At 33.6% G+C, this 60,491-nt stretch overlaps 3 protein-coding genes and 1 long non-coding RNA gene across 5 annotated transcripts; 2 read left to right on the forward strand and 2 right to left on the reverse strand.

Annotated features, from left to right (window-relative positions):
• Positions 1-615: 615 nt before the first annotated feature.
• On the forward strand, positions 616-1,731 carry LOC138312569 (uncharacterized). The gene is made up of 2 exons (XR_011206981.1): positions 616-793; positions 1,598-1,731. It is a non-coding gene; the product is annotated as an uncharacterized lncRNA (long non-coding RNA).
• Positions 1,678-14,616, reverse strand: LOC138312568 (flavin-containing monooxygenase 5-like). 2 transcript variants are annotated; one of them, XM_069253383.1, is made up of 7 exons: positions 14,269-14,614; positions 5,849-5,958; positions 5,304-5,518; positions 4,651-4,950; positions 3,815-4,369; positions 2,929-3,094; positions 1,678-2,488 (listed from the first exon to the last, which is right to left on the reverse strand). In XM_069253383.1, the coding sequence occupies exons 2-7, from the start codon at positions 5,955-5,957 to the stop codon at positions 2,235-2,237; spliced, it is 1,599 nt and encodes a 532-aa protein (XP_069109484.1). In that variant the 5' UTR covers position 5,958; positions 14,269-14,614; the 3' UTR covers positions 1,678-2,234. The 2 variants fall into 2 exon arrangements, with proteins under 2 accessions (XP_069109484.1, XP_069109485.1); XM_069253384.1 differs by lacking the exon at positions 2,929-3,094 and having other exon boundaries at positions 2,225-2,488; positions 14,269-14,616.
• Positions 14,617-19,114: 4,498 nt separating this feature from the next.
• LOC138312571 (flavin-containing monooxygenase 5-like) lies at positions 19,115-28,122 on the reverse strand. The gene is made up of 7 exons (XM_069253385.1): positions 27,974-28,122; positions 26,293-26,435; positions 25,490-25,704; positions 24,613-24,912; positions 23,476-24,030; positions 23,003-23,168; positions 19,115-21,283 (listed from the first exon to the last, which is right to left on the reverse strand). The coding sequence occupies exons 2-7, from the start codon at positions 26,399-26,401 to the stop codon at positions 21,036-21,038; spliced, it is 1,593 nt and encodes a 530-aa protein (XP_069109486.1). The 5' UTR covers positions 26,402-26,435; positions 27,974-28,122; the 3' UTR covers positions 19,115-21,035.
• Positions 28,123-35,819: 7,697 nt separating this feature from the next.
• On the forward strand, positions 35,820-42,626 carry LOC138312572 (histone-lysine N-methyltransferase SMYD3-like; the record flags this gene model as incomplete). Its single annotated transcript, XM_069253386.1, has 7 exons — positions 35,820-36,030; positions 38,702-38,765; positions 39,086-39,196; positions 39,677-39,743; positions 40,007-40,134; positions 40,365-40,432; positions 42,518-42,626. Coding segments are annotated over exons 1-7 (645 nt in total), but the record flags the coding sequence as incomplete, so codon positions are not given.
• Positions 42,627-60,491: the final 17,865 nt, after the last annotated feature.

The raw sequence follows: 60,491 nt of genomic DNA on the forward strand, positions 1-60,491 counted from the left end.
AATCACTATGGTGACACTAAAATGCATTGTTTTTTTGGGGGCGGTTGTGGAGGCCATCTTTGGTATATGACTAACCCAAGAATTTTCAACCTTTAATCAGGACCATCTCAGGATCATTCAAGGCAGTTTTTATTCAATCCCACTCATGAATATTGAGGGAAAATTGAAATAGGTCCTGTATTGGAAAATTGTGATTGCGCAAGTACATGTATGTCCTTCCTTTTCATGCGAAGTAATTGACAGTCCCATGGAACACGTGAAGTTACAAATGTGTTTTACAGGTGAATACCGTGATCTTGGATTTCAGACCGACTCGAAACCGCTTATTACTATGGTAGCAAACAAGAAGAAACTGATATGTCAAAATGAACTTTTATCAAATTCTGCGGAAGATTGAGTGGTGCTTTAAGTAATTGTCCAACTGCGGTTATGATTGAGGGACAATTGGAATGGTCCTATATGCCGCCTACTGTACATATAGTACTAGTTTGCCACCTTACGCTAGGGGTCTAAACAGTTGTTTGCATTTTTACTGAGGTGTTTGATTACATACAAAACGTACTTAAATAATGACTACGACCTTTCAACCTAGAAGTGTTATTTTCGAAACAGTTTTTAAATTGTAATTTGTTACGACATCTTTTTTAGGAAACTCTAAAGTTAGCTTCATTCATTGATACAATAACAAACGATACCTTCCTTTGTTCTTTTGTAGGTCATGATTGACGCCATCAATAAATACGGCTTCTTGATCGGATTACCACCATTTCAACAATCATAAAGTCAGTGTTCGGTAAGCCGTGAGATATAAATCTGAATTCACATCAAACTTTCTTTTTAGGTGAAAGTACCCATATCAGATCATCAAACAAGACGTCCCTCTTTATTGCTTTTAATTATATCTAGCTTAAATACAGTATCGGAGAGTGTAGTGAAATCGAATACCCGAATGAATTAGCTGTATAACGTTCTAAAATCACTATTTGGGACATGTGGTTTATCGGAATACCCAAACCGGATCCCGAAAAGAGTGTTAGATTAATGGACTCGTAAAATGTACATATCAATCCATGTAATATATAATTATTGATAATGACACATTGTTTTCTATAGGCACAGTTTTCCTAACAGCTGATAGAAACTATACATCGCATTGGATATTTTTTGATACAGTCAACAACGTACTATAATCCCTAACATTTCAAAGTTACTTTTCCCTAGTGTGAGTTGACATAACACAAAAACAAAAGTATTCATAATTATAATAAATCACTGTTAATTAATGCATCCGCCAGTATTATATAAACAAAAAGTGGTCCGTTTTGAGTACTGATCCGATTCAGGGTACTGTAGTCTTATGTATTTTTTTTTTAATATACAGACTACATAGACATTAACAAATCAGTAAATATGTATGCATGGATACATTGTATCAAACGGTGTATATTAGTCTCTTCCTATATTCTTTCTGTGATTTCCAGTAGATAAAGAAATTTTAATTCGTAATACTTCTATTTCATGTTGTGATAACGTTTAAGTCAATTACCTAAATGAGTGTAGACAACATATTTAAGATATTTTATTTTTGTCTTTGTAGGCTGCAGTTACCTGAAGTCTGATTTAGAAAAATAAATCAGACGAATATCAGTTTTACACTAATCACACATTGTTTTCAAATTCAGTTAATGTTCAGTTTTAATGTGATTAAAATTTGATCTTCATAATACAAAACGAACGTGTCAAGAGTTATAATAATATACAATCTTAACAGCTTTCTGTTTTGTAATTATAATCCATATGTACATTATGCATTCTTCACCAAACAAACCGTCCGTGCTGTATCACAGGACACCAATTAAGTACTAAAGTTAATACATATTGTATAAGTTAGTTGTTTGACGTTATTATATACGAGATTTCTCTCCCTTCAACCATAACTGAGTAAACAAAACTATACTCTTCCTTAACAGCACACAGATTCCAAATACAATGTTCTGTTTCACATATATATGTATGGGAAGTTTGCCATCTTAATTATCAATTCCATAGTGAAGTTCTTCTTCGCAATTTGTATGATTTAGGAAGTCCCTCAAGACAGTATCAATGGCTTGATTGGTCAATTCACAAGAAGGTGGTTAATCAGATAAAAATTTTCCTATGGAAGTCTTTCACCTGACTATATTCATCCTTAAGAATCGTTCAGCAGAGTATCGTAGTCCCGTATAAGCTCGTCATCAAAACATTACAAAGACTATGTATGCCATCAGTAGGCACACTATAGTGTACACGAAGGTGTCTGCCGACTCCGTCCAGGAACAGGGACCTGTTGGCCTCGTCTTCATTGGGTGCCACGTACGATCCCACTGGGTCAGTATGGCGTCACGGGCACCGTCCCACGGACAGGGACCTTCCAACCGGAACTGGTAGGGTGTGCATGGACCGAAAAAACAATTGAACGCCAGACTCGGGTCGGACATGGCAAGGCGATCTGCGAAAGGCAAAAAATAGGACTTTAACACTTTTACATTTAAGTCCAGAATTATAAATATAATTTCAATCCAACCACTGGGTTGAGTGAGCAAAATTTCTTTTTGGCTTTTCACTAGAAAGAAAGTTTCTGTTATGTTTGATTACAGTGTTACGGAAATATACTTAACGATCAAGAGGCTGTCGACAATACTGAAATTAAAATTCTTATTAGCTGAGCACAACCAGATGCTATGCTGCGATAGCTGTGTTGTAGATGCATGGCGTCAACGGAATATATAATTATTTTGTGGATTATGCTGGAAAGAAATCAATCGTTTATTAAACCACCATGATAGATTCATGGCTACGTTTCCGGGATCCATAACCCATATCATTGACTTACCAAGTCTTACTTTACAGGTCGCGGGTATAGGAGGTTTATAAAGGTTCAAAACTTACATAAATCTGGCTTTGATCCATGAAGCTCTGCAAGCTCATCCATATATGGTACACTATCTACCTTCATAGTGTACCGATTTGATTGGACAAATCGCTTGGTCATAACCATCCTTTTCTGGTTGATGTCATCCCACATTTCAGAACTAGAGGGCAGTTGGATATCCCCCTGAAAATGTGGTAAGTGTGTGTCACTGCAAAGTAAAATGAAACTCCACAAGATGAAAGAGAGGTCAAATTTATGCACAAGTCAACAAAAAAGAGACAAATAAAAACGAAAATAAAATAACTTTAAATTAAGTGGAGTTTACTCCCAACATAATGTACATTTGAAAAAAACCTTTTTATATTCTAAACAACATGCAACAGTATATTTTACAGTAATATATTACATGGTGTAAATACACTAGTAAGAAAAAAAAACATGTAGTGAAATACATTTCAAATTTCACAGATATATACCAAACATTACCGGCGTTACCAAGAGACCGTCGTGTGCAAGTAGAAAAACCTGAAGAGAGTCTGAACTGAGCATAGCAAACACAAAGGTTCATATTTCATAGCGGTCAATAGATCGATATATGATCGTGTATACAAAATGATCACAAGAAACAACTTACCAATGAAATAAAACTCGGACCAGACGCATTAACAAAGAAAACTCACAAGGCACCGATTATATATATATATAAATATGTTATAGATAGCCCAGTGAGATTGACAGATATCTATAATTAAATATAAAAAATCACACTTTGTCATGTGGATACAAAATGCAATTTAGAAATTTCAAAAAATGAAATAAACGTTTTCAAAAAATGAAATTAACATTTTAAAAAATAATAAACGTGAGAAATCATAATTAAAGTAAAAAGACATTGTTACACACCTTGAAAACTCTTGCTGACAGGCGACATTGTAGTTCAGATATAGGGAACACAGCTCCAATCTGCTGCATAATACCAACAAGTGCAAGGGTGTTGTGTTTCAGGTTCGGCGGGAACAGATGCTTGTACAGGTCCACTCTATTCCCTTTCACCTCTATCAGTGACGAATCAAGGAATGGGAACTTGTACTTATACCCAGTGGCCAGTATTACGGCGTCGATGTCATTTAAAGTCGTCCCGTCATCAAATTCCACTCTGTTGGCATGGAAACGTTTGATGTTTGGTTTCACTACGATCGTACCACTTGCGATTCGATTAGGCAGATCGTCGTTTATAGTCGGATGCTGAGAAAAGAAGCCATGATCAGGTTTTAAGGAGTAAGCCTTGTGGTCGAACTGTTGGTTACTTTTCCGAATCATTCCCCAATCCAGGATACTCTTTGGAAGATGTTTTTTGATGAGCAAGATATACCGCCTGTAGGCTTCCATGTCATTAGGTAGACCCTTTCCTGTTATCCTCTTTGATACCCAACAACCACGTCTAGTACTAAGATACACCTGTGAGCGATCAAAAAGACTTTTATTATCCGGTTTATATGATTATAATGACATTTCATAAGAAATAAAACATAAGGAGTGAAAGCTTATAACCATTAGCTTAAGTAAAGTAATTCAGTTCGGTGCATGTGAATGCTAGAACCATGTCATTTGATTTCATAACTGATATCAAGAATGATTTTGGCTATGTATTGAACGAGTTATCTCCCATAGTACTACCTAGTCATATATGAGCACTATGCCTGATACTAATAAGAGGCGAGCTATACTAATTAGTCTACCTTTTTGGTTGTTTTACATAGATCCACAGCGGTGTCTACCCCGGAGTTTCCAACACCGACCACGATCACATTCTTGTCTTCATAACCTCGAGAGTCGCGGTAGTCATGGGAATGCAGTATTTTACCGCTGAATTCATCGGCTCCAGCGAACTCTGGGCTGTACTTGTATGTGTGTTGACCAGTGCAGACCATAACTGCGTCATAAGTGTTCGTACTTATTTCACCGCTTGGTATATCTTTGACTGTAACGTCCCATCTACCGGACGTTTCAAAATCGTTGGCCATCACTACAGACTGCACCTAGATATAACACCAGATATCGTCTCAGCTACTTCTCTCGACAGATACAAGGTCACTATCACATAGTCTTTAATACAATGAAGGAGGTTGATTACAAGTAGATGTACTATTTTTGTAATCTCGACGTAGAAACCAAATAAGACAATAGCTGTCTTTAGATATTGTTTACAAAAATATATTATTGTATTTTCGAATGCTTGACAACAATAAATCTCATTTTTAATATGTATGTCCAAGAATCGATAACTATTCCTATTATCAGTTAATGAAGTAAAAGCCTAATCGTTATTCAGAAGACAAATACATGTAAAAAAAATGTGTTATGAAAACTTAAATTATACAATGTTGATTACCTCGGTTTTTAGGTGGATGTATTTGGCTAGGTCGAACTTTTCAGCGTACAGGTGAAGATATTTGAGAACGTATGTATGCTGCATAAACATGGCATAGTCCTTAGGTACAGGGAAGTCACTGTAGCTTAGCATCTCCTTACTCGTGTTGATTACAGTGGATTTCATAACACACGGTTGGTCTTCGTTCACCTCATCAGTATAATTCCACAGCCCACCTGAATAGACGTTTTTTTTTTACATTTAGTACATTAAAGATATAAGGGGAATACATGTAGTAAAATGTTTATCTAAGGGAATACACTGATATTATCATTTTGTTTTATTTATTAAATGACAAATACTTAACGTGCTAAAATTATATGATTGAAAATGGACTGTGCCAGTGGTTTAATGCGATGATAACTTGAAGTAATTGACTAAAATTAATTACCAAATTCCAATCTAACAATGGAACCAACACTGTTTTATATAAATAGTTAAGAAATTTTTGAGACAATAGATGACAGAGATGATAACTGTATTGTAAAATACAAATCGAATTTTACCGAGTTGATCTGCTTTTTCGTAACAGATGGGTTCTAATCCTTCTTCTATACACGACTTTATTGCAGGCAGACCACTAGCACCTGCTCCAATTATCGCTACTCGCTTCATACTGTAAAAAAACAACAGAAGTATATTTATCACATTCTATCGGTAAATTTTGATCATGAACAATGATTTCAAATATTTTCGACTGAAAAGGAAATGCATTAACAATTGTGTGTTTTAGCTTATAATAAAAACAAAATACATTTACTTACATATTTTCAAAATGCACAATCTACTTTCATAAAATTAACATAAACTCAACATAGTGGTACTTTAAATGTATATGGTAAAACTGTAACATGACGCTACCTAAATTAGTACAGTTTTTGAAGAAAATTGCTAGAGAGGTAAATTTCACTCTTTTTTTAATTCAACATTTTTAGCTATATCAAGTTAATTTTCGGTGAAAATCTTTTTTGGGTTCATTGAGAAGAAAATGATAAGCATTAAAGTGTGGAATCATAACGTATTAATGAGGAGTTGTTTACAAGTCGGTACGTTGGGATGTAGGGAGCTATGTATTTAAGGAGTTGTTTACTAGTCGGTACGTAGGGATGTAGGGAGCTATGTATTTAAGGAGTTGTTTACTAGTCGGTACGTAGGGATGTAGGGAACTATGTATTTAAGGAGTTGTTTACTAGTCAGTACGTAGGGATGTAGGGAGCTATGTATTTAATGAGTTGTTTACTAGTCGGTACGTAGGGATGTAGTGAGCTATGTATTTAAGGAGTTGTTTACTAGTCGGTACGTAGGGATGTAGGGAGCTATGTATTTAAGGAGTTGTTTACTAGTCGGTACGTAGGGATGTAGGGAGCTATGTATTTAAGGAGTTGTTTACTAGTCGGTACGTAGGGATGTAGGGAGCTATGTATTTAAGGAGTTGTTTACTAGTCGGTACGTAGGGATGTAGGGAGCTATGTATTTAAGGAGTTGTTTACTAGTCGGTACGTAGGGATGAAGGGAGCTATGTATTTAATGAGTTGTTTACTAGTCGGTACGTAGGGATGTAGTGAGCTATGTATTTAAGGAGTTGTTTACTAGTCGGTACGTAGGGATGTAGGGAGCTATGTATTTAAGGAGTTGTTTACTAGTCGGTACGTAGGGATGTAGGGAGCTATGTATTTAAGGAGTTGTTTACTAGTCGGTACGTTGAGGGATGTAGGGAGCTATGTATTTAAGGAGTTGTTTACTAGTCGGTACGTAGGGATGTAGGGAGCTATGTATTTAAGGAGTTGTTTACTAGTCGGTACGTAGGGATGTAGGGAGCTATGTATTTAAGGAGTTGTTTACTAATCGGTACGTAGGGATGTAGGGTGCTATGTATTTAAGGAGTTGTTTACTAGTCGGTACGTAGGGATGTAGGGAGCTATGTATTTAAGGAGTTGTTTACTAGTCGGTACGTTGGGATGTAGGGAGCTATGTATTTAAGGAGTTGCTTACTAGTCGGTACGTTGGGATGTAGGGAGCTATGTTTTTAATGAGTTGGTTACTAGTCGGTACGTAGGGATGTAGGGAGCTATATGTATTTAAGGAGTTGCTTACTAGTCGGTACGTTGGGATGTAGGGAGCTATGTATTTAAGGAGTTGCTTACTAGTCGGTACGTTGGGATGTAGGGAGCTATGTATTTAATGAGTTGGTTACTAGTCGGTACGTAGGGATGTAGGGAGCTATGTATTTAAGGAGTTGCTTACTAGTCGGTACGTTGGGATGTAGGGAGCTATGTATTTAAGGAGTTGTTTACTAGTCGGTACGTAGGGATGTAGGGAGCTATGTATTTAAGGAGTTTACTAGTCGGCACGTAGGGATGTAGGGAGCTATGTATTTAAGGAGTAGTTTACTAATCGGTACGTAGGGATGTAGGGAGCTATGTATTTAATGATTTGTTTACTAACCGGTACGTAGGAATGTAGGGAGCCATGTATTTAAGGAGTTGTTTACTAATGGAGCTGTGTATTTGGGTCCTGGGTTATTGACAGGTTGCGTAAGATGTTGGCATAAGTACTTAATACAGAGCTCCCTATGTACACATAAAAAACAAAACCGTTGTGGTCTCCTAGGCTCGTTTTAACCGGAACAAGTACGTAAGTTCCATCAGTCAATCAGCCGGTTGTAGTGAGCTAGTCCCTAACTGTTTCATTTATATGTGTAGACTAAACCTATTAACTAAAAAGTATAAACATGTCTTATTTTGTGAACGTAACTAACTTCAGCTATGATTTTAACTAATGAAGAAAAAGCTTGAAATATATATCCGCGATACATTAATAATTCAAAGAAATTCAAATAAATTTCACTATATTTAATATGGCTGCATCCGTCAAAACAGGTTTCGTTTGAATAACGAATAACTGTCTAACTTTATGTTTGGCCGAACAGTTATCGAATGCGCCGTTCGTTCGGGCCTCCTCGGGTCAATGAGTGCATTCGGAATTGCACATGAAAACTCTTTTGAGACTAAGATTATGAAGAATAGCGATTTATATGTTATCCGTCTAACGATGTCTTACCTTTTAACGTTAAAATCAGGATAGTATAGTCGATAAACGGCGTATTTGTCGAAAGCTTGATAATTGTCGAACTGTACCTCGCTGTTCCATTTCGGGTAGCTTTTAAACGTTCTAATTTGGGTAATGTAACGTTAGTTCTAGTAAAACAAACTGTAAATACTTTGTACACTAAAAAGGAATAAATGTTTATGTATAACTTCTTTTACAATAAAAGATATGTGTACATCAACTTTTTGATTGAAAATATCATTATTGTTTAACGTGCCGAGGCTAGGGCCCAAACCATCGTCACCCATCCAAAAGTGGGCCGTGCTCACCGTAGCTTAACTACGATACACAGTTTCCAAAAGACAATTTTATTCAAGTGTTAATTTATACCTAAGAATATGTAACATACATTTTAAAGATTCAAAACGAAATACACACTTATTGAATGTAAGTTCTTTGTAAGTATATTCACATTTACACACTATAACATTATTGAAATTTAAACAAAGTAATCGAGTAAACCGGACAGAAAGGAATGTACATGTATAAACACACAATCTCTCCTCTCTGACATAAAAATGAAACTTGGATTAATCACATTAAAACACAATTTTTATCACAGAAGTATATTTAATTCAGACCCAGTGTAAATTAAAAGAAAAACTTAATATCAACGAAACCTTCACTGCACATACATGTACTTAAATTACGTCCCTTAAAGATACAGAACCTAGCGATGCCAACATAAAGTTGATAAAATAAAAATTAACAAACTTTGGATTTTAATTAAGTCCAAAAATAATCAAATTTCATATTTTATGGAACATCTGCCTTTGCAAAAAGATCTTCTTTGAAAGTAACAAGATAATCATGGATTTCTTTTTCTATTTACACCATTGGTGAAGAATATCCTCCGATCGTTCTTTACAAAAGGACACGGGTCAGTAGTACACATCTCAAAACGAAAAAGTGTATCTCCTGTGAATATAACATTGTGAGAAACTGAAAAATAGCTTCCATTTATAATTTGAAAAGCGCGCTTTTAATCAAAATTTGGAAACACACCTGATGATAATTAATAATCTATACATTATAAAAAAAATCACATCCCTTTTCATAAACCTACACGCAAGAATATAGATTTCTATAGAATAAATAAATTTCGTGTAATGAAGAAACCGTTGTGGTTAACAAAACACCACTGTCAGTCATCAGTTATTTTCTTTAAACCTTGATTATGCTTTTCTAGTCTAAACAATATGCTGTATTTCTTTAGATTTAGAACTTAAGATAACCCCTTGACATTTCTCAGTTTCAAATTTCTCCAGATCCGATTTTATTTCTCTGTTTTTTTAATGAACCACTCATTCTGACCATCCACAAGTTTTGCAGATAAATAACTCGATTCATTCTGAATTTTATTGTAGTCAGAATAGATTTTTTCCGCCTAGATTTACCGTACAGCTGCGAAACACACTTAATCTCATACTTTATTTAGATTATCGAACCAAATTAAAGTAGATGTATTATATATTTTATCCTGTTTCCTAACAGAAATTATCCTTTGATTTTTAGGACATACATTTATTCAAAACGAAAATTATAATCAAGAACGCAAAGTCCCGGACTATTATCTACGTCATCAAATTCAACTTTTAGTGATATCATACCATGATCACTTAAAGAAGAGTCATTGTCATACACAAATTGGTTATGATTAAAAAGGTCACGAGAAACAATAAAATAATTTATCCTGCTTTGAGACATCACTCTAATTTGTTTACGTGGAAAAAAGAACATTGTTTATTTCTACTCCTCCACAAATCAGCCAAATTATGTGTGTCAATTAAATCTTTTATCATTTTAACAAATTTGTTTTCTACATGGTAAGTTTTCCACTTCTATCAAAAGAACAAAGAGAAGTGTTATAACCACCACCCATTAAAATATAACCGCCCAAACTTTCCAACCTTGAATTAACTAAGCGAAAATAAATCTAGCCTATCATTCAATACATTAGGTGCATAAAAGTTACCTACATGTAATGCTTTGCTATCATTACTAATTTAACATGTAAAAACCGACCACCCAATCCTTCACTACTCATAACACAATGTTTAATATCATTACTTATCATTACTAATTTAACATGTAAAAACCGACCACCCAATCCTTCACTACTCATAACACAATGTTTAGTATCATTCATTCTAATTTAACATGTAAAAACCGACCACCCAATCCTTCATACTCATAACACAATGTTTAATATCATTACTTATCATTATTAACTAATTTAACATGTAAAAACCGACCACCCAATCCTTCACTACTCATAACACAATGTTTAATATCATTACTTATCATTACTAATTTAACATGTAAAAACCGACCACCCAATCCTTCACTACTCATAACACAATGTTTAATATCATTACTTATCATTACTAATTTAACATGTAAAAACCGACCACCCAATCCTTCACTACTCATAACACAATGTTTAATATCATTACTTATCATTACTAATTTAACATGTAACAAGAGGTCCCAGAGGGATCTTGGCGCCCACCTAAGAACGATCTTTGTCTGACAAAGGAAAGAGGGATATTTTCTCTACTTTTCAAGCTTTTACTACATATTACTAGACATGAAATTTGAGAAAGATCCTTTGACTACTTTCTGAGATATATAACAGTAACAAACTTCAATTATCAAAATCCAAGATGGCTACCTGTCGGCCATCTTGTTCACCGATCGGTCCTAAAATGCAAAATGCACAACTAGACCCCTAGAAGAACCTGCACATACAATTTCAGACAGATCCCTTCAGAACATTCTTAGACATAGCGGAAAAAAACCTTCAATTATCAAAATCCAAGATGGCGGCCTGTCGGCCATCTTGTTCACCGATCGATACCAAAATGCAATATGCATAACCAGGGACCTAGGGGAACCTGCACATGAAATTTGAGACAGATCCTTTCTGTACTTTCTAAGAAATAGTGGTAACAAGCTTCAACTATCAAAATCCAAGATGGCGTCCTGTCGGCCATCTTGTTCATCGATCAGTCCGAAAATGCAATATGCACAACTAGACCCCTATGAAAACCTGCACATGCAATTTGATACAGATCCCTTGAGTACTTTCTGAGAAATAGTGGAAACAAGCTTTAACTATCAAAATCCAAGATGGCGGCCTGTCGGCCATCTTGTTCATCAATCGGTCCCAAAATGCAATATGCATAACCAGGGACCTAGGGGAACCTGCACATGCAATTTGAGACAGATCCCTTCAGTACTTTCTGAGAAAGAGCTGTAACAAACTTTAATTCTCAAAATCCCCAAGATGGCGGCCTGTCGGCCATCTTGTTCATCAATCAGTCCGAAAATGCAATATGCACAACTAAGCCCCTAGAGGAACCTGCACATGCAATTTGAGAAGAATTCTTTCGGTACTTTCTGAGAAATAGCGGTAACAAACTTTAGACTATCAAAATCCAAGATGGCGGCCTGTCGGCCATTTTGTTAACCGATTGGTCTCAAAATGCAATATGCACAACTAGGCCCCTAGGGGAACTTACATGTGAAATTTGAGAAAGATCCCTCCAATACATTATGAGAAATAGCGGTAACAAACTTTAACTATCAAAATCCAAGATGGCTGCCTGGCGGCCATTTTGTTAACCGATTGGTCCCAAAATACAATATGCACAACTAGGGCCCTAGGGGGAACCTCCATATAAAATTTGAGTAACATCCCTTCAGTACTTTCTGAGAACTAGCGGTAACAAGAATTGTTAACGGATGGAAGGACGGTAGGACGGACGGACAGACGGACCACGGACCACGGACAAAAAGCGATTTGAATAGCCCACCATCTGTTGATGGTGGGCTAAAAACTGACACCCAATCCTTCAATACTCATAACACAATGTTTAATATCATTACTCATCAAGACAGTCGAGCCCTGATAGCCACTGTCATTATTACAAGAATATATTTTACCATTCCATTCATCGCTTATTGACTTATAAATGTATCATTCCGATGAGTTTTCTGTAAAAATATAATATTACAATTCCTACATATTCACATTCAAAAAGCATTTCTATTATTATGCAAATGAGGTATAATGTATCTATGGAAACACTAGATAGGTCAGGTGGCACCTGGCCATGGTGTATCAAGCAAAATGGCCAGTAATGTATCTTGTGCATGTAACTATGAACTGATTTATGACTATAATACAGTTTCGACAAATTGATATATCTCATATCGTACATTAAGTGATCATGTCAGTATTATATTAATTATTTAGTAAGGAAATTTACTATAGGTTTTTTTTAGATTTGAGTAAACCCCCAATGCAACCCTCTCTATTTAATGATAATTATATCAACTGTTATTTAAAGCTGTGCTGGGTGTTTAATATTGTGGACACATATTATTTCATATTTACTAGTGATAATAAACAATATCAAATAGTACTTCATTGCTAAAGATTCGGGTATTCAATGATTACCGATATATAAGGTAAGCATTAAAACCATCAATTGTTTTATTCTCCAATAGGAATTACAATGCATATAAACTCACATGTGCTCGAGAACTTCGTCCGAAGTAGAGGAGGAAAGGGGAGAAAAATCTTGATTTCCCTCATTTTGTATTTTAAAAATCCGTCAATCATACCTGTAATCTGTCTATCGAAAAACAATTGTGAGTATTTTATCGGAGAGCACATGGCAAACAGGGATCGCGAAAATTATTTTATTTTTAGAACTATTGTTAGTATGTGTATTACAGACTATCAATTGATAGCGTTCATAAAAAGGATATTATGTTGTTAGGGGACGAGAAGACAATTATTATACATTATTGGCATCGATAGGACTATTTAGCATTGCGGTAAAGTCTTTATTGTTATGTAGTATACAGAAACCATTGAAACATCATTAAAATACAGAAAAGTAATCCGATCTTTAAATTTATATCAGAACGATACGCCCACTACACACATTTTGGCGTACCATTGTTTGAGAGTATACCTTCCTATACAAGTTTTATGCTTGATTTAATGGAGTTGAATTCATTGGACAAGTTTATTCATCCGCACGATTTACAATAAATGACGCCAGACACACTGCTTTACATTGTATACCTAAGTTTAGTAGTGTTTGTTATCGACTCAAAGCATGCACGTTTAAAACCTTAACACAGCACATATAACTTTAATTAGCTAGTAGCATGTAATCTATGTCACCACAATTTGAATGATACTGAACCTAACAACGTTATTTTAGTTATGTCTCAAAATACTCAGTCACCCAACACCAAGTCTCAGAATGTAAACACATATATATGGATTGTATAGCAACACAACAGCAATCCTCTGTTTTAGAAAATGTACATTTAAATTGCTTTATGAATCATTGATATCATTAAAAAATCATAATACGTAATTACATATGTGCCACATTCAGTTTCAGAGTGTTAAGGCCATCACCGATTGTTTTTGTCATAATTTTTATTGATAGGTTTGATAAACCACTCGTTGGTGCAGAAAAGGCCAGAGAAAACACACCTATCGAGGGCCGTTTCAAAGTCTTTTATTTTTATAAATGCTTAAAAACCATGCATAATTATCACTAGATTAGCACTTTTGGATATTTGACGACTAGTAAACTATCAAACTGACCACCGTTGGATAGTGAAACATCTGTTGTACATAATGGATGACGTCATAGGAATGTTTTGATAATGATGTCTTACCATCTGAGACTACAAGACACCGAAGCATATTTTAGCAACATATTTTGTCTGATTTTTATAATCACAAAGTATTTATAATTAAAGTATCAGTAAATATGAACCCTACCTGAATCCTCTGGGCAAACAAAGAAACTAGCTAACACGAGGAGGATGGTCCGTCACTGCCGCCTGCCGAGTGGAATAATGGCTCCTAGAGAGTCTGACTAGTCGGCTGTGAACATCGTACAATGTGACTGGTTAACTTTTGTAGCGCACGGTTATATTCCACACCCAAGGTCACATATGGTCATTATCTCAATCACTGCTCTTCCAAAAATATATCCATGTAACATGTAACATTTAGTACGAAGGTCAATTACAAAATATTTTTAATAGAATCCTAAAGATTTAGCAATGACTTTTGCCCCAAATAACAGAAGCTACGTGTATTACTGAGGGGAATAGTGTCTCAAACCTATGCACACGCAGTGACCTCGTGCTACACTATGGCGAGATTACGAAGGATTGGCAAGTCTGGGACCACTTAATAAGTGCACTTTGCCGCAGGTCATAACAGTCATAAACATTAAGCTTAACCAGCAGCACAAAAAGTTACTTTCTTTTCAATTAATTTTACATGTTCAAAAATGATGATTATATATTTTTGTGTGGATATGATGATACCATTACAAATTGATATACCTACAATTTCATTATATATACAACACTAGTTTTATCATATTCATGCAATATAATTTCTAACTCACATATCTAATGGAAATGTAAACTATTAATCATGATTTTCTCTAATTGATGCCGATTGTTGACCACGGTATTTATAGTATGTCTGATATTTAATCCTTCCACTTATGTTATTAAATCCTAATTTTTTTCTTTATATATTAAACTCATTAAAAGATATCACAGTAAGTGTTTATTCTATATAATGAATGCCGATGTTTTACTTAGTAATATCAACATAGACAGCAATATAACAATTTATTATATTTTTAATTGATTAGTTGAGTGTTGTGAAACACCCAGGAGTATGTAATAAGATATGGAGCACAACCGACAAAATCAAAAAATAATTTTAATTTAATTTTATATCCATAATTATTTCTGTAAATGTGTCTTTCTAGTGATCATCTGTGATGCATAACGCGCGAATGATTAACAGGGGATTTCAAAGCAAAATATTTTTAAATCATGTGTTCCGCATACCTTTTTCAACTGTCCATTGGTACTGTATATACCAAGTAAAGGTATTCGGGGAATGTATGCACTGCAAGGTCACTAGGTCATGTCCTAAAACGGGTCCTCGTGTTGCCAAGCCACTAATCTCAATGCAAGAAATAAAATATTTACAGATTAATTAAGGCTACGAGGATAAAGCTTAGTTCATATATATAAGGTTCTCAGTGAGGTCACTTTGACCAGTATGTACACTATATATAATTTTTGGCGTCGACATCACTGTCTGGCCTCGCCAGTATTATTGATTCGGTTAATTTCCATTAGTATATGTATTATCTACGTTCCATTCGAACCAATATGTGTATTTTATGGTAAGTCAGAAAGTAAACAAGAGGCCCATGGGCCTTAGCGATCACCTGAGTTCGGATACAGAATGAAAAAAGACATATAAACACTATATATATATATATATATATTGACCCATCAGGCCCTTGAAACAGTCAGTGATTTTATAACCGACTTTTCAATCTATGAAGAGTATCTGGTTCCATCAAATCTGTGAATTCAGAATAGTTTTTTTTTTCTAATTTTAGTCATTTTGACCCCTTTTGGCCCGGCCCATTTACCCCTGGGGGTTGGCCATTACCAATATGGATAAGATGCTGAAATGCTATCGCAGGGTAATAATTCTAACCAAGTTTGACTGTTTCCTATGAAAATTAAACAAATAATGCTCATAAATATGTTTTTCCAATATAAACTATAATAGATTTGACCCCCTACTCAGGGGAAAGTCCGAAATGCTTGGGCCATGAAATTCACAATTTTTGAAAAGGGCCTTAAAAAGACCTTCCAATCTATGAAGAGTATTTGGTTCCATCAAATTTGTGAATTCAGAAGGAGACTTTTGAGATTTTAGCCACTTTGACCAATTTTGGCCCCGCCCTCTGGTCCCTGGGGGTCGGCCAGGACCAATATGAATATGATGTTAATATACTATCTCAGGCTAATAATTCTAACAAAGTTTGACACATTTCCTATTATAAATGACCAAATAATGCTCAAAAATATATTTTTCCAAATATAAACTATAGTAACCTTGACCCCCTCCCCAGGGAGGAACGTGAGACCCCAGGGTCATATAATTCACAATTTTTGTAAAGGACCTCAAGACCTTTCAATCTACATGTATGAAGAGAATTGAATTATATCATTTCTGGAATTTCAGAAGAAGATTTTTGAAGTTTTAGCCTATTTGACCACTTTTGGCCCCACCCCTCAGGCCCCTGGGAGGCTAGGACCATATAATTCACATTTTTGGTTCACCTTTGGCTATGAAAGGTTTCTGCAAAATTTCAACAAATTTGGTTCGGCAGTTTTGGAGAAGAAGTCGAAAAACTAAATTGTTTATCGCCATACGACGCACGAAGACGGACGACGACGGACAAAAGGCGATTAGAATAGGTCACCTGCGTCTCAGGTGACCTAAAAAGTTACAATGTTAGAATATTCATAATTAATTGATGAATATTCATAAAAGGAGGCATTGCTCAGTACGGATATGCATGTTTCCTTTTCAAATATCCGAAGTTGCATTATGGATATTATGGAATGTGGGTACCCATAACTGTCGTGGTACTATCCTGACCATAAGTTATTTTCTAACCAGAGTTCTGTACTAGATTATCTTCCCTAAGCTTGAATCAGAAATGTAGACGAGACAAAATATTAAAGCCAACATTTAGTGATATTTTCAATATTCTAGAGACTGGTGCCCAGTCTAGTTCGATTCAGCACCGATACAAAACCAGTATCTACAATAGATCCCATGATTCTCTAACAGCAGAATACATAAATGATATATAGCAATTCCGTCACATGACCTTATGCAAATGTAATCTGTTTCTATGAACTTATCAACATCCATAAGTAAACTTAACCTTTCATTGACAAATAAATATTACAGCAGTGTACTAAAATTAATATAATATCACAATGTTATGTCAAGGATCGGCAAGTCGTTAGTACCGTTAAATCACCGTTATCTACATATATATTTTATAATATTAATTAATATCTTACAGATCAATACCAGTTTCATTACAAAATTGTTAATGTTCAGATAATCATAAACATCTTTATAATATATTACAATATATCTTTCTTATTTCCGATAGGAATCTCTAGTGTTATGTACAGTTTGAAAACTGCAGAAGCAGTTACGGTCCATGATATCACAGCAGTATACCATCTAGTGTACAGTTACCAAATTCTGCAAAAATAATGTTTTAGTTAAGTTATGGTTGTGTCTATTATAACTTGTAATTGAAATTCGGCCAATTCATGTAAACTTCTATTTCCTCTATCTAAACTTAAAACCTGTTAAAAATCAAGACTATATATCTTACCAGAGTCCAATTTCAAAAAACTTACTTAAGTCATAAATATTTCAATTAGTTACATAAGGAGAAAAACTTACTCAAGTCTGCACTTTTGTTACGAGATATTGGGGCCAGTGTACTGCAACCCAATTTAAGTGTCCATTTATATCTAATGTGTTGTAGAAATTTGATCTGAAGGTCATGTTCCCTGTTCGTGTTCTCCACATGATAAACGTTGCAGCTTTTTTAATTCATTCTTAAATGTTGTTTGGGTTAAAAAGGGTGTCGGCAAATATATATTTGACCTTTTAAACCATCCCCCTTCCAAGGTCACACCATCTTATATCTTGATTCAATTCTGAAAATAGACTGAAAGCAAATACCTTCAATGATATAGGGGTTAACTGGTTGCATAATCATTTAATGATCAGAACACCATTCACATCTTAATAGGTGAGAAATCATACAAATGTTTATACTTTCTTGTTCATTTCGCAAATATATAAACACAAACTATTTATATATATATAAATTACATAACCATAAAAGGTCAAGCGGAAGACAATGTGTTATACAGATTTAGTAACAGCGGATTGATATGTTCTAATCAAAACAAATAGAAGATATGTCCTCTCGACCTTCACCTTGGAAAACCAGTGTTAAAGTGCAGGATACATAAAACATCGCGGTTCTATATAGGACACTCCAGATATACACGTGTGATTAGCTAACTAGGTCACAATGGGACATTTATATTATTACATCACTTTAAAGTGAAGCATTACGATAGTAAAAATGATCGATAGTTCCATTAGCATGTTGCGTTTGCGAGGACTCATTCCTTCAGAAACCCTTAGAAGACCCATATATACTTAATGTACATATTCCATAAAAATTTAAACATTAGATTTTCATCCCCAGGTCCGACGTCATAATGCATGAAAAGTCAATGTGCTTTCACAACTGGTTTTTTTTTATTATTTATTTACTCAGGTGCTTGTACCCTAAACATGTACTATGCAAATGTTTATTACACTGGACTGGTCGGTCTATATGTCATATAAAGAAATGAGACAAACATTATTTGTTATACTTTTCCTATCTGACTTCCGTCTTCATAACATCTCCTTCGACACGGCCTCACCTTTAGCCTTCGGTTGAGCGCTCGCCCCTGCGAGGAATTAAGGCTCTAGGTTATATGCCCTGGCCGAGTCACACCAGTCTATAAATATAAATAGCGTTTCTAAATCTGGCACACCGATTTCTCAAAATAAATGTATGTGTTCATACTACTTTTGCTTCGAGTTACAAATTCGTTTAAGTATTAACAAAATGTTCATAACTTATTCAAACCGCTACAAATAAAGTAACAAATATAATACAAGAAAACGAATATTAAGCGCAATATTGTAGGGAATTATCTTTAATCATTAAGTTTACAAAACATTATGACAGTTCAAAGAATATGTAGATATTTTCCTTCTACGCCGTTTTATCTTCTAATGACAGGTCTATTTACTATAATGACAGGTAAATGTATTTAAAAATCTATATTTCGTCTGTAATACCACAGTGTCAAATACATTGGTAAAGTAAGGTATATGGTTATTGTAATCTGCGATAAACAAACATATATAAAAACAATAGCGTTTTACTATTTAGGAATTTGTTCTATTGAATACGGAAAGGATAACGTATAGAATATTTCATATCTGACAAAGCAGTAAATGTCATAACAACTACTAAGTTATTCACAGAGGTGAAAAGTTATGCTTGATCTATCCCTGCTCTAATGTAAACATCCAATATTATAAACAATAGCAATTATATACATAATCACAATTATTATTTTTTTTCACTGTAATTAAAACAATGCATCACAAGATCAATTCAATAAAATGATAATTGATTTGGTAGCACCATTACAAAGAGGATTTAATGGAAGAATCCATTGTCTTAAAATGCATACATCATACCAATAGTCACATTCGTTCTTCAGAAAATTGTTTTTAGATTAATCACTGCTAGGTAACAGCAGATACATGTATCGTTTCAAAGTATAAGCAGCATTATTTTAGAAATTAATTCTAAATTATTTATTCTCAGAAATCACTGTTCATTTAAAAATAAATGAGTTATGAGTCAGACAGCACAAATATAGTGTAAACGAAACATATTTCGCGCTTTAATAACTACTTTTACGACGATTTAAGTCATGATGAAGACTTCTACCCTTTACAGGCAAAGATAAGCTGGTTAACAGTTGTTTTGTATTGGAATAGATTGTTGTTTATGATATTCTACAAACTGATATTCCGTGTATCTCTGGTTAATTTCAATCCACCAATTATGCAAACATCATAAATAAAGTCGTGACTTGAAGTACTAAATAACAATGGTATGCATCCTTTAACACATGTCATTCTGTTACATCAGAAGATTGGTATTTGTACATTTCGGCAAGAGTTGCTTCAAAATAACATTTCTCATTATTATCATCCATTATATCATTAACATTGTGTAAATGAACTACATGTTAAATATGTTTTATAATAGATCGACTGATTGTCATAATACCACGAATGAAAACAATAGCCCCCGCTCTATTATTATGATACAAGTCCTCAGTAAACCGGGGTATACAAACACAATAGGTTAATAATTGATATCCCTGAATACATTTTATACATTTCCTTAACATGAGAAAATTCATTTACTGAGAAAAAAATCCATTTAGAGACATTTATCGTACCTGGAGTTAGAGAAATTTCTGATTTTAAAAGGTCAGCTATCGTAATGTTCCCCTTAAGATAATATGAAGTTAAGACCTTTGCTTACTCGAAGTAATACTGATGAAATTGGGCCCGGTGGAGTAATGCTAATAATAAATATACCGGAAATAGAAACGTATAGATTACTAAGGATAAAGCAGATTTCCACATTCTGTTCATTAGCATACTTGGAAAATTTATATTTCAAATAATACAATCATTCACTTAATTAGCAAAATTAATGTAAAGTTAAAACAATAAAAACATATATTTTGATAAACATAAAGTAACAGTCTATTTCTAACAATTAAAAAATTAAATGACAACAAGTAAATATCCATCCAACAACAGACCCGTACTTAATCTAAACATAATTTAGATCAAAATACTGATACAACAATAGTCAAATGAACACATCTATATAATATTTTCAACAACTATTATTTATCCAATGTCGTTTATGTCTATGTATGTTACCGTCACACTCATCAACCGGCACACATTATCATTATCTAGTTAAAGACTATTTCAAGCCCTTCTGAAACTTAGAAGAACAGTTTATACATAACAGCAAGCAGTACGACTAGAAAGAACAGCAATAATCCTCGAGACTTTTTCGGCTCAAATCCTAACGGTCTCGTCTTCAGGCAGCTCATGGTACGGTCAAACTGCGTGAAGATCGCGTTTCTAGCACCGCTCCATTTCCCCGGTCCCTCCAGTCTGAACTGGTAAGGGGTACACGGTCCGAACATACACTTCATCGCAAGCTGTGGATCATGCCGAAGCAACAGCTCTGTAAGTGGATGATAAGTTTAGAACAAAAATTGTTTATTGTTCAAGATTATTTTAAAACATTATTTATGCCGATCATTAAATAGAAAACAAATCCACAAAGACTGGATAGGATAAATGGATAAAAATAGATTTTACTCCAAAGAAAGGACACGGAGAATAAAACCCTGGTGTTTACTGTTAGAGTAAGTGTTCTTTGTGAAAACACCTAACATACGATTGCTAGGTTGGATTCAGGGTCAATGAGTTAATGAGTTCGAGAATGACACAACGGAGTCGCAAATTAAAACAACGTTCTAAACAATGAATCTGATTTAATATTTTTCATAGAAACAGATTCCAAAAATTAAGACCGTGGAACTCCAAAACACTTTCAAAATTCCTTATGGACCATTATGCATGGCTGGATGCTGAATGTGGTTTTGGAGCATTAAAAACTGTCGAATGTGGCAATGACATTTCAAACATCCAAAATCTGATACCATTATTGAGATTATAGTTTGGTATTCGATACACGGTTGAACGGAATGACAAAGACAGGTGAAAACAAACAACAATATAAGGGGGGTGTAAAATATGTCAACCATTAATAAATAGGCAGTGGATACATAATATATCATTCTAGTTTAATATTTTAAGAGGGCTAAATGTGGAAAACCCATGTCATATGTCTTATTTGATGTTTGTATTTGTTGTCACGTAAAAAAACGAGAGGCCCAAGGGCCTTAACGGACATCTGACTACCTTGGCAATAATCACATAGGAATTTAATTAGATGTAGTGTCATGGTAGCCATCTTCGATTTGGGATCAACCAGAGATGTAACACCACTTTGTCGGGACCATGTCAGGATCATTTCATGCAAGGCTCAGCCAAATAGTACCGGTAAAACTTGAGAAGAAGTTCAAAATGTGTTTTCAAAATTGCGGCTGTGGCGACCATCTTGGATTTCGGATCGACACGAAAAATAACAACACTTTTTCGGGACCATGTCAGGATCATTTCATACAAGTTTCAGCCAAATAGTAACGGTAAAACTTCAGAAGAAGTTCAAAATGTGTTTTCAAGATGGCGGCTGTGGCGACCATCTTGGATTTCGGATTCACACGAAAAATAACAGCACTTTGTCAGTACCATGTCAGGATTATTTCATGCAAGTTTCAGCCAAATCGAATTGGTAGAACTTGAGAAGTTAAAAATGTGTTTTCGAGATGACGCTGTGGCGGCCATCTTGGATTTCGAATCGACCCAAAAAATAACAACACTTTGTCGGAACCATGTCAGGATCATTTCATGTAAGTTTCAGCTAAATCGCACAAGTAGAATTTGAGAAGAAGTTCAAAATCTGAAAAGTTAACGCTTGGCAGACGGCGCACGGAGCACAACGGACGGCGTATGGCAGACGACGACGGACGAAACATGACGACTAAAGGTCATCCTAACCCTTCGGGTCAGATGACCTAAAAAAACTTCTGTAACAATATATAATGAAAATTAATATGATGTTTTTTTGTATCTTAAAGAATAACTTTGATTCAGAAAAGCGAATCAAATAGTGGAATATTTGCAATTATATACACTGTAGACAATTATTTAATGATATTTTATTGTAAGTGATGGTATGTATCAATAAGATGTATATTTACTAAGGTCTGGTTTACAGCCATTTTATTTATGGTATTTTATCGTAAGTGATGGTATCAATAAAGTGTATACTTACTAAGGTCTGGTTTACAGCTATTCAATGTGGCGAGCTCGTCCATAAAAGGAATCCAGTCTACTTGTATGGTGTGGCGTTTAGATTTCACATATCTCCGTCTCATCATCTCTTCCTTCCCTCGAATGTCGGCCCACATCTCATCCCTAGATGGTAACACCACATCGCCCTACACAATATATTTATATTTAAACACTCATTCCTGGACAGTAACATATTTAAATATATTACAATCAAAGGTGTAAGATTCTTCTACAAATTTTCCATTTGCCTTTTATATAAAGATCAAGAAACTATTGGTTTTATCTGATTAAATTTGCCATCCACTGGAAAGCTGCACATATAAAAGAATGTTCATTGTTCAGTCACTTCTATCCTGCTAAAGTACAGAATACCAGAAAATAACTTAATCAGTACGTCTCCATCAGTTATTTTACCAGTAATTGCATGATCGAATTCTGTTGGTTTTACATTACCTTGAACACCCTGGTTGCAAGTCGACATTGAAGTTCGGATATTGGCATCAATGCACCAATTGGCTGTACACAACCGACGATGGCAATGGTGGACTTTTTAAGGTTTGGTGGAAACATGTATTTGAATAGTTCTATGCGGTTGTCCTGAACATCAATGACGGACTTATCAATGAAAGGAAACCCGAACACATAGCCAGTGGCAAGAATCACAGCGTCGATATTATCTTCTTTTGTTCCATCTGTGAATTCCACGCCATTCTCCGTGAAATATTTGATATCTGTTTTGATTCTGACCGAGCCACTGGCAATACGATTAGGCAGTTCGTCGTTGACCATGGGATGCTGGCTAAAGAAGGAATGCTCTGGCTGTAATGAATAGGCTGCATGATCGAATCTTTTGTTCACCTGAGAACGTGCCATCGATTCCAGGATAGACATCGGGATGATTTTCAACATAGACGTCATCAACCTGGAGGAAAATGCCATGTCAACAGGTAAACCGTTTGGACCTATACGGTTCAGTACCCAACTACCCCGTCTTGTGCTGAGGAAAACCTGCAAATACATGCACAATGAATATACTTATTTAGTCAAGTATATAACTAGAGGGTGCAGCAACATCCCATTTTCATGGCATATGAATATTAATGAAAAAAGAAAATATGCTCACACCAAATATCCTCACACGCATACATAACATGCAGATTACATTGGAAAATATTGACAAATCCTGTCTTCAAATATATTTGGTATCTAGCCGAACATATGTTTAGGATCGACTAAATATGCACTTTGACAGCATTCTTCCAATCCATTTATTTTAGGAGTTACAACTAACAAACCAAATTATTCTTTATATTATACATTACACTATGATTGTAGTTATCCTTATTGCTAATACGAATTTTCATACATAGATCATACTTCATAACGGTAAAGGCGAAAGATGTATCCATAAAGCATGGATTAGTAGAGCGTATAAGGCTTATATAACTAATTATATTTATAGGATATATTTACCAATATCAATTAATCTAATGAATGAATGAAAGCTGCATCACTATATGTTACCTTTGCGTGATCTAATTAAAAATTAAATTCTATTTTTATCTTTATTCTTTAATTAGAAAAGCTTACCTGAGAAGTCACGTGACTAAGTTCCACGGCTGCGTCACCTCCAGAATTCCCAATCCCTATGATGACAACCCTTTGATCCAGGTAATCATGAGGCGTCTTATAGTCGTGCGAGTGCAGAACCTTGCCTTTAAATTTAGAAAGTCCCGGGAAATCCGGTTTGTTCGTACTGGCATGGTGGCCTGTGCACACCAACACAGCGTCAAAAGTCTTGGTGACTTCGTTTTTTGTCTTTTTGTCGCGAGTTGTAATGATCCATTGTCCATTACTGTCGAAATCCTCGGCTTGTTTTATAGACATTACCTTCAGAAAAAGAGTTTCGTGTTGAGTTAAAATCCGCAGCCCACCGTATCATGTAGGTAAGCGTCTCCATGCCCAACTTTAAGCATTCTGTTTTTGTCCCTAAACTATTATATTTCAAATTCGACTTTGAATCAATCAATGAAAACAATGGAAAACGATGCGAACTTTTGACCCACTCTATTGCCGTTTTGCTGGCCATTCGGAAAAACAATACATAAATACCTAAAAAATTTTGTAAACTTAGTTTTTTTATCTACAGTAAACATTTGAGTCCATAATGTTATACCAAGTCCGACAAGAAAGGTTACCACATTTGCCTGAAAAAGCTTTGTATTCATATTCTGACAAATAACAAAAATTATTCAAAAGTAAGAAACAAACGTTTTGATTATAATGGCAACTCTTGTTACAATCTCAAATAAGAACCTGATGGCAACAAGGGAACGATCAGGCAAGATCAGAACTAAAACAGAATCCCCATCCAACTCCTGATCAACAGTGTCTTTGATTTCTCTTTCATTAATAGACCTTCATCACAAATATCATGATAATGAGAACCAGCTCAAACAGAATTTACCTCGGTGTGTAACTGAATGTACTTGGCCAGTTTGAAGTTGTCCGCGTACATTTGGAAGTACCGCTTGACATACTTGTTGTGCATATACATAGGAAATTCCTCTGGGATTGGGAAGTCACTATAACACATCATCTCTTTACTGGTGTTAATGACTGTCGACTTCATCACACACGCCTGGTCATCTCTTATATCATCCGTGTAGTTCCACAGCCCGCCTACAAATATACAAATTAATTATTATACCTTTACATTCACCAAAATGATGGAGTGTGATTTGAATATGAATTTGTTTAATTATTCAATGACTTGCTGTCCTTATTGCATGATCTTTTCTCTTATTGTTAACAAACTTTTTTCTTCCTAACGTCTCCCTTGACAATGCCTCTTTTTTGGCCATCAGTTGAGCGCTCGCCCATGAAAGGTAGGCTCTGGGTTCTGTCCTCTGGCAAACACATGCCATAATCTATAAAAGTGGTAGTGTCTGCTCCTGCTTAGCGTTCAGCAGTAAGGAGGTTGAACGACTCGTTTGCCCGTTGTCAGACAGTATAATGTGACATGGTAGATCGGGTTGCTTGGGGTTTTTTTTTTTTTTTTGCAGCATGCTTCAGTGATATAGCACTATGAAAAGGGCAATTGTTCCACATTACAAGAAGACACAACACGAATATGCTGAACTCCCAAAACACGCACCTCGCACTTCATACCCGCAATACACCATGTCCTTACATGACCCTGGCTGTTAAATATAATAAAGCAAACCAAACCAAACAAACAAATAAACCCATGTAATACAATGTGCTTACCTATGTCACTGGTTCTTTCGAAGCACGTGGGTACCAGCCCTTCGTCCAAACAACACTTGGTGGCAGTGAGACCACTGGCCCCTGCCCCTATAACAGCCACTTCCTTCATTGTCACAGTCTACTAAGGTAAAATGGTTCCAGATCTGAAAAAGGCTTGGTTAAAGTTAGGCAGTCTTCTGAAGTCAAACTATTACTTATCTGAAAAAAAAAAGAATCTAGTTAAATTTAGGCAGTCTTCTAAAGTTAGGCAGTCTTCTGAGGTTAAACTGTTACTGGTCTGAAAAGGGCCTAGTTAAAGTTAGGTACAAATACCTTCTGATGATACGTGGATGAAGATTTTGATTTTTATCAATTATAGTTATTGCGATGTCCTTGCTTCAAAATTGTTTCAAATAGCAAAACTGGTATCGTTTCATATAACAAAAACAATTAATGACTTTTTGTAAGTGAATACGAGGATTGTTTGAAAGGTTCGGCCTCCAGTAATATCACCTTTCTCAGGTTTAACAATCCCCTCGTATTCTCCTACAAAAAGTCAATATTTGTATGTTGAATACTGAAAAAATGTCACCAAGAGAATTCCGACTTTTGTTTTTCATTTGTCAATAATCATTTTGTTTTCTTTGTTTTCATACTTTATTGTAAATCAGACTGTCTGATTGACCCTTTATGTTTCTTCGTACCTCTACGAAGAAAAAAACATCCAAGAATGACGCGAAAACTCAACGTTATCGTGACATTACAATAGAAACATCGACTTTGCGTATGGTGTTGGAAAATCCCCTTGGAAATCGGTGGAATTTGTACGTTTAAACATACTCTCTTTTGTCAAGTAGTCTGAAAAAATAGTTATAAGCATTAATTGATATCACTTTTATTTACATCGGATCTAATACATGTATTGTGCGAAAACGTGACGTCACAATATAAATGACATTGACATTTAGGACTAGGCCTATCACCCGTAAAGGTAAATATGTCATTATCTCAACATCGTAATCAGTGATCTTAACATTCTCCACTCATCATTGAACTGTGATGATTCATAATAAAAGTTTTCAAATATTATTTCTCAAAAAAATCAACAATGCTGTGGTGTTACAGCGATAGTTTAATATAACATAATCTGAGGAATACACAAAGACGATCGGAAGGCTTTAAATGTCAAAGTCTTGATAAAATCTTTAACTAATTACATTTACATTTTGTCAATTGTAGGCATTCAAATGCAGATCTGTGACAATAATTTCTGAAATCACAGGAAAGGTTATGGTTTTTCAATACCAGTAAACATAACAGTGAATTAGCAGCCTGGTTATTTTCCATCAAATACAGCCTTCGATTGATTTGACCCAGAAGCATACAATGTAGATCTGATATCAATGATGTGTACGTGTACGTAACATACAAATGTACATGTAGTTCGCGCAGGTCAGTATTTAGGATGCTGATAATTAACTTAACAAATTAATGTAATATTAGAAAGACATGTTAATTGAAAAGGTCGTAGGTGGTCTAAACGACTAAAGTACAACTGTACACAGTACAGGCCTTCCACACATGTATTTATTTAGGTCACAATGCACTGATACATGTGGATAGGCCTATGTTTATTAAAGTGTATGTGTATGTCGACGTCCATGCAGACCAGTAGTCAACGAATGGACCTAATCGTATTTACCTGCTTGCTGAAACTGATTCACGTGAAATATAGCACCTGTCGTTTGTTTCAACCGTTGTTACAGCATGGTTAACTCGTAGTCCGTGTACTTCAGCATGTAGTCGTGTACATATGTTTACATTACATGTATGAGGCGTCAAAGGGGGATAACTACACCACCGCATAAAACGTAAACATGAGTGTAGTTCTGGTGTACTCGGTTAAAGGGGCATAACCGTGACACAAAACATACACAGAAAGGCCTTATAACGATATTTTTTTTTATTTCATGTAAACGGTGAAATCTTTTCTGACATTGTAGTGAATTCGTTTAAAAAATCTTCTTGAGTATACTACTTTCCGAACCTGCTTTCACATTATTAGAAAAGTGCATTTAATTAGCTAAAGCACATTGTAAAAACTTCTTATCGATGATATAGAGCAAGTTTTGATGGAGATAAACTTTAGACGTTCACTTTTAATGCCAATATACATTTCACAAAAAAGCCTCATTTGTTTCAAGTAACGTATAGTTATAGTTCTTTTCCAGCCAAAAATGGTCTTTTTGAAAAGAAGCGTAATAAAGATAGTTGGGGCAGAAATTTTCGATATGATTTGAATTTCTAAATGAAAACCTCTCCGCAGCACCATTTACACTATCTAGGAAGAGTATTTGATTCTTACACATCTGTGAGTAGAGAAGAAGATTTTTGAAATTTTAGTCAATTCTATCCCTTTTGTATGATGTACTCTATCTCAGCCCTTATGAATCAACTAATATGATAAAACTTGAGAGAAAATCGACATTCTTCATGCAACTCTGTCAAGACGGTATATTTTTTTATCAAACAATATATCGATTTTACATTAATCACATAATCATGAAATATATTAATACAGTTATCTTTCATGCACATCTTTCACTCTCTCATTATTTCATTCATCAGTATAATTACATTGTTTAGGTTTTTTGATAGAGAGGGAGGAGGGAGGAGGGAGGGAAAAATAAAATAAAGAACAAAGCATTGGGCAGGAAAGAAGGGATAATGGGATGAAATAGAAAGAAGAGATTGTGAAGAATAAGAATTAAATGTAGATACATTGTATATTCTTATATGAAAAATAATGAAAACCCAATGAAAACATGAGTAAAGAAAAAAGAAAAAAAGAAGAAGAGAGAAAGAATGAGGAAAAGAAAAAAAGGAGCAAGAAGTTAGCTAGATATTTCATTTTTGATAGTGACAATTGAATTCAAAATTACTGCTCAACATCTTTTTTATTAGTGAAGCACCAGAAACAATATGCCACCTCTTCGGAGATTGCGTATTGCTAATGGAGATCTATCGGACTTGGATAAGTTAGCTAACGATCGGTAATTTAAAATTTATACAACAGTTGTGCCTGTTCATAAAACAGTCCCTTGAACTGAGGAGAGTGGACCACCTTATATTCGTTCATGCTGTTGCTTCTGTTCTGTTGTTTATATTGCTGTTGAAGTACTACGTGTATGTAATATTGTAAAATACCAATAAAGAATTGAATTGAAACTTTCACGTCAGTAGTGACAAATGAATGACCATTATCGTTATAATTGAATACCTATCTTTTTGCAGAACAGAAATAAATTTACACAGTATATGGATGCCGAAGGAAGTTTATGGTGTTTTTGAATGAAACATTCGAGTTTCGATACCGCTATACTAATTTTCGTCCGGAAACGGACAAACAAAATACAGAAATAAAATTGCTGGAAAAAATTTTTCATTTTATTTTGTATTAAAACCTTTACTTATAATTTGAAAGATGCCATTACGGAAAATAGTCCATTTTAATACAGTATCACACAGAGCAAATATTTGTCTCAGAAAAAGCTGATGTGTTTTCTGCTGAATTAGACTCTTTTTGGAAGTTTGAAGTAAGGCCAACATATAGCTTGAAAACTGGTTTGTTATATTTTATATAATAAAAAAATAAAATCATTAATATATGTAATTGTGTTATCTTGTATGCTCCAATAATGTAATAAATATAGAAAATTAACATGGATAAATGAATAACATAAAACGTTGAAAAGTGCTACGGATTCGCCTATTCTTAAAGTGAACAGTCGGGCAAGGATGACTAAAGTCGGTAAAAATGGTGTGAATGTATCCAGTATAATTTCTTATGGAATAGAAAAATAAACTTTCTCGTCAAAGTCTGTCTACGTAAGTAGAAATTAATTTAAAGTATACGAATGCTAAAATGTCCTCCCGGCTGACTAAGTCCGTGGTTACATTTCCACGCAGCCTCGCTTTCAATGCTTTCAACTTTTCTTTATTTCAATGGTCAGAACTTGGAAACGTAGGCAGAACTTGACCGTTGTATTAATATGTGAGAACTTTTGGAAGGCCAATGAACGCATTTAGACTGGTTTTCTTTGCCCGACTATTCACTTTAACATTTTCAGGCGAAAAGTTAAGGGGCATTAGACAGCAAATCCGTGATATTTTGTAAAATAATGTTGTGAGGTATACTTTTTATTGGTTTTTCTTACTGCAAATAAGTCAATCTTCATTGAAATTATAAAAAAAAAATCGATTTTTCTTGAGATCAATTAAGAAAAAAATGCAATTTTTCACAAAAATTGGGTCCGGATTTAATTTTTAATAATGATATTTCGTTTAATTGTGAAAAACCCAGCTTATTTGATATATTTATGAATTCTATATCACCTACCGAAGGTATGAACATGTTACGTGCATATTCTGTATATGTTAAGGGATGTTACACAGAGGAAATATTATTTATTTAAAAATCCTTAAAATCCGGAATCTTATGTCATTAGTACATATCTTAAAGCAACCCTGGAAGAAAAATTAACCCGTTGACAGATGATTTTTATGTGGTTTTTGTGATCAGGTTATACCTAAAAACAAAATATCAAAAAATAAACGAAATCCTTGAGAGGAAACCAGAAGGGACGGTCTACTTTAAATATTCCCTTTATTTCTTAAGAGCAAACCAAAGACAATTTGAAAGAAGAATCAGGGGAAATATTGTAAGATGATCAAAGTATAGTGTACGTACCTTTATATCTCTGATATATTTATAATAGCCGACTCAAGAAGCTATGATTTCATTACAATTATTGATAATAGATCAATGTTTAAGTAATTTCTATCACTTTGTCCTCCTACTATTGAAATTTAATTATATTATTATCTAAATTATTTTCTAAAATATTTTGAAATGAACTGAATCACACAATGTAACACTTTGTCATGCTATGGGACATTTTGATATATATATATCTACAAATATTTGATATTTCTATAAATAAAATTGTTTAAAAAATAATTTTGAAATGAAATGAATCATACAATAACTCAACTTTATTCTAGTTATTATTTTTAATAGAATGATATAATCTAATCTTATGCGTGATAAAAAAGGAAAAAAATAGTACAAATATAAATAAGTATAAATGAATTTTGATTAGGATTATAAAATATTTTTAGGCAACAACAGTCATGTCCGTGCACTGGAGATTATCAACCTTGGTAAGGATTTAGATACTGCCAGAGCGGCTGCTGTCAGCAAAAACAAAAATGCTGTTATTGCTGCCCTTCGGAATGTATTCTTTGCTGCTGTCAACGACTTACCCAACTCCACAGCAGTGAAGTTAAATGGACTTTGCATTGAACAGGTAGGTATTTCATTGAAATAGGAAATGGTTTTTTTTAATGCAAATTGAAATAAAATTTAAAAAAATATCATTAAATATATATAGTAAGATCTAAGATTCTTTAATTCTACATGCATGTTTATCAAAATAATTATAATCAGGCCTAGGTATAAAAATTTGAAACATTGCTTTCAATGTCCTGATCTAAAGATAACCATGGATTGTGTAGACTGCAATATAACATACATGTACATTTAAGTGATTATGATAATCATAATTATGTAACTGATTAGATTCATTATTTGAATTTCACAGGGCGTTGAGCAGTTACGAGATTTGCACCGGAACAACCATGCATCTTACACTCACAACCAGTCTGTAGAGAAGTTTCAGCCTTCCCTTGCTAAGGTCTTAGAGGATAGGTTAGTTGATAGGATTAGGAAGTCAGAGTTGTTCAGTATTATGATAGATGAATCTACAGATATCTCTGTGCATCAGAATCTTTTGGTATATATACGCATATTGGAGGAGAATAGTGGTAGGTGGATCCCAAAGTCATACTTTCTTGCAGTTAGGCAAATGTCTCAGGCTAATGCTGATGCAATCACTAGTGAGGTTCTTCAGGTGCTTAGGGAGAAAGGCTTAGATACTAGTAAGTTTGTTGGTATGGCTACAGATGGTGCTGCAGTAATTGTTGGTTGTAGGTCAGGTGTTGTCACTAGACTTAAGGAAGTGTGTCCAGGCCTACTTTCAGTTCACTGTAATGCTCACAGGTTGGCTCTTGGTTGTTGGTCATAGTAGGTTTAAACAGGTGTTTCATACTAGGTGGCTCAGTTTTGAGGGAAGTGTCCATGCTTTAGTTAGGAATTACTCTGCTATGCTGTCAGTGTTCCTTGAGGAAAATTCTGCCAAGTCTCTCAGTCTCCATAAGCCAGTTTCTAACTTCAAGTTTCTGTACTGTGCCCACTTCTTGTCTGATGTTCTGAAACATCTCTCTGTCCTTAGTAAGTGTTTTCAGAAGTCTGGGTTGAGTTTTCTGAGGTTGAACCACTCTTAACATCCACCATTTCTGTCTTAGAGGATCTTCGTGATTCAAAGTCTGGCCCAGTTTTGAAGGAGTTTCTCGCAGCTGTTTCCTAGTGAGCCTGTTCTAGGTGATGATGACACTTGCCAGTTTGAGTTCAAGGGACATACAATTAGGGATAGTGTAGGTCAGAGGAATGGGGCTGTCTCTGCTTGTGACCAGTTTGTCACTCACACTGTTAGTAGTTTGAGGGAGAGGTTTAGCGATAGGGCTGATTCTAGGGTCATGACTGCTATTTCTCAGGTTTTGAGTCCAGTTGCAGAGAAGAAAGTTGACTGTGAGGTTTTAAGTACTGTGGTTGAGTATTTTGGAAAGTGTGTTTTAGGAGATGCAAGTTGTTTAGAACAGGAGTTGATAGGATTTGAGGCTTACGTCAATGCACAGGTAGTTAGAGGCAGTCAGGGAGTCAAGTTAGTTTTTGATGTGGCACAGCTAAGCATTAGGTGCAATGACATTTTCCCAGTTGTAGCAGCTATGTGTAGGAGATTTCTGGTACTTCCGGTATCAACCGTCGACTGCGAGAGAGGATTCTCTAGACAGAACCTGATCAAGTCTTGCCTGAGGAACAGACTTAGTGCCAGATCACTGGACCACCTTCTCCGTCTCAGCATTGATGGAAAGGAAGGAGAAATGGACTACAATGCAGCATTCAGGCACTGGGCCACAGTAAAAGCTAGGAGGATTCTCAGTGAGTGACTGTGATAATTGAATTGGTGAAAATAGTGCTGTTGAACTATGTGATGATTGATAATGCAAAAGGAAAATAGGTGTGCTGTACATTGAAGGACTCTAGTGCATAAAATCTGTGGTTATTATTTTATCAATGAACTAAGTATTTCATGATGTACTGTTGAACAAAAGCATTATTTATAGTGATACTGATTAAAAACAGTTTCTTACTCAAGTATCTATCTATGAACTTTGAAGTGCATTGAGTGTTTTTTATAATCTTATAGGATCTGCATTTAAAATTCATTAATAACAACTGAACATGAACTACAATGCTAGGTAAATTTCTTTTAAAGGATGTTGATGTTTTTTAACTTATTGTTGTTGTTGTTGTTGAAACATATGTCAAATTTATAAAATAAAATGGAACTATATTCGGTGTTGATTTATATATATATATATATATACATGTATACACAATGTAATGTTGTAAATTCAGCATCTCATCGACGGATTATATGTTTCGTCCGATCATCCAAGAAACCTGAAAAGTGTTAAAAAATATTGGCTCCAAAATAAATAATTTGGCGAATAAATATTTATGTTGGCGAAAATTTTGGCGCCAGAATTCCAAATGCTGGTGTGAACCCTGTCAATATATAGCACTGACGGAAAAAATCCTTGTTAGATTACACATACATAATTCACAGTATGTACAATGTAATTTACCTAGAGGCTTACTGAATAAGTACAAATGTATCAATGCTTAGCTACAATGTATAAAATAAATAGATTCTATACCTTTCCCAGGCTTTTTATTTATTTTTTCTTTCTTTGAAATGAAAATGTAAAACGATATTAAAGTGAATAGTCGGGCGAGGAAACCAGTCTAAATGCGTTCATTGGCCTTCCAAATGTTCTCACATATTAATACGACGGCCAAGTTCTGCTTACAAATGTACGTTTCCCACTTCTGACCATTAAAGTTGTATGATCTATCACTTTCGCACTTTTTGTCGTAATGAAAACAGTTTAAGTGTTACACATATTTTTCGCCGACTGTCTGAGTTTAAAACTTTCTAATTTTAACACTTTTTATAAAGTTACAGCACTGGAAGTATTTTTAATTATAAATGTAAAAAATCTTTTTAACGTGTACACGTGGAAAATTAGTCCGTTAAACCTGCCTATATTATTAGGCTTTTTTTTATTTTTTTGCCTAATATAGGAAAAAAAAAAAAAAAAGCCTAATAATATAGGCAGGTTTAGCGGACTAGTGGAAAATAGGCTCGAAAGATGCCGAATCATTCCGACTCTTCCGAACGTCGTCGCGACAATCTCGAAGTAACACGAGAGTTGTAAAACCAAGAGAAAATGTCAACAATTTTTCATAAACAAAATATGTGGTCGACCTCAGCAAACTGGATTTACAAAGAAATTAATTCTCGCTCATTACAATATTTGATACACACAAAATTGTTTCAAATACTCGCTCTGTGGACATGTATACATGTACCAGCATGATTTGCTCATTTTAGCCAGAAGGAAAACGTAAACAAACACATGTGCGCTTACGCTAGTTACCTGAATCACCACGTGCAGGTCGTGAGGACGTCAGTCACGTGATACTATTCGGAACTCCGACAAAATCCGAAGGTACTGAACATGGCGGTAATTGAAGGCGCTTTATATTCAAAACCAGGAATATATGATCGCTAGATTTCGGCTCTCTTACAGGCTGACATATGGTTTTGGGGAGCTTAATCATTAAGTTACATGTCCATGTTCAAATATCAAATATTAAAGCGACATATCGTTCCAATGAAAATTACCAGAAATACAACTTTAAAGTAAAGGAAAGTTGAAAGCATTGAAAGCGAGGCTGCGTGTAAATGTAACCACGGACATAGTCAGCCGAGAGGACGTTTTAGGATTCCTATACTTTAAATTAATTTCTTCGTACGCAGACAGATTTTGGCGAGAGATTTTATTTTTCTATTTGATAAGAAATTATACTGGATACATTCACACCATTTTTACCGACTTTAGCCATCCTTGCCCGACTGTTCACTTTAAAAATTCTGCAGAGTTGTCAAAGTTATTCGATTTGCGTTACGTGTACATGTATCATCATCTTCTGGACAATTTAATTCAAATAAATCAGTCGAATCACCACCCACTGCACCAGACGATAACTTATTGAACAGCGACATGAATCTTCACTGTTACTATCGATAGAATTTTTCTTATTTTCTTGTTAAGTTTAAGAAAATTTTATTTCTATTTTTGGCGGAAAGTTAGATCTAGCGGGCCTTTAAAATCATAAATAATTTTACAAACGATACACGGCCCTAATTTACGAACAAGTTTGTGCACCAGTATAAAATCATAAACCAAAACCGAAACTAGTTTATTTAAATATTGTACGTTTGTATTAAAAAGACTAGAGGATTTCCGAATGAACCCTTTCAACTTCCGTCTACTTTCGTTATAGCTGCGTTCATCACGCGTGTTTGTATTAACTATATAATAACTGACCACTAGAGTGACTACAGAAGAAATGAAGAGAAAGGGCGACATACTGTTACAGTCAGAACCATTTGTACACGTATTGTCACATAAACAGAGAGGCAGAAGGTGTGATTCATGCTTCAAAAGGTAGGTGCATTCAATGGCCCCGACAACATCCATGGCAGAATATTGAAAGAACTCAAAGACATCACAGCTCCAATCCTTACAAAAATATTTACATGCTCACTCACCACAGGAACACTTCCCCACTACTGGAAACACGCAAATGTCAATCCCATTTACAAAAAAGGCGACAAATACAATCCCGCAAACTACAGACCAATATCACTCACATGCATCACATGCAAATTAATGGAACATATAATCACCAGCGCCACCATGTCACATCTGGAAAACAACAACATACTTTACGACAAACAACACAGCTTTAGACCTTCCAGATCGTGCGAAACCCAACTGGCCACGTTCATACACGACCTCACACAAAACCACAACAACAACACGCAGACAGACATCATAATCATGGACTTTGCAAAAGCCTTTGACAAAGTACCACACAAACGCCTTCAGTACAAACTCAAATACTACGGCATCACAGGTAACACACATGCATGGATAACAGATTTTCTTTCACATCGCACCCAGACAGTAATACTCGAGGGCAAACACTCACACAAAATACCAGTAACATCCGGAGTCCCTCAAGGAACCTGTCTGGGCCCCATACTTTTCTTAATATATATATATCAACGACCTACATGAATACATGAAACACAGCACCCTTAGACTTTTCGCAGACGATAGTATCATTTACAAGACCATACATAAACAAGAAGACACACAGAAACTACAACACGACCTTGACAATGCAGGACAATGGGAACACGACTGGCTAATGCAATTTCACCCCGACAAGTGCAACGTCATCTCCACTACCACCAAACGCAACAAAATCCACCACAACTACACTCTCCATAACCACTCACTTGAACACGTCAAACACAGTAAATACTTAGGCCTCACACTGCAAAACAACCTCCAATGGGACAAACACATAAACAACATCACCGCAAATGCAAACAGAACACTAGGTTTCCTAAAACGAAACCTCACAATCAATTCACCACACATTAAAGAACACGCATATAAAGCACTTGTTAGACCCAAACTAGAGTACTGCTCCTCTATCTGGGACCCACACAATACTGGCCAAATACAACAAATAGAAAAAACTCAACGCAGAGCAGCAAGATATGTACAAAACAGGTATCATAACACTTCTTCAGTCTCAGACATGTTATACACACTCCAATGGCCAACACTACAAACACGCCGTCTACAATCACGACTCATCCTCCTATACAAAATCACACACCATCTCGTTGCCATCAACCCAGAACAATACCTAACACCTGTAGACACCCGCACTAGACACACACATCCCTATGCATACAGACACATCGCCGCCACAAAGGATACATTTAAGTACTCCTTTTTCCCACACACCATCACATACTGGAATCTCCTCCCTGTGGCAACAGTACAAAACACTACACTGGAGGGCTTCAAGGCAAACATAAACCACGTAGCCCTTGAAGCCCCCACTCACAAATAAACACCTCATTTTTTATCATGATTTTAACCTATCTACTTTTATCTATTCCAGCACAAAACAAAAAAAAAAAAAAAAAAAAAAAAAAAAGCACTGTATATAACCCCTTCCCCCACGCCACTGAGCCAATCACTCACCTAAAATCGCCACTATTGACGGCTGGTGACTCACCAAAGAAGAATGTACATGTATATGCACAGGCGTCTGCGTCTGGTTTTGGAAAAAATAAAGTTCATATAGTAGGGTTAGGATATTTTATTTTTCCAACACCAGACGCAGACGCCTGTGGTATATGTACTTGAATGTATATGTACATGTACATTGTATATATGTGTCATGTGCATACATACATTTGTATGTCTTATACAGTGAAATATGTAGTGAAACAGGGTTTGGTCGAGTTGTCTCAATTATCGGAATGCCGCTGGTATTCGGGATACCTCGGGTATCTGTGTGCGTCCGATAGGTAGTTGACAAATCTCGCCAGTCTTGAATCCAGCACCAGCCAGTAAACACGTGAATTACGTATATATTTAGTATTGACATTGACTATGACTTGTATTGACTGTAGATGATATGTATGTTTATGCCTGTACTCGCCAAGAGCCACAGTTCCTGGTGAGTATACTTTTATTATCAGTGACCGTGTAGTTTCATGTGTGGCATTGCACGAAGTTTTACAACAAATAGTACAGTATACAGCTAAGTTGTAATCACATACATACATGTCCATTGTACGTAAAGTGGTTATTCCGTACCAAATAGTTTAAATAATCAGTTGGCTATAATTACCTTTGACCACAGCCTATGTAGGCTATAGTTCATGTAACTCAGAATAAAAGATTTGAAAGTTCGGCCAATACACTTGTCCTTAAAAATGGTGGTAGCACCTGTGCCTTAGACTTAAAAGAATCCTCAATAACCTCCAGAATGCACATTTCAAAAACAATCTCGACTAACCAAGGGCAACAACTCTTCCTGTCATACATGCATCTTTACATATGATGTTACATACATGTAAATATATGTTACGTGTGTAAGATGAAATAGTATTTTTGTACTTAATACTTTAAAAGATAAGACATGCAGTACCTTAATGTTCAATAGATATATTTTAATGATACATACAAGTTACAATTAATGTGAACACTCCAGTAAAGGTAATCAGTTACCATTTGTTTCCAGTGGTGAGAATCTCAAGAGATGTACCATGTGTAAGGTAGTGCGCTATTGCAATGCCATGTGCCAGGTAGGTAAAACTATTGATGAATCAATTATTTCTGAGTTAAGTTTAAGTTTATTTTAAAAAACTACAAATGACATGTACATATAAGTGATTATAATGTTTGAATATAATGTATTGATGGTACATGTTCGTAACTAAAATTGAAAAAGTGAATAATAATATAGAGGGGATGGGAAGCAGCGATATTAACACACAAAACCTCATGCTACACAAGCTGATGGCATTATACGATGATGTTTGTACAATTTTCTGTATAGATTGTCCGATATGATAAACCAGCTAAACAAAAGCACCTTAACCACCTTTCTTTTAACTGATTACAGAAAGAGGATTGGACTTCCCACAAGGGGGAATGTCCTTGTCTGAAGAGAGTTTTTCCTGATGTTCCTCTGGACAGTGTATGGTTGATGTTAAAACTCGTCCTCAAACAAAAGGTAGGACAAACCAACTGAGTTTGATAAGTTAAAGAGTTAACATGTTATTCTATTACTGTGGAATCCTCTTAATGTCATATTTCATTTGTCTTACAAAATATGATATTAAGAGGAATGTAACATTAACACTTGGAAGCATTTATTGGTCATTTTAGTGCTTCAAAACAGGTGATGGTACCATGATATGTCATCAAAAGTTGTTTGAAATTAATAACATAGATATTTGCTGTTAATTTTATGAATAATTCTCTCTCTTTCCATTAGTTTACAGAAGATAGTATTTGCTGTAGACAAAATATATAACTGTTAAAACCACATACATATTCAATGTAATTGCTTTACCTGTGTTTTAAACTGTGTTTTGAAAGTAGGTTGGTAAAAGTGATATTAAGCTTTTGTAGTGTAAAAGAATACAAAAAATATGGTAGGTGTGTCAAGAAAATGTGATTTTGATTGGATCTGTTTGTTTTTTTTCATTAGGCAGGTGACAATGGACAATCTATCAAAAATGATATTGGGTGGAGAAATTTCTCTGATTTCAAATCCCGTGAGTAAATCTTACTGCATTTAAATAATATATAATGTTCTAAAAGGTATCATTCCATGATTCAGTTTCACTTATCATTTGATCTGAGCTGTGTATCTCTTAAATATTTCCTCTATGTGGATGTATGTGTAAGGGAAGTAACTCTTATATACCGTATCTATGTTTGTCTACATATTACCTGTACAAGGTCAGTAACGTTTACTTCAAAAATGACTTTTACTTGTAGTTTTTTAATAAGTTTCCATTTACGTTTTACCTTGCAGATTCTGAAGAAATCAAATGTGACCAAAACAGGACAGAACAACTATCTAAGATTGTTTTCACGTTGAGGAAACTGCTCGGAGACTCCAGCCTTCCTCCCGGAGACAAGTTAATGGAAACGTTTGGGAAGGTAAGTGCCTGGTGTTGAATATTGTTTTTATCAGTTGTTATTGTTACTGTCCATCCATACTGTCAGTTAGTGGTATAAACACATGATAACAAAGAATAGTATTACAAAACTTTGTTAAAATTATTTTTATATTAATCGAGCTGTTTTATATAATGCTACTATAATATTAGTCTCTAATCAAATTAATGATGACTTTAAAGTGTACCTTCTCGTTAACTAATGATTTACAGATGGTGATAAACAGCTTTACTGTTTGTGATGGGGAATTGCAGCCTATAGGAGTGGCTATTTACCTCAGGTAGGTAGTCTGCTGTTTGATACAGCAAATCAAAGATATATTCAGAATATGGCTTACATGTATTTCCACAAAAAAAATCCCATGAATTTGTACAGATTCACCATTCATGACATCATACAGTTAAAGTATGAAGTAGAGGGATATAGCAAGTTTTTGGTTTCCCGAGACTTGTCTATTTCCTGAGGTTCCGCCTGGGGTAATAGGCAAGTTCAAGGGAAACCAGAAATTTGCTTTATCACTCAACCCCATGCTTTAGCTGTTTTAATATAACGATGGATACATACAAAGCAATGATTATACATTGTACTTAAAATTAATTTCTCTCAAATATAATCAAATATCAGTCTGTTAGAAGATAGTAAGTTACATCGACCCAAGTGAAAACATCTGGTTTGTCAGCGTTCATCAAGCCTCATACTGACTATAAGCAAAAAAGTTTTTCTTCACATGTGTGAAGTTATTCCCATCTTATTTATCAAGTATATACTGTTATTATCTTCTACAAGTATTGCTTTGTCATTATATTTGCCTTTTGTAAAATTAATGATAATAAGTTAAAAACTATTTAGTGTTCAAATTATCATTCTTCAGAGAGAACATTTAGTGTGGGTGACTGAAAAATGCCATTGTTATTTTATGTTTTCACATGCAATATAAATCACTGTTTACATTAAAAATTGTTGAGCAACGTGGGTTTCTATTTTTTTATTTTTTTTTATTTTAGTTAAAATCTTATGACATATAATTATGTTTTTTTTCATATTTTGGAGTTGTGTTAATGAAATGACATATACATGTACATGTACATGTATGTTGCATGTATCAACAACAAGGTACCAAAAAACAATAAAACATCATCAATTCATATCAGGACTCTTTATTAAATTTAAAAACAATATTTGATACAATTTGATGGTTGAAATACAAAGCAAAATTGAATAAAATTTAATAACTTTTAATTTACTTTAAAAAAGAAACCAAAAACACACACCAATCATACCACAGTGTAACCAGCCCTTGCTTAATCTGAATCCTTTTATATTCCACCTTGAATACAGGACATTGCCCTTTGTAATATAGAGTAATTAAAACCTGTGTAATACAGAAATCTTTCTATACCGGCTGGATATGCTGGTCAGGAAGACATTTTGTTTGAACAAGTTACACCGTACAAAGGTTCCCATCAATTTGATGTAAAATATAAATTAAGCACCACTGCATGAATAAATGAAGACTTGACAGTACCGTAAATTGATTACTAGCATAAAATATGTAGATTATGTAGAAAATAATTGGATATGCATGTTTTTAAAAAGCTATATATATGCTTAAAACAAATTTGAATGCTGCCTGCTGTACCCAGAAACATATTACATATGTACTTATAATGTCACCATAACAATCAATGATCTATTAAGTTACTTACCGTTGCACAATATGGTAAAAACACATTCTTTTTACTAAGCTAATGTATATTTTATAAGAAGAAATAAATAAAAACAAATTTAAATGTTCTCAATGAGTTCAATCTTGAGTCAGACATCCTTGCAAAGGGAGTTATATATGGTAAATATTCTAAAAAGTTAAACAAACTTTTGAAAGTTCATGTTAATATTTCAATAGCCCTTTTTAAGCTCATCTAGTCAAAACCCCAAAATCCAGGTGGGAAAAAGAACATAAATATTTTGTAATTAGGGTCAGAAAATATCCTGTTTTGAAATGTTCACTAATTGTCACTGAATATGGATTGTCCTGGTAGGCCATAGAAAGTGCCATGCCAATTTCTTAGGTTATAATATACCATGAAAAATTGGTACAGGCCCTATATAGGACTCATTGTCTATAATATTTTGTTCAAAATTTACTCTATATAATTGAAAAAATTTATAACAAAAATATACAATGTTTTTTGTGAACGTATTCAGAAATTGGTCGTATAGGCTATAGCAAATCTTTGTTTATCAATTAAGTTCAAATATTGAATTAGTCAAAATTAACATCTGAACAAACTTCATATATTGAGTGAGAGGATATTAAAAGGATTGACAAGCATCTTTTATATTTTAATGTTTGACTCATTTCCAGTCCCTCATTGCTTGATCACAGTTGTGAGCCTAATGCTGTAGTTACGTTCCAAGGCACCAAACTGACAGTTAGGGCCATTAAGGATATACCAGACCCATCGCCAGCTAATGTGAGTTATAGAACAACAGTACCTTTTTACGGTAAAACTTGGTTTTACCAGTATTGGGATCGCAATTCCGGAACTAGCTTTTTACCCCCCGGCTGGTGTAGTGAAGAATAAACTGAATAACCACACATTTGTGGTATATGTAGTTGTAATTTGCACCCAGATACAATATAAACTAGTTTAGAATCATTCTGTAAACTTATTCAGTAGCATCAATATCATTTTAAGTGGATTGCGAAGAAAATAAGAAAATATAGTGAACTGCCTTTCATTATTAATTTAATGATATTCACAAGAAATACAATAGGAACAAGTGGTGTCGTGGTAAGTCCTGAGCTTTCTACGCGGACGGCCCGGGTTCAATCCTTACCGTCGGCAGATTATTTTTATTTTTTTTATTTTATATTTATTTTTGTTGTTAATTCACCATGCTTGAAAATATTCTTTTATTTTGTCTTTATATTTATTTTTGTTTTATTTTATTTTTATTTTCCAAAAGTTAATTCCAAACATAGACATGTATAGCATATACACTAAGTTACGAACATCCCACTATTACGGCCACTTATTTTCAGTTCCGATTTTTTTTCTCTTCAGAAATACAATCACACCGCTATTCCGTTTTACGACCAATTTTCATAGTCCCAACGACCACTAAATTAACACTAATTGACCCTTTGATTATGACCACAGGCACATGTGACTTCACACCTCGCTGTGCCTCACCTTCCCGCACGCAGCAACCCGTGAACAACTACCCGCAGGTACATCAGTCAGTCTTTTGTTTCCGTCGACCTAATTATCAGATTATCTACCTGTACTAGGAGAGTGTTAATCGCCATCAATTTCAATTTCTTTATTAGTTTAAGCTTTACAACTTATTTAACAACCATCATTTGCATACTTGTGACTGGCAGTTGACGTGATCGAAACCACAAGTAATGCAACGTTCTTTCGATAGCCCTGGTGGCGAGATCGAACGATTTAGGCAGTTCTTTCTCATACGTGTAACGCCAATGGAATTAAAATTCTTTAATGTATGAGATATATTGATCTTATTTCAGATATTTATGAAGTACCGTACGTCAATCATCTCATTTCAATAGATGTGTCATCTATTTTGTTGCGGTAAACAATCGGTGTTTTGCATTAGTTAAAAGTACGCTTGACTATTGCACAGTAGTCTTTCAAACACTTTACCGATTGTGATCGTAAGTTATTATTTGACCAATCATTGCACATGGCGGGATAATTAAAATCGATTTACGTAAATATTAATAATAATTTACACAGATCAATACCAATTTTAAAACACATAGATTCTCATTTACCTCAGGTGATACTATGTGATAATTAAACCAGAGACATAGATAATTTAATAACTATCTAAATCTCTGATTAAACTAACGATATGTATTTGAATTATAATTAAAACATAATAGAAAGTAATGTCTAGAAAAAGTATTTTCATTTAGATTGTCAACAATTACTTCAGTGAAATTCAGTTTAAGATTTAAATAAGCACACACCATTAACTTTATTTAATGAAAAAAATATGTCTATGCTCTAGAAATAAATGGTATAGTCATTATATGTCCCTAATTTATCAAACTTTAAAAAATATTTGTAAATTATTGGTTTTGATTAGATACGCATGCATTAAAATATGATATGATTAAAATTCTAATGGCCGACAAAACTGATTGATCAAATATAGTAATTTGCAAATTTATCTTAACCAAAATATATCAAACTGGTTTTTTCCCCACACGTACATGTACATACTCAGCATGCTATGTTATGTTTCTTATGTTTTTTTTATATAAATGTAATGTATATGTCATGTCAAGTTTATGTTGATGTCCCATGTATTTGTAAATGTGTTAAATGCAAAAAATTGAACAAAAAATTAAAAAAAATATATATATAATATACATTTATATATACATGTATATTGCATTTTTCATAAAATTTCAATTTTGAAACAAAAATACAGTACATATATTATGTACCGGTCAGCTAGGATACAGAGTTTCTGTTCTTGATCGTCATGATCATAGAAGAAACCTGGTCCACCTCAGAATTAAGACCACCTCGCTATTAAGACCACTTTTACTCAGACCACTGGGTGGTTTTAATAGATAGGTTTTAATGTAAATACTGTTATACATATTCTCAACACATGTTATATAATGTTTCTGACGTCCCTTGCTCATACACATTTTCATTTACAGCGGTTCGGAGCGGTAGGGAGCTGGGTATTCGAGAAAAATATTTCAAAGATTAAAGGATAGATAACCACCCCATATATACATCTCTTCGTATCTGTAGCAGTGTGCAGCCAAGCGTGAAGGTGTGATACATTGATCATGACCACATCAAAACAATAAGCAGTGATCTAGAGTTGGCTGTTCTATTGTTTAGAGGAATAAGTGTCATTTTATAACGAAATCTTATCGTTTGGTTGTTTATGCAAATTAAATGAAAAAATTCGGAGGTGTTTAAAATATAACTGAAATTGTAAATACATGTACGTACTATTCTGTACTATGGCAAATGTTACTTATATAATTTGTAACACAATGTTTTTTTTCGGAGTAGATTATCATGTCAAAGTAAAATTGCTGAGTGAATCTGCTATAATATATATTGAAACCACTGAAGCTTATAATTTTCGTTACTGTAAAGGAAATTTTAGAAATATCAACCCATTTCAAATGATTCGACTGAACTAATTAAGTCTTCCCATCTTCTCCTCCCGGTAGGAATATGTTATTTTTTCATTACATTGTACAGATCAATATGAAATATTTAATGTAAGTAGGAAACAAATTTGACATATTTCAGAGTCAGCCTAATTCAGGTATTCTCTGATAGCAGATAATAAAACCGTGATATTCCACAAAATTAGTACTAATCTGATAGATTTGTATCAATTCATCAAAACAGTAAAAAGTAAGCGTGTCACTATCCTTCATTAAATCAAATACTACAATTATGTTTTTCTTGAACCAAGCCTTATAAGAACAGTTTTTCTACCAATATTCATATTTCAAAGTAAATTATCATGTTCAAGCCTTATGAAAACAGTTTTGGAAACCAATAGTCAAATTTCAAAGTAAATTATCATGTCAAAGTAAAATTTCTGAGTGAATTTGCGATCCGAATTTTGGACCTATCCTTGCTCCAAATTTTGCTGAACAACTTTCCATAATATTTAATAAGAAGATATTTACAAATTGTAGTTAGAAAAGGACACTGATGACAATATCTGTCATTTAGGTAACTCGTGCCGTTACCGTTTGTTAGAATATATGTTGTAATGTACTACAAACTTGATAGATATAGAGAAAAAATATTAACATGTTTTGACAAAAAATATCCTTCGTGCCATTTACATGTCGTTTAGTTAATTAACTCAGGTTATTTAGTTTTATAGTTAATATATATACATTCATGTACTTGAAACTTGATAAAGCATATACCGGTAAAACAGCTGATAGATTTTTTTTCTCTCTTTCCCTCTCTTTCCCCTCTTTCCCCCTGATATGTTGCCAAAGTAGTATTAGTGAAGTTATGAAGCATGAAAGTCATCCTTTATGACAATATACGTTAGTTTTATATGTTACACGGTCTGACAACCATTAATTTTTGTAGTTATAGATAGTATGGTGTTCTTAAACTTGCTAGATACATTTTTGTTAAAAAGGAAATCCTTGATGTCATTCATATTAGTCATTAAAGGTCAAATACGTGTACGGTATTGCTTAAACAGTATATGAGATTTTATATAAATAAACCAGTAAGTTTTTTCTTGATATCTGAAGAATGCCTGTTTAGTTTTTAACAAAAAAAATCAATTTAATTTGACATTACAAGTCACCATAATGCTGAAACTTTTCTTTATATAAACTTGACAACATAAATACTTCCTCTTTGATTGAAGGTTCTGCACTGAAATGCATTATGATGTATTTAGAATAACTGGACCTGTACAAAATGTGAGAAAATAAATCAATGTGATAAATTATTACGAACCAAATAATAAACAATTATTTGTACATAGTTTTTTTTTCAGCCTTAGTTTAAGTCCCTGTTTTCTTTGGATCGTTTTTCCAATTTGCAGTTATACTGATATAATATAACCATTGACTTATCAATCTTTAACACTCGAATCAACTCCTATCATCCAGAAGTTTTACCGCAATTAGTTTTCAGTACATAATATGCCCTATTCGAAGTAAAAATAATTTGTTTTGCCTTATGACTATCCATGTTTAAATCAAATCCCATATTTAGTAAATGACATTAATAATTCAAGATTATAATTTAATGAATCAATAAACTCATTTTCAGATGAATAATAACAGAATGGATTTGAAAATTTTTGATTTTATGTGCTGTAGGCAAGAGAATTTTTAAGACATTATTTACTAAACGGATAAAATTTCATTAACGTTATACAAAATAATTTACATTTGACATTGTGTATAAGCTTGCCTAAGATCAACTTTTTAGCAATAATTTTGAATTTTGCAAATGAAATTAACTGAAACCCATAGAACAAATTTAAAATTGAAAAACAATTATAGTAAACAGAACCTTGCTTCAAAGATTGGGTTAAAATATGATCACAATTTAGTGTGATCTAGAAGGAAATTTGGACTGATTTCTTCTCCCAAAGATATAAGCCATTTATAATATTAAAGTTCAATCATGATAGGTTTTCAAACATTAAATGTAAACTAATTGTTGGTTTGTTGTTGTAGAAATATGTTCATACTAGATCCTCCAATAATAAAATCTAAGAATTTGCAATAAAATGTGGTTAACATGATTCTTTTCAGTTTAAAAGGTTTTGGACATTGAACAATTTATACAAATTAGTAATTGATAAGATGAAAATTACTTGTATTACATGCAACATTCTGTAGTCAATTGGAAAAAAAACGTGGATTTTTAATTGTATACATTTTTAATGGAATGTAATTATGAATTAATATGGACTGCCATATGCCTACATTTTAATTTAGAAAAATACACTATAATTTCCTTTAAAATACATGTCTTTACAACCTTTCATTTACAATAGTATTAAACAAATATAGAAATGGACAAAGTAAATGTATATGAATTTAGTCTCAGCTAATTTGCATTTTGTTATAATTTAATTTTGTAAATTACAATTAAATTTAAATGATTTTTAAAGTAGAATATACCAATTGATTGTAAATAGATAATTAATTTTAATTGAGATGTATTTAATATAAGCAAAACAATCAGTAATTTTATTGCCAAAATTTAATCATGTAAAAGGACAATTTGTCCACCATATTACTATTTAACAGACAGATTCCTTTTTTGACTACAAATGTACTGCAAATAAATACAAATTTTAAAGGTTTTACATGTAGGATTTCGTGTATTAAATATTTATATTATATAAAGTTTTAAAAATATCAACGTTACGTTTTTTAAAAATGAAAGCAATATTATGTTCAATTGTTAAATTGTTACCACAAGTGTTTTCCCAATTATTTATATTCCAATTATGGTATTTCCCCACCTACATTAATCAATATGTTTTTATTACAAAACCCTAACCATTGGATATGTCTGGGAAAGTTTTTAAAAAATTTAAACATAAAATTTTTACATTCTGTAAGATTGACAATCCAATTACCATTAATTAGGGATAAAACCTATCATTCGTATTTTTTCGATACGACTGTAAGACATATCATGTCTAAAATATTTTATTAAAAGTAAATTTTATATGTGAAAGTAAACGAGAACAAACGATTCATCAAATTCACATGTAAGAATAATTTACTTTGATAGTTTATGACTAAAAATATTCAATGTTCATAATGAACTTTTCCAATTTCAGATTAAGAAAGTTTTTCCAAAGTAAACATATTAATTAAATATCTCTAAATGAGTGAAAGTTCGATTTCATCCAAACATTTTTACTTTAACATGCCTTAAAAAATGTTTATTTTATATTAAGGTAGCAAATAAACAATTGATCTTTGAATGAAATCTACTAAAAATATGCAAATAAAGAAAGCTTATTTAAATTTGCTTTTCTAATATGAACGTTTTCACCATAATTTAAGAAAAACAATCCAAATGTAAAATATTTAACTAAAATAGCATTATTTGAAAATTGTTTTTTCTCACATCAAGTACTATATTTTGAAACTTGACTTGTATTTTGCCAATGTGAGGAAATGAACATAACGTTAATTATTACCTTTGCGAACAAATCTGAAATCCCCAATTACATCCAAACATCCATCAAAAAACACTAAATTATTAAGCTCATATCATGTAACCAGATGAGTTAAATAGTTCCATAACTGTAAATTTGATCATGATACATCTCATATGTTAATCATATAATATTTAAATTTAAACATAATTAATGATATTAAAACTTTGCATTATTCATGTTAAATTCAAATCAAAGATCCTAATTAGACATTTTGTACCTTGACCTGAGAAATACCGATGGTGTTACAATGTTGAAATTTATAATTAATCTAATGACATGTTTATCAAATTCAAAATTATGAAAGTCGTTTACAATGAAATTGTTATAATTTTTCTAAATAGAAAAGTTAAAATGTAAGATGTACTATGAAATACAGTTAGTTATCATCATATCTGATTTATGTTCATATTGGCATTAGTACTCAAATAATGGTAATTAAATACATAAAAGTCAAACACATACTCTATGCTTGAAAACTCGTTCCATTTAAAACATTGCATTTTATCCATGTAATACAATGGTAAATTGGGTCAAAATTATTGAATAGTTCAAAAAAGAATTGGCTCGCAACATTGTATGAAAAATGTGTCAGGATCTTTATTTTCTAAGCCAAATTGATGGTTCAGAAACGTAGTAAGATGTTCAAAATGATTTACTAGAATCCAAAAGTTTGACTATTTTAAAGCAGCTCTTGTATAGATATAGTTCACTGTCAAATATTATGGAATAAAAAACTTTATTAAAATAATGGCCTTAGGAAGCCTGAAATATGGATGTAAATGTATTCTGAGTATCTTACTGAAAAGCAGTTAAAATTAAATACGTTTCATTATTCAATGAATGTTTAAATTTTGTAATTCAAATTCAATTAAGTTCCTCGAAATTGTATTGAATAAACCTTATGAACGAAAATACAAGTTACTTCTATCGATTTGGTTATGAATAAATTTAATAAAGTGAACATTGCAAGTCCAATTAACATTAACGATTCAATGGTTGAAAAAAAAAAAGTGTTTGATGTTTAGAAATTTAAAGAACCAATAAGTCATAATTTAAGTGATCTGCTTTTTTAGTACAATTTACAACATGAATTGACACTATCCAAATTCAAACAGTCGCAAATAAAAAATTTAAATTGATGTAAAAATGAAAAAGGTCTCGGTTTCATGCTCAACAAAATTTAAATTTCAAATTTCAATCCATTCTAATTGTCAAAAAATGTGGATTATAGTCATTGGTTACAATTTATCTTAAACATGACTTATCCATAAATTGTAAATGTACATAAAATTTGCCATCAAATGCCCCAGTCAATCTCTACCAGTGCAAGTCATATAGGCACTGTAATTGAAAAAACACCTAATCAGATTACACAAACATTTTGAAACTCATATTCTCTGAATCAAATTCCATGACAAATTGTATCCCATTGTAAAAATTTCCACTAGTATAGTTAGATTCTCAATACAGAAGTTGCCTAAATAAATCATTCAAATGCACAAGTATCATCTAACTTATCTGGTAACGGAAATAGTTTAACAGTACATATCATAGAACACTTGTGTAAATTTAACAAGCTTGATTGCAGGCTCCAAAAATATAGTTTTTGACAGATTAAAAAATCATCCTGTATTGCGAAGTAAGATTAAAAAAGCTCAACGTTTTTGTTGAATGACAACGATTCTTCATGAATTTCAATTAATCAAAGTAATTAGTTCTGAAAACCATATGTTCAGCATTATTCAGCCATCCTTTATGGTAATATGTTTTAGGCATGACAGTTTCATTGACGAAGAACGTGACTTCTTACAATTGTTTTGTCATTTTGAAATCAGTTTAAATCATAACGGTATGTGTATCGTGTGAAACTGCAAGAGGTAAAGTCACAGATGGCATGTTATGCAATTCAATCAGTTTGAAATATTACGGTGTAATTTGCATTTTGCTTTGTGCAATTTTAGTGGTTTAGGTAATCAGAATGGCATAAAAGGCAAAACTTGAGTGGTTGATAGCTCAAAGTGTATCTCTTGATACGGAAGAACCTCGTGATCAGAAGGAGTGTCCACATTGTGTACGTTTCAATTGGACAAGTTCCAATGTTTCCTACATTGCACATTGGTGATTCCATAACGTGCAAATTGTCAATAGGTCGTAGACAGGAGAATCGAAAATTTAGAATTTATTGTTTTCGTTAGAGGAAGAACTTCTATTAAATTGGTAATCAAATTCGTCCCAACTTAATTAAATTGAACGGTAGTTCAACTGTCAAATTTTGACAATTACAGATCCATTCTGTTGGCTGCCGGTTAGGCATTTCAAATCTGAATTTCAGGTATAGTTTTTATATCACAAACGGACAAATTCAATCATAAAGTTGGATTACAATTAATATAGTGAGTTGGAACTTCATTATATATTAGCTCTTATTGTATGCAAGGCTAATCAAAGAGGAGTTTATTCCATATTGTAACTTTTATAAGGACAATATAATGACAGCTTCAATAATATTACATCATTGTACTATTTATAGTTGAATTACACATCTCTAAAAGTTCCGACATTAACTGATAATGTCATATACGCCGTGTGGATATGCATTTTAGTTAGTATATAACACTATCACAGTAAGTTAACAGTCCTAATTTGATTTGTCTTCAGAATAAATCATCTGTTCAAGCATCTCTTATATTTTGATAGGTTATAAATCGACTGTTTCCGATACTCATTTGACTAAATATTACCAGTATCATCAACACTGAGAAATATTGTGTCACGATTATCAACATATATGCTTTCAGACAACATCCATTCAATATATTGGTAACAATTGGATAATTAGTTCGCATTTAGGATGATATTGTCCAGTGAATCTACGTTTGGTAAATATACACTGTCGTTACATCCTCAGAATTCGCAAGTGGAAACTATTCATCTGTGTTAAATCCTCGATATTCCAGTGGATAAATGTCGTTTTTCAATTGACGAATCGCATCCAAATGCTGATATTCCAGTGGTTGTTCACTGTAAGAAGCAATTAGGGGTTAGCTACATGTCGTTGACATCCTCAATGAAGATATGGTAACTTAAGCCTCTTGTTTATCGTCATTTTTCATATGATCAGTGGTAATAACTGTCGTCACAGTGAACGATTAGTACATTACACTATCTTACTGTCGGCCAATGTAAATGATGTTGAGATATTCCAGTGGTTACAATACTGTCCTCCATTTTGAATATTGGTCATACTGTATTATCACTGACGGGCCCTAAGTACTTATGTTACTATTTATTACAATGTATTGAGTAACCTATTTTAATATTTTCATCAGTTTTTTATACCTTAAAATCCATCGTTGTTCAAAGACTTTAATTTGTTACTTAAGTGTCAATTACATCCAGAATGGATATTTCCATTAAGTATACTTCATGGTTATCCAATAATTCATATACCTGTTAATTTGCGTTTACTATTACACGATATTTGCAGGGGATAACGCTGGTCAGTAAAATGTTTATTCCTCAAGATTTCCAGGGGGTAATTAAATGACATTCGTTTACATCCACGATATGTCCATGGGTAACCTTCTAATTACAATGTCATTCCATAACCTTCACTGTGATTACATCCTACAGATTTATTAAGGGTTTAAGCTTCATTTTCGTTAATCCTCGATGAACAGACTGAGGGGACGGTAAGCTATCACTTGTTACAACCTCGATATTCAAACATAAAATTGGTAACCTTCACTGTCTTTCAATATTCCATTTTACGATCTTATTTTCGTTAATTTACATCCCTCGTATAAGTGATTTTACAATTGATCTTAAACTTCACTGTCGTTACCAAATATATTTGGATAACATTCACATTGGACGTGACAAACATCAAATATACCGTTCAGGGGTTATCACTGTGTTATTATAAAATATCGTCCCTTATATGTTTAATTTCAATGTCGTTTATACATTCGAATTAGGGGAAATAACATTTTTTTGTCTTTATATTCCGGTAGAACTTAATAAACCTAGTATTTAACAGTTCCTTCATTACTTCGAATGCCCAAATAATCATTACAATCACATTTATACATCCTAGGATAACTTAAATGTATAACATGTACATTTGAGGTATGAAAAAATCTTACTATTATAAATATTGCGATCAGTTTTAAATTTTATAGGGGCAGATTTTTATGTAGCATCGCCTTGTTTAATTGGGTACTCCGGCATTTCCTCCACCAACAAACCTTGGCATAATACATGACAGTGGCTTTACATTACCCAGGTACTTTTGGGCAAAAATCTTATTTTGCAAAATATAAAATTGAAAACTTCATGCGATCCTCGAATAATTCTAGGGGATTATTCAGTTTGAAACATCTGTCATTCAGAGTCAGTCACTGGATCACTTTTTATCTCATAATTTATTTCAATGGCATTGTGTTATCACTTTTTTGCATCCACTTGTTATACAAAGTACATGACTATCTTTGATATTTACATAATTCAAATCCAGATATTTTCCAGTTAGTTTAACTGTTTGATACATCTCGATTTACATTTTCTATCATTAGTACGTTGTTGACTCACCCCTGACTATGTCCATGTGTTGGACGAGAAAATAGTTACTTTAGTGTACATAATGTTATATTAAAAACATTAGTATATATGGTTACAGTGTATGTACTTGGAAGACATTTAATCATAGTATTACTGATTTCGTAGGAAACTACATCCTATGATTGGTTAATTTTTTCATCCTAAAAAAGCTGATAGGGTTTTTACTGTATCAATAATCACAAAATCTGGAATTACATGTTTGTGCGAGTTGTAAAATTTAGTTAAGGTAGAAAACCCATGGGAATTTCCCTACTTGGATTCCAATTTAGAATGTTTTAGTTCTGAATAGAAATGTCAAATCAATGCGAGGTATTTTAAATCGTAAGCTTTTTTAAAATTATCATTACCACAATTTGGGTATAATTGCCTAAGTGAATCATTCCCAATGCAGTGTTAGACAATTTTATATGTTAATGGTAATATGCATGATCTGTATAAAAAGCGACAAAATTTAGGATACAAAAGTATTTTTTCAGTATTTTCCATGTACTTTGATTTATTCTTTCTTAAAATGCCCATAACCATTTCAACAATATTTTGGTGTTTGATATTCTTTTGCATGTTGGTTACAAAAACATTGTCTAGGAAATGCGTTTCAATGATTCTGTTACGAGACCAAGTACGATTACACCGTAGTTATGTTATAAAAGCTTAGTTCATTATGGAGTATGGCATTCCTTATTAGTTCGCTCCTGCATACTTGTGTGAAAGTCGACTGGTTTAGTATTGTATGTCATAAGGTAACGTGATCAGTTATATGCTGAATTGTTACGTGAATGCTCGTACTTAAATAATTTCTGTCACTTGTCTGAAAAATTTGTTCAGTGATATAGCAATGAATCAGATTGGCAACAGTTCCAACTGGGTAACAGCTGTTAGTGAAATGATTTAACATTTGTATATTTACAGTCCTCCCACAAAACATGATCCTGTCATCCGCAACTGTCAAGCAAACACATTAACTGTATTAACTATGCCGTCTAGTTTAGTATGTCAGTAGTCAGCTGTTAATAAATCGAGGTTAGGAGTTTTAATCTTATCAAACAAACAAATAATTGTGGTAGTTGTCATTGCAACTGTATCCAAATTAGTTGAAATGGTTTATTGTATAGACCAATTAACGTGTTACATGATCATTTAAGATTTATTTCTCCAACATGTGCTTCCAATTCGATCAAGAATTTACCTGTCGTTTGTCACGTAAAATGGGATCTGAGTATTGATTCGGCACAGATTTGATAATCTGTTAATGAGCCATGTCAGTGTTAAGTGTTTTTGTTTGAGACGCCTTTCTAGTTGTATTAGATAAAAACAAACGATAAAATTTCATACTCACATTTCCATAGAGAAATCGTGTACATTTCTATGGAGACTCGAAAAATGAAAGATCCGAAAAGATCATGTGTCAAAATTAGTCTGAAAATTTATAAATTTAAACTAAACAGGTAAATTCCATGAATAGTAACGGGTCGAATGATGTAAGTATATGTGTACAATGTCCTGAACAGAAATTGAGGTATTTTTCTTAATTTCAGATGCCGGTGTAACGTTGAAATGGACCTCCGTTGAAAATTGACCTCGGGTCAGTTTTCAACGTTTAAAACGGACCCCGAATGCCGTTGAAAATTGAACATGCCATTGAAAATTGACAGTGTCTAGGGTCAATTCTCAACGGCAGGTCTGTTGAAAAATGACCGTTGAAAAATGACCTTGGCAAACTATCAACGGATGGTCTATTGAAATATGACCCTAGTACATTCATATATATAACTGTTGCACAAACATAATTCTCGAATTCTGTTATCGCCATTCCTAATATAAGCGACCCTTCTGTGCTGGTATTTAAATTACGTAAACACCTCGATTTGAATTGAAATTTGGTATTGTTATCATCGTAACAAATACCTCATTTAAATACTTTAGGTGCTTGTATGTATATTATGGAGAATACGGCACTACAAAACTTTTTCTATAGTCATTTTGTTCGTCCGTGTAGATAATGTTAATTTAATTGTTCTCAGACTGAGGAATTGCTATAATAACACTGAGGTAACGTAGTAAATAAAAAGGAATTGTTGTTACCAACGGTTTTGTTTGTGTTGTGTGTGTGTGGTGGTTGTGTTTTTTGTTGTTTTTGTGTTGTTTTTTTTGGTTTTTGGGTGGGGTTGTTGGTTTTTTGTTTTTTTTTGGTAGTTTGTTTGTGGTGATGTTTTTGGGGTGGGTTTTGTTTGGGGGGGTGTTTTGGTGGTCGTTTTGGTCTTTTTTTTATTTGGTTTTTTGTTGTTTTGTGTGTGTTTGTTTTGTTTTGTTTGTTTGTTTTTGGTGATCTTTTGTGTTTTGGTGGGTCGGTGTTTTTTTGGTTTTTTTGGTGGTAGGTTTTTTTTTTTTTTTTTTTTTGGTGTTTTGTTTTGTTGTTTTATTGGAGTAGGTTGTTTTTAAGGTTTTTTTTTTGGGTGTTTGTTGTGGTTTTTTTTTTGTTTTATTTTTGGAAAGTTGGTGTTTTTGTTGTTGTTTGGTTGTTTTTTTGTTTTGTATTGTTTTTGGTGGTTTTTTGTTGGGTGGTTGTGTTGTTTTGTGTTTTTTTTTAGTTTTTTTTTTTTTGTTGTTTTTGTTGGTGTGTTTTTTGGTTTTTGTGGTTTGTTTGTTTTTGTGTGTTTTTGTTTTTTTTTTGTGTTTTGTTTTTTTGGTTGTGTGTTGGTTTTTTGTTTTGTTTTTTTTGTTGTTTTTTTTTTGTTTTGGGTGGTTTTTGTTTGTGTTTTTTTGTGTTTGTTGTTTTTTGGTTGTGTTTGTTTTTGTGTTTTTTTTTGTTTTTTTTTTGTTTTTTTTGGGTTTTTTTTGTTTTTTTTGTTTTGTTTTTTGTGTGTTTTTTTTTTTTTTTTGTTTTTGTTTTTGTGTGTTGGTTTGTTTGGGTTGTGTTTTTTGTTTGATATGTTGGGGGTGGTTTGTTTTTGTTTTTGGGTTTTTTTTTGTTTTGGGGTGTGTTGTGTTTGGTTGTTTGTTTTTTGGGTTTTTGGTGTTGTTGGGGAGGTGTAGGTTTGTTGCGTTTTTTTGTTTTTGTTTTTTTTTGTGTTTGTGTTGTGTTGTTTTTTTTTTTTTTTGGGTTGTTTTTTTGTTTGGTTTGTTTATTTGTTGGTTGGTGTGGGTTGATGTTGTTGTGTTTGTTTCTTGTTTGTTTTTTGTTTGTTGTTTTTTGTGTAGTGCTGTTTGTTGTTCTGTGTTTTTGTTTTGTTTGTGGTTTGTTGCTGAAGCAGTACATGTGTGTTGTTTTAACTTATAAAATGGTAAGGGAAATTCAGTCTAAGAGCATTAAAATTAGCATATATGGTCGGAAACAAACCAATTCTTATGGAAGAAATTAGGATTAGTTGGCATTTACTTTGATATGCCCTTAAAGCTCAACTTTAGTGAAATGTAATGTGAAATGTTTCAAACTCGCTTGCTGTCCGTCATTACGCATTGTGGTTCGGACAGTCTTGTATGCTGAACACCATGGCCGTTGCCAGTGTAGTAAAGATTTTTTTTTTTTGTGTAGAATTACTCATATCGCTCTTACAGTAGTCTGCCCTGTGTTTACGTAATTATGTGTATGTTCTTGTCAAACAATGTTATATTTCACTCACTTCCTCAGTGGTTCCTTATGTGTACTTAGAGGGATAACGTTTACGTGAAATTTTGGCTCAAGGTATGGAGTCTAAAGCATACATTTTCCTATACGTGCCATAGTTCTTATTGATATCGATTGAGGTATTTTTGGAATTTCAACGGTATACCAATCAAAGTCCACTGTAAACAATGTCTAATACACTCTTGGTATACTGTGTTTCATACGGAAAATGTAGAATAAATACTTTTTGTCATATTTTTGCTGTGTGGTTATGCAGTAAAACAGAATTGGCCACAGTCATTGAAGATGATTGAAAATACCTTATAAACTCTTACAGATATTTGTTTCATTACTTCATCTCGTTGCCGATTTTAGCCCCTCTAAAAACTAGAAACTGGGGTCTTGACCTGAATGATGAGGTCTATTGTCATTGCCTATTGCTCCTACATATGGATCAGTCACATCATCTATGGGGACTACCATGTCTTAAATCACACGATTCTGGAATTTAATGGAATGGGACAACATATAAAATAAATACCTACAGAATCTGATGTATCAACATTTATCATCTTTCCTGCAATGAAAACCATTTGACATCATAATTATCAACCATTTTGTCTTGTATCATCTAAAGACGAATAGATACCATCTCCAAAGAATCCAAATTAGGCCTTGGAATCTCCGATTATTAGATGACCAAAAAAGCAGGCATAGATATGGTGGGCAAGCAAATTGTAAACCAATGATCGAAAAATTCATTTGTGCAGGACGAAACACCTGCCAGCGATTGATTAAATCAAAATTCCTAGAATATATCTAGAACTAGAAAAGAGTGATGTAATAGCTCAGAAAGGACTTACATATATAACTCCTTACAGATCTGTAAGTCACAAGTACATTAGGTTCAAAGTTTGGACGGCCATAAAACACTAAATACTCATGAATTATATCCACCGCCCCTCCAAATCCTATTAGAACACCTAAATGGGCACAGACCACTTCATATGATTCTTGATAAACCCCACCGGTGAATTTATCGTTTCTCTATCTATCCGGATTTTTTCGGAACTTATTCATCTCGATACAATATGGTAACCTGTGATTACCTCTACCTCCTCTGATATATATGAGACTTTAGATCCGAAACACGAGGTACTCATTAAAAGATATCAAAGTATCTGATTATCACTTCTTTTCCAAACTCGAACTTCATAATCAATCTGATCTTTAAATGTAAACTTGAAAACATCGTTAGCCAGTGAACTCTAATCACCCGTTCTAGAAGTAAACCGTTCCTACAATCTAGCAAATTTAAGTGAAACCATTCCAAACGTACTCGTAAATTACAGGTGAACCCGTTCGATTCTCTCTTCGGAAAATTTAAAGTGAACCTTTCCAAATTCCCATTCAAGTTTAAAGTGAAAAAAACCGTTCCAAACTCCCTCAAGTTTAAAAAACCGTTCCATACTCCCTCCCAAACTCCGTTCAAGTCCTATTTAAAGTGAAACCGTTCAAACTCCCTTCATTCCAAACTCCCTAAAGTTTAGAAGTGAAACCGTTTCATTAACTCCCTCACGTTTAATGTGAACTACGTTCCAAATCTCCCTCAAGTTTAAAGTGAACCGTTCCCAATCACTCCCTCAAGTTTAAATGTGAACCGTTCCAAACTACCCCCCTCAAGTTTAAAGTGAACCGTTTTCCAAAAACCAAAGTTTAAAGTGAACCGTCTCCAAAAACCCTCAAGTTTTAAAGTGCCCCGTTCCAAACTCCCTCACCAGTTATTAAAGTGAAAACCGTTCCTAAAAATCTCAAGTTTTAAAGTGAACCGAAGTCATCCAAACTTCCTCAAGGTTTCAATGAACTTCAAATCCAAAGTTCAACCACAGTTTAAGTGGAACCGTTCCAAACTCCCTTAAGTTTAAAGTGAAGACCGTTCCAAACTCCCTCAAAGCGGCTGTAGTTTAATTGTGACCGTTTTCCAGAACTCCCCCATTGTTTGAAGTTAGAAGAGTCACAATATCTCCCTTCAAGTTTAAAGTGACATTTTATTTACTCTGTCATCACTTCCTGTATACAGTTTGCCTTGAAATGACTGAATAATGCTGCTTTTAAAGTTGGTACCCGGTCTAAGTGAACTTCTCGCTAAACTTTTTGTCTCTAGTGAAAACTGGTCATGGAAAGCGTTTTTATACATTTCCAAACTCGGTATATTCCCACCTGGAACTTCGAGTTTGAAAACAATGGATTTTTTAATATTAAAGTTCTTGTCCAACTCCCTCAAGCAATATTATGCCATGACCTATAACATATAAAAAAAGAATGTGACAATACCCACTCGTATTTTTTATCTATAAAGTTGAAGTTCCATATCATAAAAAGGAGAAAAGACAACAATACAGCTTGAGGGAAAGAAGATGAATCTCCCCTCAGGATGTTTATGAACAAGAGAAAAAAAAATGTACATTTACATTACTCCAAATGACACAGTTTATAAGTTGCAACCGTTCCAAGAAAAGGATAGTGAAATCTCATGCAATGAAGCAAACTCAACAAAAAGAAATAAAAAAGTGAGGAAATTCTTTTTAATTTAAACAAAAAAATAGTCCGTTCAAGTTATAAAAACAAATTGCATCTGATCCTAGAAAACTAATTAGTCACCAGGGCTCTTAGTATGGCAGCCTTTAATTACCTAGAATAAGATACAAAATGTAAAAAGATCCATAATTCTGAACATAAAATGGAAATATTACAATAATGCATGTGTCGTTATCTACAATGAAGAGTTTACATATCAAATTAGTAAGAAGCCATGATAGCGTGTATGTGTGAGTGTTGAGTACCTTAAAAGAAATCAGAATTATCAGTAGAGATACAAAATAATTCCCATATCAAATTAAGAATGTGTGACCATAACAGTGCATTTTCCCTGCCTTATGAGGTTTCAAAGAAAAGGCTAACATATTGTACTTATGAGTAGCATAACTGCTCATGAACGTTTTTGAATAACAAATGCATCTTTAGGATTAATGATTTAATTTATGTGAATATATAGGTTTTATCCACTCCATAAAGTCCTTCTCTATAGAACCAGGGTGGTTACCATGAAATCACAACGAATCATTACAGTGATAGAAAAGAATTATCTTTCATTGTAAAAATCTTGGATTCTCTCATATCAAACAACCAGGTATAATCTAGAGTCCTTTGATGTACATCGAAACTAAGCTGTATAACGATACACTGCTGGCGTTGACATGTGGGGCTTGAAACAACTTGTACGTTGTGCTGCTACAATTTCACTGTAACGTGATATGTAACTTCAGACATTTGATATTTAAACATTGACATGCAACTTGATGATTTA

Source organism: Argopecten irradians, unplaced genomic scaffold, assembly GCF_041381155.1.
Source record: "Argopecten irradians isolate NY unplaced genomic scaffold, Ai_NY scaffold_0375, whole genome shotgun sequence".
Classification (NCBI taxonomy): Eukaryota; Metazoa; Mollusca; class Bivalvia; order Pectinida; family Pectinidae; genus Argopecten; species Argopecten irradians.

Coding starts and splice junctions, on each gene's coding strand:
- LOC138312571 (XM_069253385.1), bottom strand. CDS start 26,401: ATGAAGGAAGTGGCTGTTATAGGGGCAGGGGCCAGTGGTCTCACTGCC. Junction 24,913..25,489: donor ACATTCAGTTACACACCGAG/GTAAATTCTGTT, acceptor CTTTTTCTGAAG/GTAATGTCTATAAAACAAGC. Junction 21,284..23,002: donor TAGCTGTAAACCAGACCTTA/GTAAGTATACAC, acceptor ATCCACTTACAG/AGCTGTTGCTTCGGCATGAT.
- LOC138312568 (XM_069253383.1), bottom strand. CDS start 5,957: ATGAAGCGAGTAGCGATAATTGGAGCAGGTGCTAGTGGTCTGCCTGCA. Junction 4,370..4,650: donor TATGTAAAACAACCAAAAAG/GTAGACTAATTA, acceptor GATCGCTCACAG/GTGTATCTTAGTACTAGACG. Junction 3,095..3,814: donor TGTCAGCAAGAGTTTTCAAG/GTGTGTAACAAT, acceptor CCACATTTTCAG/GGGGATATCCAACTGCCCTC.